At 43.1% G+C, this 72,089-nt stretch overlaps 2 protein-coding genes and 2 long non-coding RNA genes across 4 annotated transcripts; 2 read left to right on the top strand and 2 right to left on the bottom strand.

Annotated features, from left to right (window-relative positions):
- Positions 1–17,208: 17,208 nt before the first annotated feature.
- Positions 17,209–22,251, bottom strand: LOC120974896 (uncharacterized). The gene is made up of 2 exons (XR_005770356.2): positions 21,888–22,251; positions 17,209–19,218 (listed from the first exon to the last, which is right to left on the bottom strand). It is a non-coding gene; the product is annotated as an uncharacterized lncRNA (long non-coding RNA).
- On the top strand, positions 19,225–20,984 carry LOC120974899 (uncharacterized). Its single transcript, XR_005770360.2, has 2 exons — positions 19,225–20,202; positions 20,556–20,984. It is a non-coding gene; the product is annotated as an uncharacterized lncRNA (long non-coding RNA).
- Positions 22,252–22,395: 144 nt separating the features above from the next.
- Positions 22,396–46,936, top strand: LOC109778776 (DNA polymerase epsilon catalytic subunit A). The gene is made up of 49 exons (XM_020337355.4): positions 22,396–22,727; positions 23,385–23,450; positions 23,550–23,609; positions 23,860–23,955; positions 24,481–24,641; positions 24,790–24,878; positions 24,974–25,191; positions 25,595–25,681; positions 25,775–25,909; positions 26,318–26,440; positions 26,938–27,021; positions 27,213–27,377; positions 27,944–28,120; positions 28,290–28,403; positions 28,773–28,877; positions 30,217–30,335; positions 30,399–30,540; positions 30,612–30,706; positions 30,917–31,022; positions 31,107–31,186; positions 31,310–31,486; positions 32,207–32,291; positions 32,407–32,487; positions 32,620–32,763; positions 32,884–32,979; positions 33,083–33,283; positions 33,483–33,537; positions 33,616–33,758; positions 33,828–34,255; positions 35,798–35,939; positions 36,025–36,222; positions 36,299–36,373; positions 36,454–36,644; positions 37,622–37,793; positions 37,884–37,948; positions 38,413–38,545; positions 38,631–38,732; positions 38,813–38,896; positions 42,471–42,545; positions 42,639–42,698; positions 43,128–43,384; positions 43,478–43,526; positions 43,844–44,004; positions 44,073–44,139; positions 44,241–44,366; positions 44,505–44,675; positions 45,347–45,550; positions 46,179–46,285; positions 46,379–46,936. Exons 1-49 carry the CDS (start codon positions 22,515–22,517, stop codon positions 46,737–46,739), a joined length of 6,645 nt encoding a protein of 2,214 aa, XP_020192944.1. The 5' UTR covers positions 22,396–22,514; the 3' UTR covers positions 46,740–46,936.
- A 23-nt stretch (positions 46,937–46,959) lies between these two features.
- Positions 46,960–47,702, bottom strand: LOC109778777 (probable E3 ubiquitin-protein ligase XERICO). The gene has a single exon (XM_020337356.4). The coding sequence runs from the start codon at positions 47,449–47,451 to the stop codon at positions 47,122–47,124; it is 330 nt and encodes a 109-aa protein (XP_020192945.1). The 5' UTR covers positions 47,452–47,702; the 3' UTR covers positions 46,960–47,121.
- Between the last annotated feature and the right edge of the window lie 24,387 nt (positions 47,703–72,089).

Below are 72,089 nucleotides of genomic sequence, written 5' to 3'. Positions count from 1 at the left end.
GTCTAATCCCCTCCTGTTGGGGAACATAGTAATTTCAAAAATTTCCTACGCACATGCAAGATCATGGTGATGCATAGCAACGAGAGGGGAGAGTGTTGTCTACGTACCCTCGTAGACCGTAAGCGGAAGCGTTATATCAACGCGGTTGATGTAGTCGTACGTCTTCACGATCCGATCGATCCAAGTACCGAAAGCACGGCACCTCCGAGTTCTGCACACGTTCGGCTCGGTGACGTCCTCGTCTTCTCGATCCAGCAAGAGGGGCGAAGTAGTAGATGAGTTCCGGCAACACGACGGCGTGGTGACGGTGTTGGTGAAGAACAATCTTCGCAGGGCTTCGCCTAAGCACTACGAAAACTATGACGGAGGATAAACTAGAGGAGACGAGGTTGCCGGCACACGGCTTGGTGTTTCTTGATGTGTCTTGGGTGCTAGCCCTACCCCTCTATTTATATGTTGAGCCTTGGGGTCGAAACTTGGAGTAAAAGCCTCCACATAGTCGGTTTCACCCGAAAGGCAAGAGTCCTTCTCGGACTCCATGGCCAGACGCCAGGGTTTCCGGCGTCTGGACCCAGACGCCAGGGACCCTGGCGTCTGGCCCCTGGACTCCGCAAAACTTCCTTTTGCGCTTTCCAAAAACCTTGTGGGCTTTCCCCTTTGGCCCAGATAAAGTGTTCTTGTGCCCAAACATTTCGGGAAACATCTGTAACCCCTTCCGATGGATTCCGGAACCTTTCCGGAGATCAAACACTACTATCCACATATCAATCTTTACTTCAGGACCATTCAGGAGTTCCTTGTCATATCCGTGATCTCATCCAAAACTCCGAACAACATTCGGCCACCAACATACATAACTCATAGTACTATATCGTCAACGAACGTAAGCGTGCGGACCCTACGGGTTCAAGAACTATGTAGACATGGCCGAGACACCTCTCTTGTCAATAACCAATAGCGGGACCTGGATGCCCATATTGGCTCCTACATATTCTACGAAGATCTTTATCGGTCAGACCGCATAACAACATACGTTGTTCCCTTTGTCATCGGTATGTTACTTGCCCGAGATTCGATCGTAGGTATCTCAATACCTAGTTCAATCTCGTTATCGGCAAGTCTCTTTACTCGTTCCGTAATACATCATCCCGCAACTAACTCATTAGTTACAATGCTTGCAAGGCTTATAGTGATGTGCATTACCGAGTGGACCCAAAGATACCTCTCCGACAATCGGAGTGACAAATCCTAATCTCGAAATACGCCAACCCAACAAGTACCTTTGGAGACACCTGTAGAGCACCTTTATAATCACCCAGTTATGTTGTGACGTTTGGTAGCACACAAAGTGTTCCTCCGGTAAACGGGAGTTGCATAATCTCATAGTCATAGGAACATGTATAAGTCATGAAGAAAGCAATAGCAGAATACTAAACGACCGAGTGCTAAGCTAACGGAATGGGTCAAGTCAATCACATCATTCTCCTAATGATGTGATCCCGTTAATCAAATGACAACTCATGTCAATGGCTAGGAAACATAACCATCTTTGATCAACGAGCTAGTCAAGTAGAGGCATACTAGTGACACTCTGTTTGTCTATGTATTCACACAAGTATTATGTTTCCGGTTAATACAATTCTAGCATGAATAATAAACATTTATCATGATATAAGGAAATAAATAATAACTTTATTATTGCCTCTAGGGCATATTTCCTTCAGTCTCCCACTTGCACTAGAGTCAATAATCTAGATTACACAGTAATGATTCTAACACCCATGGAGTCTTGGTGCTGATCATGTTTTGCTCGTGGAAGAGGCTTACTCAACGGGTCTGCAACATTCAGATCCGTATGTATCTTGCAAATTTCTATGTCTCCCAACTAGACTAGATCCCGGATGGAGTTCAAGCGTCTCTTGATGTGCTTGGTTCTCTTGTGAAATCTTGATTCCTTCGCCAAGGCAATTGCACCAGTATTGTCACAAAAGATTTTCATTGGACCCGATGCACTAGGTATGACACCTAGATCGGATATGAACTCCTTCCAGACTCCTTCATTTGCTGCTTCTGAAGCAGCTATGTACTCCGCTTCACACGTAGATCCCGCCACGACGCTTTGTTTAGAACTGCACCAACTGATAGCTCCATTGTTCAATGTAAACATGTATCCGGTTTGCGATTTAGAATCGTCTGGATCAATGTCAAAGCTTGCATCAACGTAACCATTTACGACTAGGTCTTTGTCACCTCCATAAACGAGAAACACATCCTTAGTCCTTTTCAGGTATTTCAGGATGTTCTTGACCGCTGTCCAGTGATCCACTCCTGGATTACTTTGGTACCTCCCTGCTAGACTTATAGCAAGGCACACATCAGGTCTGGTACACAGCATTGCATACATGATAGAGCCTATGGCTGAAGCATAGGGAACATCTTTCATCTTCTCTCTATCTTCTGCAGTGGTCGGGCATTGAGTCTTACTCAACTTCACACCTTGTAACACAGGCAAGAACCCTTTCTTTGCTTGATCCATTTTGAACTTCTTCAAAACTTTGTCAAGGTATGTGCTTTGTGAAAGTCCAATTAAGCGTCTTGATCTATCTCAATAGATCTTGATGCCCAATATATAAGCAGCTTCACCGAGGTCCTTCATTGAAAAACTCTTATTCAAGTATCCCTTTATGCTATCCAGAAATTCTATATCATTTCCAATCAGCAATATGTCATCCACATATAATATCAGAAATGCTACAGAGCTCCCACTCACTTTCTTGTAAATACAGGCTTCTCCAAAAGTCTGTACAGAACCAAATGCTTTGATCACAATATCAAAGCGTTTATTCCAACTCCGAGAGGCTTGCACCAGTCCATAAATGGATCGCTGGAGCTTGCACACTTTGTTAGCTCCCTTTGGATCGACAAAACCTTCCGGTTGCATCATATACAACTCTTCTTCCAGAAATCCATTCAGGAATGCAGTTTTTACATCCATTTGCCAAATTTCATAACCATAAAATGCGGCAATTGCTAACATGATTCGGACGGACTTAAGCATCGCTACGGGTGAGAAGGTCTCATCGTAGTCAATCCCTTGAACTTGTCGAAAACCTTTCGCAACAAGTCGAGCTTTATAGACAGTAACATTACCGTCAGCGTCAGTCTTCTTCTTGAAGATCCATTTATTCTCAATGGCTTGCCGATCATCGGGCAAGTCAACCAAAGTCCACACTTTGTTCTCATACATGGATCCCATCTCAGATTTCATGGCCTCAAGCCATTTTGCGGAATCTGGGCTCACCACCGCTTCTTCATAGTTCGTAGGTTTGTCATGGTCTAGTAACATAACCTCCAGAACAGGATTACCATACCACTCTGGTGCGGATCTTACTTTGGTTGACCTACGAGGTTCAGTAACAACTTGATCTGAAGTTTCATGATGATCATCATTAACTTCCTCACTAATTGGTATAGACGTCACAGGAACCGGTTTCTGTGATGAACTACTTTCCAATAAGGGAGCAGGTACGGTTACCTCATCAAGTTCTACTTTCCTCCCACTCACTTCTTTCGAGAGAAACTCCTTCTCTAGAAAGGATCCATTCTTAGCAACGAATGTTTTGCCTTCGGATCTGTGATAGAAGGTGTACCCAACAGTCTCCTTTGGGTATCCTATGAAGACACATTTCTTCGATTTGGGTTCGAGCTTATCAGGTTGAAGCTTTTTCACATAAGCATCGCAGCCCCAAACTTTAAGAAACGACGACTTTGGTTTCTTGCCAAACCACAGTTCATAAGGCGTCGTCTCAACGGATTTCGATGGTGCCCTATTTAACATGAATGCAGCCGTCTCTAAAGCATAACCCCAAAATGATAGCGGTAAATCAGTAAGAGACATCATAGATCGCACCATATCTAGTAAAGTACGATTACGACGTTCGGACACACCATTACGGTGTGGTGTTCCGGGTGGCGTGAGTTGCGAAACTATTCCGCATTGTTTCAAATGTAGACCAAACTCGTAACTCAAATATTCTCCTCCACGATCAGATCGTAGAAATTTATTTTCTTGTTACGATGATTTTCAACTTCACTCTGAAATTCTTTGAACTTTTCAAATGTTTCAGACTTATGTTTCATTAAGTAGATATACCCATATCTGCTTAAATCATCTGTGAAGGTGAGAAAATAACGATATCCGCCGCGAGCCTCAACATTCATCGGACCACATACATCTATATGTATGATTTCCAACAAATCTGTTGCTCGCTCCATAGTTCCGGAGAACGGCGTTTTAGTCATCTTGCCCATGAGGCATGGTTCGCAAGTACCAAGTGATTCATAATCAAGTGCTTCCAAAAGTCCATCAGTATGGAGTTTCTTCATGCGCTTTACACCAATATGACCCAAACGGCAGTGCCACAAATAAGTTGCACTATTATTATCAACTCTGCATCTTTTTGGTTTCAACATTATGAATATGTGTATCACTACTATCGAGATTCATCAAAAATAGACCACTCTTCAAGGGTGCATGACCATAAAAGATATTACTCATATAAATAGAACAACCATTGTTCTCTGATTTAAATGAATAACCGTCTCGCGTCAAACAAGATCCAGATATAATGTTCATGCTCAACGCTGGCACCAAATAACAATTATTTAGGTCTAATACTAATCCCGAAGGTAGATGTAGAGGTAGCGTGCCGACGGCGATCACATCGACTTTGGAACCGTTTCCCACGCGCATCGTCACCTCATCCTTGGCCAGTGTTCGCTTAATCCGTAGTCCCTGTTTTGAGTTGCAAATATTAGCAACAGAACCAGTATCAAATACCCAGGTGCTACTGCGAGCTCTGGTAAGGTACACATCAATAACATGTATATCACATATACCTTTGTTCACCTTGCCATCCTTCTTATCCGCCAAATACTTGGGGCAGTTCCGCTTCCAGTGACCAGTCTGCTTGCAGTAGAAGCACTCAGTCTCAGGCTTAGGTCCAGACTTGGGTTTCTTCTCTTGAGCAGCAACTTGCTTGTTGTTCTTCTTGAAGTTCCCCTTCTTCTTCCCTTTGCCCTTTTTCTTGAGACTGGTGGTCTTATTAACCATCAACACTTGATGCTCCTTCTTGATTTCTACCTCCGCAGCTTTTAGCATTGCGAAGAGCTCGGGAATCGTCTTATCCATCCCTTGCATGTTATAGTTCATCACAAGCTCTTGTAGCTTGGTGGCAGTGATTGAAGAATTCTGTCAATGATGCTATCATCCGGAAGATTAACTCCCAGTTGAATCAAGTGATTATTATACCCAGACATTTTGAGTATATGCTCACTGACAGAACTATTCTCCTCCATCTTACAGCTGTAGAACTTATTGGAGACTTCATATCTCTCAATCCAGGCATTTGCTTGAAATATTAACTTCAACTCCTGGAACATCTCATATGCTCCATGACGTTCAAAACGTCGTTGAAGACCCGGTTCTAAGCCGTAAAGCATGGCAAACTGAACTATGGAGTAGTCATCAGCTTTGCTCTGCCAGACGTTCATAACATCTGGTGTTGCTCCTGCAGCAGGTTTGGCACCTAGCGGTGCTTCCAGGACGTAATTCTTCTGTGCATCAATGAGGATAATCCTCAAGTTACGAACCCAGTCCGTGTAATTGCTACCATCATCTTTCAACTTTGCTTTCTCAAGGAACGCATTAAAATTCAATGGAACAACAGCACGGGCCATCTATCTACAATCAACATAGACAAGCAAGATACTATCAAGTACTAAGTTCATGATAAATTTAAGTTCAATTAATCATATTACTTAAGAACTCCCACTTAGATAGACATCCCTCTAATCCTCTAAGTGATCACGTGATCCAAATCAACTAAACCATAACCGATCATCACGTGAAATGGAGTAGCTTTCAATGGTGAACATCACTATGTTGATCATATCTACTATATGATTCACGCTCGACCTTTCGGTCTCAGTGTTCCGAGGCCATATCTGCATATGCTAGGCTCGTCAAGTTTAACCTGAGTATTCTGCGTGTGCAAAACTGGCTTGCACCCGTTGTAGATGGACGTAGAGCTTATCACACCCGATCATCACGTGGTGTCTGGGCACGATGAACTTTGGCAACGGTGCATACTCAGGGAGAACACTTTTATCTTGAAATTTAGTGAGAGATCATCTTATAATGCTACCGTCAATCAAAGCAAGATAAGATGCATAAAAGATAAACATCACATGCAATCAATATAAGTGATATGATATGGCCATCATCATCTTGTGCTTGTGATATCCATCTCCGAAGCACCGTCCTGATCACCATTGTCACCGGTGCGACACCTTGATCTCCATATAGCATCGTTGTCGTCTCGCCAATCTTATGCTTCTACGACTATCGCTACCGCTTAGTGATAAAGTAAAGCATTACAGGGCGATTGCATTGCATACAATAAAGCGACAACCATATGGCTCCTGCCAGTTGCTGATAACTCGGTTACAAAACATGATCATCTCATACAATAAAATTTAGCATCATGCTTTGACCATATCACATCACAACATGCCCTGCAAAAACAAGTTAGACGTCCTCTACTTTGTTGTTGCAAGTTTTTACGTGGCTGCTACGGGCTGAGCAAGAACCGTTCTTACCTACGCATCGAAACCACAACGATAGTTTGTCAAGTTGGTGCTGTTTTAACCTTCGCAAGGACCGGGCGTAGCCACACTCGGTTCAACTAAAGTTGGAGAAACTGACACCCGCCAGCCACCTGTGTGCAAAGCACGTCGGTAGAACCAGTCTCGCGTAAGCGTACGCGTAATGTCGGTCCAGGCCGCTTCATCCAACAATACCGCCGAACCAAAGTATGACATGCTGGTAAGCAGTATGACTTATATCGCCCACAACTCACTTGTGTTCTACTCGTGCATATGACATCTACGCATAAAACCTGGCTCTGGTGCCACTGTTGGGGAACGTAGTAATTTCAAAAATTTCCTACGCACACGCAAGATCATGGTGATGCATAGCAACGTGAGAGGAGAGTGTTGTCTATGTACCCTCGTAGACCGTAAGCGGAAGCGTTATATCAACGCGGTTGATGTAGTCGTACGTCTTCACGATCCGACCGATCCAAGTACCGAAAGCACGGCACCTCCGAGTTCTGCACACATTCGGCTCAGTGACGTCCTTGCCTTCTCGATCCAGCAAGAGGGGCGAAGTAGTAGATGAGTTCCGGCAGCACGACGGCGTGGTGACGGTGTTGGTGAAGAACAATCTTCGCAGGGCTTCGCCTAAGCACTACGAAAACTATGACGGAGGATAAACTAGAGGAGACGGGGTTGCCGGCACACGGCTTGGTGTTTCTTGATGTGTCTTGGGTGCTAGCCCTACCCCTCTATTTATATGTTGAGCCTTGGGGTCGAAACTTGGAGTAAAAGCCTCCACAAAGTCGGTTTCACCCGAAAGGCAAGAGTCCTTCTCGGACTCCAGGGCCAGACGCTAGGGTTTCCGGCGTCTGGACCCAGACGCCAGGGACCCTGGCGTCTGGCCCCTGGACTCCGCAAAAATTCCTTTTGCGCTTTCCAAAAACCTCATGGGCTTTCCCCTTTGGCCCAGATAATGTGTTCTTGTGCCCAAACATTTCGGGAAACATCCGGAACCCCTTCCGATGGATTCTGGAACCTTTCCGGAGATCAAACAGTACTATCCACATATCAATCTTTACTTCCGGACCATTCCGGAGTTCCTCGTCATATCCGTGATCTCATCCAAAACTCCGAACAACATTCGGTCACCAACATACATAACTCATAGTACTATATCATCAACGAACGTTAAGCGTGCAGACCCTACGGGTTCGAACTATGTAGACATGACCGAGACACCTCTCTTGTCAATAACCAATAGCGGGACCTGGATGCCCATATTGGCTCCTACATATTCTACGAAGATCTTTATCGGTCAGACCGCATAACAACATACGTTGTTCCCTTTGTCATCGGTATGTTACTTGCCCGAGATTCGATCGTAGGTATCTCAATACCTAGTTCAATCTCGTTACCGGAAGTCTCTTTACTCGTTCCGTAATACATCATCCCGCAACTAACTCATTAGTTGCAATGCTTGCAAGGCTTATAGTGATGTGCATTACCGAGTGGGCCCAGAGATACCTCTCCGACAATCGGAGTGACAAATCCTAATCTCGAAATACGCCAACCCAACAAGTACCTTTGGAGACACCTGTAGAGCACCTTTATAATCACCCAGTTACGTTGTGACGTTTGGTAGCACACAAAGTGTTCCTCCGGTAAACGGGAGTTGCATAATCTCATAGTCATAGGAACATGTATAAGTCATGAAGAAAGCAATAGCAGAATACTAAACGATCGAGTGCTAAGCTAACGGAATGGGTCAAGTCAATCACATCATTATCCTAATGATGTGATCCCGTTAATCAAATGACAACTCATGTCAATGGCTAGGAAACATAACCATCTTTGATCAACGAGCTAGTCAAGTAGAGGCATACTAGTGACACTCTGTTTGTCTATGTATTCACACAAGTATTATGTTTCCGGTTAATACAATTCTAGCATGAATAATAAACATTTATCATGATATAAGGAAATAAATAATAACTTTATTATTGCCTCTAGGGCATATTTCCTTCACCTCCCCCCTCTAGACCCCTTTTCTCGATCCTTTCAAAATTGTTCTTTCATGACAAGGTTTAACAAAGCGACATTAATATCGCAATTCTCCGCACTAGTGGCAGGAGGAGCAACCGGAGTACTAAGAAAATCATTATTAATAGTATTGGAAAGATCACACAATTTTGTATTTTCTTGAGACATCGTGACTACGCAAACAAGACAACAAGCAAGCAAAGAAACAAACAAGAAAAAGACAAACGGGAAAATATTTTTGTAATTTTGTAAAAAAAAATAGAAGTGGGGGAGATGAAAACGATAGGCAAAGGCAAATAAAATAAATGCAAGGAGAAGAAAGTTTGTGCGTAGGCACTTGATAGATGTTGATGATGTCTCCCCGGCAATGGAGCCAGAAATTCTTCCTACTACTTGTGAGCTGCACGAGGAGGAGAGGATGATGCAGTACAATAGAGATAAGTATTTCCCTCAATTATGAACCAAGGTTATCAATCCAGTAGGAGAACCAAGCAACACCTCGTTAGCAGCACCTACACACAAACAACAAATCCTTGCAACCCAACGCGAACAAGGGGTTGTCAATCCCTCGACGGTTACGAGCAAGATTAAACTATATGGTTTTTGATTGAGATCAGACAAAAATACAAAATAAAATAAATAAACAAAAAATGCAGCAAGGTATTTTTAGTTTTAATATATGATAAAAGATAGACTCGGGGCCATAGTTTTCACTAGAGGCTTCTCTCTTGAAAATATCATACGATGGGTAAACAAATTACTGTTGGGAAATTGATAGAATAGCAAGTAATTATGACGATATCCAAGGCAATGATCATATATAGGCATCACGTCTGAGACAAGTAGACCGACTCCTACTTGCATCTACTACTATTACTTCACACATCGACCGCTATCCAACATGCATCTAGAGTATTAAGTTCATAAAGAACGGAGTAGCGCCTTAAGCAAGATGACATGATGTAGACAAGATAAACTCACGTATGAATAAACCCCATCTTTTTACCCTTAATAGCAACGATACATACGTGTCATGTCCCCTTCAGTCACTGGGATTGAGCACCGCAAGATCGGACCCATTACAAAGAACCTCTCCCATTGCAAGATAAATCAATCTAGTTGGCCAAACCAAATCAATAGATCGGAGAGAATTACGAAGCTAGTAATCATGCATAAAAGAGTTCAGAGAAAACTCAAATAATATTCATGGATAGATCTGATCATAAACTCATAATTCATCGGATCCCAACAAACAAACCGCAAAAAATGATTACATCGGATAGAACTCCAAGAACATCAAGGAGGACATTGTATTGAAGATCAAATAGAGAGAAGAAGCCATCTACCTACTAACTATGGACCCCGTAGGTCCGTGGTAAACTACTCAGGCATCATCGGAAGGGCAACAAGGTTGATGTAGAGCCCCTCCATGATCGAATCCCCCTGTGGTAGAGTGCCGGAAAAGGCCTCCAGATGGGATCTCGTGGTTCTGGAACTTGCGGTGGTAGAAAAATTATTTCATGGAATCCTTTGTTGGTTTCCCGATTTTAGAGAATTTATAGAGACGGAGTTAGGTCAAATGGAGCCACGTGGGCTCGACAAGCCACCAGGCCGCGACCTACCCCCTGGGCGTGCCCTGGTGCCTTGTGGGCCACTGCTCCATCTTCTCGTCCCCTCCCAAAGCTTCCAAGGTCTCTTATGTACAGAAAAAAATCACCAAAAAGGTGTCGTGGCATTTGGACTTCGTTTGGTACTAATATTATGAAAAACAAAAAACAGCAACTGGCACTAGGCACTAAGTTAATAGGTTAATCCCAAAAAATGATATATAATTGCTTGTAAATGTATATAAAACATCCAAGATTGATATTATAATAGCATGGAATGATAAAAAATTATAGATACATTGAAGACATATCAAGCTTTCTTTAGCATTTTTTATTTTGAAAGACATGATTGTTTGTTAGTATGCCTGAGTATTCATGTCTTTATGTCAAATTATAGACTATTGCTTTGAATCATTCGGATCTAAATATTAATACCATAAAAGAAAGATTACATGATAGACATGTTAGGTAGCATTCCACATCAATTTTTTTGTTTTTCTCATTTACCTACTCAAGGACGAGCAGGAATTAAGCTTGGGGATGCTTGATACGTCTCCAACGTATCTATGAATTTTGATTGTTCCATGCTATTATACTACCAATCTTGGATGTTTTATATGCAATTATATATCATTTTTTGGGACTGACCTATTAACCTAGTGCCAAGTGCCAGGCGCTATTTTTTTGCCTAATTTTGGTTTTCCATGAAATCGGTACGAAACAAAGTCCAAACGCTACAAAACTTTTTGACGATTTTTTCTGGACAAGAGAGACCCTAAAAGCTTTGGGAGGAGACCAGAAGGAAAACGAGGAGATGGCAAGGCCATAGGGCATGCCTAGGGGGGTAGGCGCTCCATGATTCCTTATGGGCCCCTCGTGGCTCCGTCTGACCTAATTCCACGTCTATAAATTCTCTAAAATCGGGAAACCAACAGGGGGCCACCCAAAATACTTTGTCCGCCGCCGCACATTTTTGTTCTTCTACGATCCCATCTGGAGGCCTTTTCCAACACTCTACCGGAGGGGGAATTGATCACGGAGGGCTTCTACATCAACCTTGTTGCCCTTCCGATGATGTGTGAGTAGTTTACCACACACATATGGGTCCATAGCCAGTAGCTAGATGGCTTCTTCTCTCTCTTTGATCTTCAATACAATGTTCTCCTCGATGTTCTTGGAGTTCTATTCAATGTAATCTTCTTTTGCGGTTGTTCGTTTGGATCTGATGAATTGTGGGTTTATCATCAGATTATTCATGAATATTAATTGAGCCTTCTCTAAATTCTGTTATGCATGATTATTTTAGCTTTGTATTTCTCTCTGATCTATCTGTTTGGTTTGGCCAACTAGATTGATTTATCTTGCAATGGGAGAGGTGCTTTGTAATGGGTTCAATCTCGCGGTGCTATATATCTCAGTTTTTATGCGTTACTCCGTTTTTATGAACTTACCTAATGCGTTACTCCGTTTTTATGAACTTAATACTCGAGATGCATGCTGAATAGTGGTCGATGAATGGAGTAATAGTAGTAGATGCAGGTAGGAGTCGGTCTACTTGTCTCGGACGTGATGCCTATATACATGATCATTGCCTTAAATATTCTCATAACTATGCGGTTTTCTATTGATTGCCCAACAGTAATTTGTTTACCCACCGTATGCTTTTTGTTCAAGAGAGAAGCCTCTAGTGAAAACTATGGCCCCCGGGCCTACTTTTATCATATATAAAATTCAAAAAATACCTTGCTGCAATTTTATTACCGTTATTTTATTTTATCTATCTATCAGATTTGATCCTTGAAAATAATCGCCGAGGGGGTTGACAACCCCCTTGATCGCGTTGGGTGCAAGTATTTGCTTTTGTGTGTGCAGGTGTTGTTAACGAGGTTTCGTGTGGTTATCCTACTATATTGATAACCTTGGTTCTTAATTGAGGGAAATACTTATCTTTACTTTACTGCATCGTCCTCTCCTCTTCGAGGAAATCCCAATGCAGCTCACAAGTAGCAAACGCAAACGAGCGCGGGAGTAAGGGTAACGGCGACGGAGCTCACACTGAAGTCGAAGCGTAGCTCAGTGAGCTCGGGGAGGCATCAGAGACAGCGAATCGACGATGATGAGCTCGGATGCCCTAGGATGAACGATGATGACGATGGTGTTTGGGTGTGTCCAGCGTTGCGTGGCTGGGCGAGGATGACAAGTGCGACAGTGCGGTCCTTCTTGACACGGCGAAGGGACGAAGAGACGGTGATGGCTACGACTACAATGGTGGCGCGAGCTCGAAGACTTCGACCATGGTGGGGAGAGAGCGAGCGAGGCGAGGGGGAAAGTGGAGAGGGGGGTTGGCTCTATCGGGATGACTCCGGCGAGTCCATCCCAAGTGTCGCGCTGGCCAGGGGAGTCCAGACAGGGAAAATGCGTGGCGGCCAGAGCGTGTGTGTGCGTCGGGCACAAGCCCTCCTTCCCACTGGCAGGAGGTTGAAGACGACCAACCCCTGGTGGGTTGGGCCGCTGCAGGAGCTGGGCATTCTGTTTTCTATTTTTTTTCAATATGTTTTGGCTTAGTTACTAGACCAAATCAATTTAGTTGCTTCTGAGATTAATTGTTGATGCAATATGTATTAATCCAAAACCGCACAACAAATTTTAGAATTATTGGAGATATATAATTATTTATAGCATTTTATAACTGTAATTCAAATAGGTAGTGAGTTCATTCAAAGATAAAAAAATATCCTAAAAAAATGTGGAACATTTATGGTGGAGCTTTTCATCATTTCCCATAAATCATGAACATTTTTTAAGGGCATTTTGGGTTCACTGAATTTTTTTGTTTGAACCTATTTGATTTGATTTAGTGCTAGGGTTTGATCATCCCCATTTCAAGTTAAAAGATTTTTTTTTGAAAAAAAATGTATAATTAATTCAAAGGTCAGATACAATCGTTCATTACAACATTCGCCATGCAGGGCGGAAAACTGTTACATAGAAGGCCATCTAACCTATTATCAAAAATAAGCTTAGCTATCTGATGAGCCACCTTGTTTACCCGTCTTTTGCTCTTCGCCAGCTTAAAATTTGGAAAAATCTTGGTAAGGGCTAAGGCTTCCTTCTTGAGATCCACCAGAGACGATCTATCAAGGTTATCATGTGCAAGAAGAGAAACCACAAAAGAGCAGTTTGTTTCCAAAATAATAGGCTTATGGAGAGTGATACCGATATATAGTCCCACCAGACACGCTTGGAGTTCTGCTTCATCAACACTTGTACACGAACCAATATAATCCAAAGAGGAAACGACAATGTTGCCGGCCGAATTCCTGGCAACAACTCCCACACTCGCATCACAAATGCTCTCCACAAAACTAGCATTCACATTGATCTTAATATAATCAAAAGGCGGGGGGACCATACCTCGCAGATACTCAGTGGAGACGTACGAGACTGCAACCCCACCTCATCTCCCTTACCTTTGACTCATGTGACAGTTTTTGCATGATGGCAAGATGAGAACGTCGCCCAATAATTATCCACACAATTAGCCGAGTTTGAAATAGACTCTTTCCCTTTGGCAAAAATAAGATCATTGCGTAAGTGCCAAGCTCTCCAGAACATGAATAAGAATTCCTAACGAACAGTAGGGGTTAATTGGTCCAACAAGATAAGCATCCAATCGGGTCCTAAGCACTTGAACACTTTTTTATCTAGGAATATTCCACAGTCCCCTCAACTCCATGAGCAGAGTTCTCACCTTATGACATGTCACCAAGGCATGAAATGTACTTTCATCCTCCATACCACAAATAGAGCACAATCCCGAAGTAGCATGATGGTGCCTAACTCTATTAACCTGTACCGCTAGGCTATTAAAAGCCGTCCGCCCCACAAAAAATCTGATCTTTTGAGGGACATTGGCTTTCCAAATGACATTCCAAAGCTTCCTATCCCCATTCGTGCCTCCACTAGATTGCCCTCGCTCCTCCTTCCCCTCCTTGAGACAAAGCGCCAGATTATATGCTCTTTTTACTGTGAACAAACCACTCTTCTCATAGTGCCAGGCAATGAAATCACCCTCACCCAAGGACTGGATACGCAACTTTAAAATCTCATCGGTGTCATGGGGAAAGAAGAAGTGATTGACTAAATTCACATCCCATCTCCTTGACCCAGACAAGAATAATTCTGACACCCATTTAATCCTGGTTCTATTCATTGTAGCTGAAAATTTAAGTCCAGACATCCTAGGCAACCAGTTGTCTCTCCAAATATTTATACCAAATCCATAAAAACTCTCCAGATAACCCCCTTTTTGTGAAGATCAAGACCATGCATTATACCTTGCCAAGCCGCCGAAGTTGAGTGCGGAAAAAACGTATCAAGAAGATGTCCTTGAGGGTAATACGTTGCTTTCACCAGCTTTACGCAAAGGACTCTAGATTTATCAATAATCACCAAGCTTGTTTAGCCAATAAAGCCTGATTAAAAAGCCTAAGATCACGAAAACCCATACCTCCTCTCCTTTGGTCTTGTTAATTTGTCCCAAGCCAGCCAATGGTTTTTTCTTATATTCTCTTCATCTCTCCACCAAAAATTCCGAATAATCTGGGACAAGTCCTCACAAAGAGAGGTCAAATACTTAAAGATCCCCATTGCAAAGACAGGAAGGGCCTAAATAACAGATTTAATCTAGATTTCCTTCACCCCACTAGAAGCATATTTTTCAATCCAATCAGAAAGCCTTTTTAGAGCTTTGTCTTTGGTTGATTGAAACTTACCCACCTTCATTCTTCCTTCTGGAACTAGTAAGCCCAAATATTTGTCATCGAAACCGTCAGTCGTAATTTTTAAAATAACCATAGTGGATACTTGATTTTCCAGAGTACAACTCTTCCCAAACAGAATGGAGCACTTGTCAGAACTCAACAACTGACATGTTCCCTCTTCATAAATATTCAGAATGTTTTTAATCGCCAAAGTTTGATCAATGGTCCCCTTAAAGAAGAGGAGACAGTCGTCAGCGAAGAACATATGGGATATACCTGGTGCCTGCCTGTTGAGATGAAAATTCTGAAGGGTTCCATTATCACACACATTCTTAAACAATAACGATAAGGTCTCTCCCACAAACAAGAACAGATAAGGGATCCCCTTGTCTGAGGCCACGAGAAGGAGAAAAAGAATCCAACAGTTGGCCATTAAAACGTACCGAGAATTTTACTGATGTAACACAAGTCATAATCCAGTTGATCCTGACCGGCGCAAAACCAAAAGCTCCAAGCATACTCTTCAAGAAATTCCAATCCACACGATCATAAGCTTTAGCCATGTCTAACTTATAGGCACAAAATTCCCCACGAGAATCTTTTAACATACTCAACTAATGCATACATCCAAAGGCGATAAGAGCATTATCACAAATTAATCTACCCGGAATAAACACACTTTCGGTAGGAGAGATCATACCCTCCAAAATAGGTCTTAGTCTATTGACAAGACATTTGGAGATGATCTTATATACCACATTGCATAGAATGAGGGTTCTTCACTTTAGGAATCAAAACGATAGTTGTATTATTAATTCCATTTGGCATACATCCAGATGTAAATAATTGTTGGGCAGCACGAACGATATCCTCTTTAATCAAACCCCAATTCCGCTGAAAAAATATTGCAAGAAAACCATCAGGACCCGGAGCTTTCAAAGGCCCAATTTGAAAAGTGCATCACTAATCTCTTGTTCATATAATGGTTTACAAAGAGCTTCATTCATGTCATCACTCACCAAAGGTTGAAAAAGAGGAATAATACGTCCAGGGTTAATCATATCATCACAAATATAAAGTTCCTTGAAGAAAGAATTTGTGATACTCTTCATTTCCTCTATGTTTTCCGTGAAGATCCATCACTCTTTCTGAGAGCAGAAATATTATTTTTCTTCGCTCTCCAAGAAGCCTTTCTATGAAAGAATTTTGTATTATGATCACCCCACTTCATTTTATCCATACGGGGTCTCTGTTTCCACATAATCTCCTCCTTTAGAAGGAGCTTATCCATCTCTCTAATAATTTTCTTGCTCTCCAACTTGGCAGACTGATCATTTCTTTTACAAAGCACAAATAATCTCTTCTGTGCCCCATATAACTTTTTTGGTAGATAACCTATATGCTTTCGGCTCCACCCATGAAGGGATTTTATTAAACTGTCTAAATTTGTAGCCACGTCTTTTAGATCATTTATCTGCTACACAAAACTCCAACAAGATTTGATATGATCATCCAACAAAGAACCTTCCCTCTCCCAATAAGCCTCATATCTCAACTGTTTAGAAAAAAGACTGCCCCCAGGAGGCGGTCCCAATAGCTCTATAAAGAGAGGACAATGGTCTGACCTGGAGCTGATGACGTGAGACACCTTGCACTTTGGGAAAATAGACGACCAAAGAGGGCAAGCCACCACATGGTCCAATCGGACCTTCACATTATTATTACCATCTTGTTTATTATCATACGTCCATGGAATACCATGATAGCCCAAGCCAAATAAATTGCAATCTGATAAAACTTCCTGAAAAATAGCCATAAGCCGAGGTGATCTTTTATGACGAAAAAAATGCTCATCCTGCCACATGGCTTCGTTAAAATCACCTACCAAAAACCAAGGACCCACCCCAAGAGGTTTCACACGCCTCAAGAGATCCCACATAACGTACCTTTGACTCGCTTTCGACTCCCCATAAATAAAGGCGCACCTCCAGGAAGAGCCATCTTCATTGCGAATATACATGTTGATGAAGTGATCGCCAAAATTATTTAATTCCAACGAGAAAAGCTCATCCCAGAACACAGCAAGACCCCCATCTTTACCTGGAACATATACGGTGAAAACATTCCTCACACCCAAGCGGTAGCGCGAGCACTCAACATAGTCTTTTAATTTTTCTTGTTTCTGAAAGGAAGACAACATTGGGTATGTGCGTCTTATTGAGGCACACCAACTCTTGAACTGTACAAGGTTGACCCAAGCCTCGACAGTTCTAGCTTAGCATTTTCATGGCTCCTGACGGGCGTCACCATGCGCGCCCGTTAGTTGACCGGCAGCCCCAGGGCCGGTAGCTTCCTAAAGGTTGGGACCTTCCTCTTTTTCTTCACCTACAAACTCTCTCCTCCTATCCTCTAAGACCTCCTCACCCCCATCAACTTCCTGAGTTACATGAGTTACAAACCCATCAACACCTAGATGAGCCTCAACACACACACTCTTTTACATGACACACTCACATCATCAGAGCCCCTAAATTCTAGACTCTCAAAACTATTATTGTTCATGTTGATAAAGAATTCTTGATCCTCAGCGAAGCGTCTCTTACTTCTAGCAGCGCTCTGAAGGATGGTGGCGAAAGCAACCTTACGGCTCGAGAGGTCGCTCATACTGTTCGGGGGAGTAACAACCCCAAACTTGGCGTGTTTGACGCCTGCGTACTGGACCTTAACACGCTCTTTCATCTCCTCTCTATGATACCTCTTCCAGTGCCCCCATATAGTTTCTGCTCCAGAAGCATCAACCATAGGGCGCCCAGTACCTTGACGAGCGCCACCAACATTAGCCGCCACAAGCGCTCCAGTAGCAGCAAAGCCAGGCGGTCCTTCCTGAACCTCCTGGAGCTTGCCCAAGATACGGCTAGGCAGAGGACCGACCTGTCCTCCTGTGATGGTCGAACCGGCTCGAGGAAGCGCACCAGTGTACGGTTGATAATCCTCTTGTGCACCAGCAACAACCACTGGTAGGAGACTGACCGAGCTGGTGAAGGGATCAACCTCTCCGTCCGCAACACCCACATGTTGGTCCTCTTGGAGACTAAAAGTAGCCATAGGCAGGGAGTCGATCATGTTGGTGTTGAGATCAGCCACCCTGTCCATAGCAGTTCCAGCTTGCTTCTTTGATTGAGACAAATCATTGGCCACACTTGAGCCGGATCCAGCCAACACAAGCCTCCCCTCCTGGGGGACTCCTAGCACCTGCGCCTCCGTGCTTGCTGAAGCAGTCTAAGCCCCATCCGATGAAGCAAGCAGCGGAGCAGCCGCCACAGACAGATTTTTCACTGCTGTAGTGACCACAGTTATCACATTGTCTAGCAGCTTGGCCTTCTTCCAAGAATCCTCATGATCAGGGGAACCCAACAGCCCCTCGAAGTCGAGGTGCCGTTGGATTTTCTTCCAGAATGGCGGCGCCTTGATGCCAGTGGAGTAGTTCGCCTTGCGCAACACTTTTGGTATGCTACAGAATTTAGCCGTAGTGTGTCCCACAATACTGCAACATAAACAAAAATTAGGGAGTTTTTCATATTTAACATCAAAATGAATCTCCTCGGTGCTTCCAACATGGATGATGTCGCGGTCTTCTTGAGTGGCTCGTCTACTTGGTGAATGACGTGGACTCGGAGATGCTCGTCAACTATCTGCTTGTTCCGATGCGACACCGCCAGAACCATACCGAGCTTGTACCCAAGGATCCGGCCCATCTCCTCGGTCTTGATCGGCACCGACAAGTCGCAGATTTGCACCCCAAACCTTGAAGGAGTCCAGGGGCACATCGGCGGGGTTGCCGTTTTCCATCAAACTCTGCGAGCAGCACTGCATTGTTCCTGAAATGCCAAGTTTCACCTCGCAGCACATGTTGTCGGTCGCCATCCTCCGAGAAGGTGATAATGAAGCGTCCGTCCTTGCTGGTGACCCGCTGGCCCACGGCATCGCTGTGAAGCCGCCAGGGTCCTCTCAGGTCATTGATGACCGCCTTGTGGTTGACTAGGTATGGTGATAGGACCCGGCACACAACCAACTTCCCTGCCACCGCACGCAGGGCCGCTTCCATGTCGACGATGATCAGCTTGTCGCTCGCCCTTGGTCTCGAACTGGCCCTGGTCAAGCCAGTCCACCGGAATTTAAACATGATGCAACGTGGAAGGTGTTAACCTAGTGCAAACCAAAGCTAGGGATGTGACAGCTTCGAAGGGGGGAAGTGGGCAGTTTGAGAGAGAGAAAGTAGTGTTGTTTTTTATTAGTTTGTATACATGAAATGTAGACAATTTAGAGTTACACATCCAACTTTGGCATTTAGTTTCAAATATAAAGTGAATTTAATTTGTTAGTATATCATGCATTGATAAAACACGTGCACATGGACTATGCATACGTGAGCAATCTTGCAGTGGTTGTGTAAACATACACACGACTACGACCCTACAAGTCAGCAACGTGCAACAAAAGTGCACGCACGCAGATAGAGTGGTCCCACGAGCCTAAAACTAGTAGCGTTGTTCTCTAAAATGGCGCGCTGCCTGTGGAACGAACATTAGCGCCGTTCATGACAAGCACACGCTACGAAATTATGGGTCCCACACTTGTGTCAACGGGCGGGGCCTGCGAGCTAACCGAGCCGCGTATGGCTTTAGGTGCACGCTACTAGATGCTACTAAATGTAGCAACGCTTCTTCCACGCCCCCAATTTGGTCTGGCCAGAGGGCTACCTGGTTCCGACAAACTAGCAGCGTCGGCATCGTCTGCATGCTGCAAAGCGCATTGTCACCAGCAGCGTTCAGTATTTAGCTGGATGGTGGAGGCATCTGGGCTAAGTAGTTGCGGCGTATTGTTTTGTCTGGACGCTGGTAGTAGTAAAATCCTATAAGGGGTTTCCTCACTAGTGTACGACGGTGGCTGGTGCCTCGAGGGCGGCGGTCGGTACATCTACGACGCGCTTGACCAGGAGCATTGCAACGGCGACGCCGGTGGCCCTAACATTGGTCCGATTCTCGTCGGCGCCGAACGGTCTCTCCTACCGGCTAGGCTTCATACCACATCCACCGACGGGATATGTTTATCCACATGCTCCACCTCCGCAGCTGGTAAGTACCTCCAGCCTTCATCGACGGTTAGTTTTTTATGCTTTGATTCGTTTCGAATAAATCAGACGCATTCAGAATCCAATCGATTACATTTGATTTGATTTGCTTAGATTCATTTCGGATCCATGCTTCGCTGTGTATATGCTTGCTTCAGTGCTATGTTTCTAGCAAGTATGCTGGCTAGAATAGGATGTACTATGATCCATACATGATTACATGCAATGGTTGCTATGAATAGCAAGTTTGCTGCATGCATGTTATGATTCGTGCAAGGTTATAATGAATAACAAGTTTGACTAGAATGTTTGCTAGTACCGTGTATGTGATTTGAGTAGGACAAATTTGGTTTCTAGTCGTGAAGCTGTCGGCGAACAAGACTGGTGACTACTGGATGTGGGTGGAGAGGAATCGAGACCAGATCGTGCTCGGTGGAGTGGGACTACTTCTACCGTAAGCACAAGATCATCCCCGGCGACCTCCTCGTGTTCAAGCTCTCCAACCTCGAGTCCACAATGTAGATCTACGACGACAAGACCACCATTGCCAGATACAGATGCAAGAAGTTCGTCTACCAAGCCCCCTTTATCATCGGCCACTAAATTCCTGTTGTGCGTCTAGTTGTGTAAACATGTTAGCTATTAAATTGTCGATCGTTGGTGTTTAAACTTGTATATTTTGATCAGGAACAACACCCCGAGTTTGTGCAGGGGCATGGGATGCCCTTGTTGGCTTTAAAACTCCTCCTATTAAGTTAACATCGTGATTAGTGATGTTAGTACTGATCCTGCTGTGTGCTTGCTGCTTATTTCTGAATTTGCTGCTTACGTCTGCACTTTTATTGTTGTGTTATGTGCTGCTATGTATTGTGATGGTAAGTCCATCACATTTGAAAGGTGTGAGCACATCAGCAGATGTGCACACAATCAAACAGCTATGATTTACATGTGCTCACCGTTAAAACACGTATGCAAGCAACCAAACGTCAGATATTCAAATGCTCAATGGACCAGAGCATGCATACCCTCGATCAGCCTCTACCGAGTCTCAAATGCAAAGTTCTCTAAATTCATGCGATTAACCAAACCCTTCTTTAAGATTCATGCTACGCAGGTTAAACAGTAAACACAAACACCCAAACTTGACAAATTTGTACAAGAAACAATTAAGACAAGAGCTGCAGAACACTAGGTTCTGCACAAACTGATGAAACACAAATCTATATGCGACGGGCCAGGAATTTTAAGCACAATCACATAGCTGAGATAAGTTCCAAAAATAAGCATTAATTAAATCACAACGGAAATTAGTAAATAAATAAGAAGCAACAACGCAGATCTTCATTTGCCAAAACAAACCACCGCACATAATTCAGTTATTGCAACCGACGAGCCAACGAAACATTGGCGCAATTCGGCAGTTCAGATCCAGCATTACCACCACCACTACTACTTGCAGATAACCAAAGTCGACAGTCAACAACTAAACCAACAGTAACTTGCTACTAGAAACAAGCAACACAATCTAAGAGGAGGTGAACTTGGTGACGACCTTGATGCCCTCGGAGACGACGTGCTTGGCGAACTCTCCGGGGAGGACAAGGTGGCAGCCATGGCCGGGCGGATGGAAGAAACCTAGACGACGAGCGGAAAGGAAGGGAGGCGAGGTGAGCGAAGGCGAGGACTTACAGCCTGGAAGAAATCGGCGTCAAGGCGTTGGGCGGAGGAGGTACGCCAGCGTCGAGGCGTCAGGCGGTGGCGTCTTGAGGAGGAGTCGGACGGCGGCGTGTTGAGCTGGCGGCGGCAGCATGTCTCCTCCAAATCCTCGAGCCCCCCCTCGAGGGCTGAGAACCGCATGGAAAGGAGGGGATCGGAAGGGGTTCGGACGGGTTGGGCCTTGGAAACCCCGCGTGCCAAATGGTGTCTCGGGCTTTTGCGAGGTTTGTGGGCCACGCGAGAAAGATCCGCTGAAAACCCCCTCGATCCACCTCTACCAAACGAGGCCTCAAGGGAAGACCGGAAGAGGTTGCACGTGCAATGGTAGGAAGCGGGAAAACGGAAAAGGAGCGCGCCAAAAACCAAAACGGCAGCGCGGCCAAATACGCGCCTCCTCCAAAAAAAAGAAGGAAAAAAGAAAACTCACGTCGCAAACCCCATCGCGCGGTTCGCTCCAATCCCCGCCCCCCCGCCGCCACAGCGCCTCTCGCCGTTCGCTGGCGCCCCTGGTCCAGCCCGTTCCCTCCGCCACTCAAGAAGCTCCATCCCGGCCGGCGACCCCCCCCCCCCCCCTCTCCAGCTTTCTGAGGGCAGCCGAGCATGAGCGGTGGTGATGGCCGGCGACGGAGACCGTCGGCCGGAGGAGGTGGAGGTGGCGGCGGCAGCAGCTGGGGCGGTCGGAGGTCTGGATCTTCGGCGGCTAAGGAGCAGCGGATACGTCTGGGCGCGGAGGAGCTCCTCGAGGGCCGGCTTGGCTTCGCGCCCTACACCCAAGGCGACCGCCGGCTTGGCTGGCTCCTCACCTTCTCCCCCGTGAGTTCCCTCTCGATCTCGCTGCTCTAGCTTCTATTTCGTGTCGACTGTATTGTGGAATTAGCAGCTGAATTCTGCAGAGGCTGTGAAATGCTTCTCATTTCAAGCGCAATCGCTTGTGAAATTGACAGATCAGTAGGGTGTGTAGACCACCCAGAGCGTGAAATCGCGGAAGGAATTGTTCGCTTCCATTATCTAAATTTCTGTACCTCAAATCCATAGCGTTGGGTGGTGAGTCTGCTGCTATTGTCGGTATAGTGAAATGCTGTCTCTGACTGCAACTTAAAGTAACAACGAAATTACTTGAAGCTGCAGAATCTCCATGGTTCCACAAGAATGAGCAACTTTTTTCCAACAGCAAAAATTTGTGCATTATACAAGGGAATTAACTGATACAATCTCTTAAAAGCACGGATAATGCTGCTGCAATATAGAGTAGGACCTGACCTGGGAGAACGCCGAAAATGTCCATCCATCTTGAATAAAATGATTTGCCTAATACAGGTCCATCTATATTGTGAACGAATCAAACACATGGTAGAACCAACTCGGAGATGCTTAGTTGAAGGTCAAGAGCCATTGGCTTAGCCGATTTGCTAAATCTAATGAATGAGTGGCTTTCTTATGTGATCTCTTACACTGCAATAACACCTGCAGTCATCATGGGAGGACGAGGATACAGGGAAAATCTACAGCTGTGTTGACCTGTACTTTGTGTCCCAGGTAAACAAAATGCAACTAAAGTAACACTGTTTGACCATCTTGCAAAAAAAAACAGCACTGTTTGACTTGCCATGTCTAATTGTTTATGCTTTCTTGCAGGATGGTTCTACATTTAAAGTGAAGTACAAATTCCCGCCTTATTTTTATGCTGCAACTAAGGTGAGCTTAAGGTTTTCTGAGGGTTCTCTTATCCCATCAAAGTATTTATATACTCCCTCCGTCCCAAAATGCTTGTCTTAGATTTGTCTAGATACGGATGTATCGACTCAATACATCCGTATCTAGACAAATCTAAGTCAAGCATTTTGGGACGGAGGGAGTAGATGTAACACTCACAACTTTTCTGTGAACTTTCCTGGCGAGTCTGTTTCTTGACTGATATTCTATTTTTGTGAATTGAAATGTTCAGGAGAAGACGGAGTTGGAAGTTGAGGCGTATCTCAGGCGACGTTATGAAGGGGAAATTGCTGATATAGAAATAATTGAAAAAGAGGATCTGGATCTTGTACGTGCCTTAATGTGCATGCTTAATTCAGCATATCATTTCGTATGCATCAGAAAACGAACCAGCCTCTCTGCATTGCACTTTGCAGGGGCAAGACTAGGTTCCTATAATCCCTCCCCAGACCCCACCTTGTGTGGGAGCTTCTATGCACTGGGTCTGTCCTTTTTTTAGCAAATGCAATCATTGTGATGAGTTTGATTCTATCTTCAGATTCCATTTTTTTTAGGGCTGATGTTCAGATTTCATTGCGGTCCTTTTTTCTTACCTTTGTTGCTTGTTACAGTAGAGTGACGTTCACACGCTAAGTGCTATGTAGTTTTACTTAAATTGAACCAACGGACAAGCTAGTTGCAATATGTTAAGTTTACCTGTTATTGTTTTGTACTTCTGCTGACTGTCCCTACTATGACTCCACAATGGTGCCAATGCTCTCATGCACATGTAATTTTTTGTCATCTATATTTTGCTGGGCCGAATGTAGCAGATAATTTTAACACGCCGTCTTTCTGTGTCTCCCTGTTGCAGAAAAACCACCTTTCTGGTTTGAAGAGAAAATATTTGAAGATTCAGTTCGATACCGTGCAGCAATTAATGCGTGTGAGGAGTGATCTAATGCATGTTGTTGAAAAGAATGAAGAAGAAAGAGATGCCGTGGATGCATTTGAATCAATTTATGGTGTAAAAAGGTACCCTGCATTAAATGGCTCCAGTTTTGCTGTTCCCCAGTTATGTTTTGTTTCTATGGGGTTAATTTTACTGTGTATCCTTTCCATGTTTTTATGTATTATGCATATTTTGCATTTATTGTTAACCTATTGTTTGTTGATCTAACAGGGTAGAAAGGCCACAAGATTACATAAACTGCATCATCGATTTGCGTGAATACGATGTTCCCTATCATGTTCGTTTCGCTATAGATAATGGTGAGGCTAAAGTTTGCAAGTCTTGTTTTGTAAGCATGTGCTAATATAACATCGATGAACTGACACTATTTATTCTGCATTGAACCTCTTCGCAGATGTGAGATCTGGACAGTGGTATAATGTTGGTGTATCTGGTTCTGATGTTTTGCTTCAGAGAAGGGAAGATCTGCTTCAGCGTGCAGAAGTTCATGTATGTGCATTTGATATTGAGACCACAAAGCTTCCCTTGAAGTTTCCAGATGCTGAATACGACAGTGTAATGATGATCTCCTACATGATAGATGGGCAAGGGTACTTGATAATCAACCGAGAGGTACGAATTGTTTTGTTTGTGCTATAGTTATTCATGACTTGTCCAGTTTATTGTGTTCAATTTATTGCCTAGTCTTGGACAGCATCAGTTACCTGGCATGTCTGTATGCCGTTTACTTTCTGTTTGTTTGAAGCAACATGCAATTCTCCAGTTCTCCTTCCTCCGGGAAAAAAGTCTTTACAAGAATGTTATTTCCATGTTAAAAAAGATGGCAATTGCCAAGGGGAATCCAAGAGCTGTCACGTGCATTAACCACCAGATGCATACTTCAGAATCAACTACATACATATAACAGTTAGATCATTAACTTAGCTGAACCTACTGTTCTCGATTGTGCTTGCAAGAACCATATGGTTTTTCTCCCTTAAAATAGGTTTTGCATATCACATTATTTTATTTGTAGTGTGTAGGGGAAGACATTGAAGATTTGGAATACACACCTAAACCAGAATTCGAGGGGCATTTTAGAGTTAAGAATGTCGCAGACGAGGTATGAACTTTTGCATATTATGTCCAGTGGCATATGCATTTTTCAGCATCGTAACTAATTTGCTCATTTTTTCTTCTTATTTTATATTTGTAGGTGGGTCTACTTAAAGCTTGGTTTTCTCACATGCAAGAGGTTAAACCTGGTATTTATGTTACGTACAACGGTGACTTTTTTGACTGGCCGTTTTTGGAGAAGAGAGCTGCCCACCATGGGATAAAAATGAATGAGGTATGCTGATAATTTCTCCTTAATTTAGCAGACAATAGTTGCTCTTGGTATGACTCATGTAGCATATGATATGATAAACTATGTAATAGAATGCTCACAATCTTGGCCAAACAGTTGCATGCAAATAAAGTTATCTGTAAAAAGTCATCTGCACTTCTGCAGCTAAATGGGAAAGTTCACAAGACTGGGATAGTGTCAGTAGCATGGTAGTGTCTTCCGTAACGTTTCAAGGAATATCATGTACTCGTAGTGATCTAACCGATCTTATATTAGTTTACAGAGGGAAATTATGTACTCCCTCTGTAGTACATATGTTTTATAATTTTTCCTTTGTCTAGATTTTGAGGAAAATTGTTGGAATGGAAAACTGTGTTTTTCATTTTTGTGTTTCCTATTTTGTTCTTACAGGAGATTGGTTTCCAATGCGACAGTAATCAAGGTGAATGCCGAGCTAAATTTTCCTGTCATCTTGACTGTTTTGCCTGGGTGAAGCGAGACAGTTACCTTCCACAGGGAAGCCAAGGTCTAAAGGTGATAATTTACATACTGAAAGAAAAATACTCTAAATTCGAGAGTTCTATGCTTTTGGTACTAAATGATTTGTCAAACTTCAGTTTTGACAATGCTATGAAAATTTGAAGTTTGGGTATTGAACTAGCATTAAAAGGTTAGCGTTAGTCATTTAACCTTTTTTATTGCCTGATTTTTTCTTGCATTATTTTATTTTATTTTCGGAGAAAACGCAAAACCCTTGCATCTCGTTGCATTGATAAGAAGAGAAAGTTATGTATGGAAGGCTGACTACATGCTACAGAACAGAAACTAAACTAATATGTCTGGTAGAATCGTCTGGAGTCCGTTATCTCTGGCTGGTGCTCTCACCCGTGCCCCATACTGGATGATATCCACGTAGCTAGCAAAATCCGAACTGTTGCCGTTGTAGACGGCTTTATTTGCCTGTTATCTTGTTCTAAATATGTTGCTTTTGCATTTATATAGTGACTTTCCTTCCATTTTGACACTTACAGGCTGTTACAAAAGCCAAGCTTGGTTATGATCCTCTGGAGGTCAATCCAGAAGATATGGTTCGCTTTGCAATGGAGCAGCCACAGGTATCTCTAGTCTACCTGTCTTGGTGATGGGGTAACTTTTGTCATTGAGAAGTAGCTGAAGTGCAAATGGTTACATGAAAACTAACTGTGAATACTGCTGCTTGTCTATATTGTTGTTTAAAATGTACTTGTCATTACTTGACCTGAAATGACACTACTACTCATTTTACCTTGCATTGTCTCATTTTCAGACAATGGCTTCTTATTCTGTATCAGATGCTGTTGCCACATACTACTTATACATGACTTATGTTCATCCATTTATCTTCTCCCTTGCGACCATAATACCTATGTCACCTGATGAGGTGTTGCGGAAAGGAAGTGGGACACTATGTGAAATGCTGCTAATGGTCCAGGTGTGTTGAATAAACTTTGTTGCCACGTTTTCTGTACTGTTGTTATTATTTGAGTCAAAAGATAGCCCTTTTTGGTCTGTGGACAACTATATGACACATAAAACTTGCCTGTTGTTTAACAAGATGTAAATTAATTACCACGTTTTCAACATCTTTTCGAATGAGTCTTTCCCCCCTTTGTTGGCCTGGGAAATTTTTGTTTTTGCCACTCTAGATTTTGCCAATTTTCCTTATGCCACTCTAGATTTTGACATTTCACTTTTGCCACTCTTAGTTTTTGACAGTTATCACAATTGCCATTCCCGTGGCAAAAATGAAATAAAATTATTTTGCTTTTGCCACGGAATGGCAATTGTGATAATTGTCAAAAGCTAAGAGTGGCAAAAGTGAAATATCAAAATCTAGAATGGCATAAGGAAAATTGGCAAAATCTAGAGTGGCAAAAACAAAATTTTTGCACTCCAAGCACTTGGGACTCCCAAGTCGTGACAATATAGGAGTACCACTTTCTCAACTGTTTCTGATTTGTGATGCTTGCTGAAATCAGTTTCTTCTTATGTATATAGGCATTCCAGGCTAATATCATTTGTCCTAACAAGCACCAAGCTGATCTGGAGAAGTTTTACAATAACCGTCTAGTAGAAAGCGAAACATACATCGGTGGTCATGTTGAGTGTCTTGAAACTGGTGTATTTAGATCTGATCTTCCTACAAAATTTCAGCTGGAACCCTCAGCATTTGAGGTAAGTTGAGTTATAGTATTCTGGAAATGTTATTTAATTTAGTGAAAATGTTCCTGAGCTTTTTTGTACCTGGTTGGATTATTAATTTGTTGGACATCGATGTGGTTTCATACAAGAATTTGTATGCATATGTTCAGTGTATTAACTCAATGCATATTTGTTCTTTCAGCAACTAATTGAAAACCTTGACCGTGATCTGCAATATGCCATTGCTGTAGAAGGAAAATTGGATATTGATTCTGTCACAAATTATGATGAAGTCAAGGATGCCATAAAGCAAAAGGTATCGTGTCCTGTCCTGCTGTGGTCTTTGATCTTCATTCTCTGCTCAGCCTCTTTAAGACCAATGTGACAAACTGAAGCTTAGTGCCAATTCCCATAGTTGGTTACATTGAAACATGAAAAGTTTGACTGTTGAAGCAAATTTATTCCACCATTTTAGCTCATTCTTTATTTGATTAGCAAGATACTTATTTACAGTTTGAGGTTTGATTTTGCAAATGTTGGGTGGCTTGGGCCTCATTGGTTTAGTAAATAAGTTTCCAACCCAGAACCGGAGCTAGCCAAATATCTACATAACTGGCATCAATAAAATGTTATAACTTGTCAGCTCCATGCTTGATTGACCTTTGTTATTATGTCAAATTCACAGCTTGTTTCATTGCGAGACCACCCAACTCGTGAAGAATGCCCTCTTATATATCATCTGGATGTTGCTGCAATGTATCCAAATATCATTTTGACAAATAGGCTCCAGGTAATTTTGTATACTTTAATGAAGTATTCGAATGTTGTATTGCTGGTATTGATAATTCCATGACTGATAAGGTTTTATCGGTATAATATGTTAAGAGATAGCTGAACTTTCTTTTCTGGCGTTCTGGTGATATGGTGATTTGTGAAGATTATCTGGCTGAGATGCAGAATCTCTTTGGGTACCGTTTGCTTAAGCATCATTCTGAGAGTTATAGAAAATATGAAGGTTGGATGGGAAATCTGGACTGTTGCATTAACAAATTTTTGTTAGGCGTGTTTACCACTAGATGTTTTCACCCCAAATCTTTTTCTCAAATATGCATCAAGTGTGTCTTTGCTTCTTCAAAGAAGAATGCCGAGAAGACGTGAAGTACAAACCCAACCAACTTAAACAAGAAAGCAAAAAAAAAAAAGGCAAAGAGCAAAAAAGTGACTAAACCAACTAAGCTGAACTATGGCAAAACTGAGCAAGCAGCAGCGCTGCTGTCACTGCCACCAGAACTTGGTCAGAGTGAGTGACTACGTTCAGTGGCGGACCTAGAAAGTATTTAGAGTGGGGGCAAACTAATTGAGTGGGGGCATGTTCTACAGAATTCAAAGAATTTAAGCATATTTTCCGGAAAACACAAGCAAATCTTACTGAACTTTCTATTTTTGAGTGGGTGCCTGGGCCCCCACTCACCATAACGTGGGTTCGCCCCTGACTACGTTTCACCCCAGTTCACGTGTCTTTAGGGGAAGGCAAGCAGTTCACTCATACTCTAATACTGCCACTCACGTCAAGTCTCACAGGTCCATTGTGTCAAATCAGCACAAGGGGTGCTGGATAGCTTAGGATTTCTTGCTGCCGTACCATAGAGTTCCATGAACAAACCAGTTGAACTAAAAGTTTAGCTGTTATGGTCATAATGGAATGGCGGGTGATGTAAGAATATTAGATATATCTTTCAGCAGGCACCTTAGGCGGAGGTATGAAGGACAGGCCTGGCGCAGTGGTGAAGATACTCCCCACTTGTGCCAAGGGGTCCTGGATTTGACGCAGCCTCTCTGCATTGCACTGTGCATGGGCAAGGCTTGCCTCGTATAATCCTTCTCCAGACCCCACCTGGTGTGGGAGCTTCTAGCACTGGGTCTGTCCCTTATTACCTAGGCGGAGGTTTATATTATGTCTGCCGATGACAGTGCTACACACCCATGAGATATGCCAATCACCCTATACCATGAAAGATATCACCAGAAATATTCAGCTTTGTCACATCGCTTGTAGTGTCAGACTAGATATTTGCATGATTATAACCCAGCAATCAAATTAAGCTTTTTTCCTCACTTGTTGATGGCAGCCACCATCCATAGTTACAGATGTGGACTGCACGGCATGTGATTTCAATCGCCCTGGAAAGAATTGCCTTAGAACGCTCGAATGGGTCTGGCGAGGAGAAACCTACACGGCAAAAAAGAGGTAAGCTTTACAAACTTGCATGAATATGTTGAGTTTCCGTTCTAATGTTATTCTATTTTCTAGTGACTATCATCATATAAAGAGGCAAATTGAGTCAGAGATGATTCAAACTGGTGGGGTTACATCTTCAAAGCCTTTCCTCGACCTCTCAAAACCAGAGCATTTACTAAAGCTGAAGGATCGTTTGAAGAAGTACTGCCAGAAGGTAGTATATTTGAATTCATGGATTAACCCTTTTGGTGGGCATTCGCTGACTATACTTATGGCACAATGCAGGCGTACAAAAGAGTAGTTGACAAACCAATTACAGAAGTTAGAGAAGCTGGAATATGCATGCGTGAAAATTCTTTCTACGTAGATACAGTGCGAAGGTCTGTCAGATGTTCATTATAACCCTAAAGTTGGTGTTATACTAGCTTCCAAAAAAATTTGATGGTATACTATATAGTAACTTGGTCTTGGATTAATCTCACATGATAATTTCTGATGAAGAAAACTGCACTTTCTTGTTGATTTCATACTATTGTCTGCTAGTGTTTTTCTGGAGTTGCTCTAAAATCTCCCCTTCTTTGGTGCTGCAGCTTTCGTGATAGAAGGTATGAATACAAAGGCCTGAATAAAACATGGAAAGGAAAACTGTCAGAAGCAAAAGCCAGTGGAAATTCTATCAAAATTCAGGAAGCACAGGTTCAGTGATGCCTAGTTAGGTGCCTATTATGTTTTTGGTCATTTTGAGCTTCTTCTTAGTACATGTCTACTTAACTTTTGCAGGACATGGTTGTGCTATATGATTCTTTGCAACTTGCTCACAAGTGCATATTAAATTCTTTTTATGGATATGTTATGCGCAAGTAAGTGTAACTTATACAGACAGTATTTCCTTTGTCTTCATGTATTGTACTCCATGGAAATGTAATACTAGTTTATTCTCTACAAAGGAAGGTAATTAATAGCGAATGTACTTTCTGATTTAGGGGTGCAAGATGGTACTCTATGGAAATGGCTGGTGTTGTAACATATACTGGTGCAAAGATCATCCAAAATGCTCGATTACTTGTAGACAAAATTGGAAGACCACTGGAACTCGACACAGATGGCATTTGGTGTGTTTTGCCTGGTTCTTTCCCAGAGAATTTTACTTTCAAGACAAAGTGAGGACACTAATTATCCATTTGTTGTATTTCAATGGAAGTATTTGTCTCTGCTGAGTATCGTGCTTGCCTGATTATCACTAGTCTGTTCTCTTCTCCTGTTTTCCATAGCTGCTGTTGTGATTCGAACAATGAGTTAGGCACAAGTTAGTGGCAAGATACCATATGTAGAATTGTCATTAGTGCATTTTTTTGCGCATTCTCCAAGGCACTAGTTCAACTACTTATTCTGATCATAATACTGTGGTAAAATTTATAAAAATGTGATACTATGATTTTGTTTGAGAGTCCATTCTTGTGGTAGAATCTCTCCACTTGTGGCACTGGTAGAGTCTCTCCACTTGGCCTGTAGGTCCTGGGTTTGAACCAGCCTCCTTGCAGAACTATTATGCAGGGGTAAGGCTGTCTAGAAATTCCCTTCCCCACCTTGTGTGGGGGCTTTCAGCACTGGGTACCCCCTTTTTTATGATTTTGCTTGAGTCCATTCTTGTTAATTTATGCGCCTTAGTATGCGAGTGACCAAAATTGAAGAATGTTCAGTTCTTAAGTTCATGTGAATCATATTCATAGCTACCTTTATTTTGGATTTAAGGTAGTATAAAACGAGTAACTGTCTATCCAGGAAAATAATTCGTTTACCCAGTTTATTATGAACTGATGCTCCCATGTTTCATCTTTACACTCAATTTAGTATGCTAACACTAGTTGATGATATTGCAGAGCTGAGAAGAAGCTCACAATATCTTATCCATGTGTGATGCTTAATGTTGATGTTGCAAGAACCAACACCAATGATCAATATCAAGTAAGAGTTGTTCTTCTGCAAGTTATGTTTTAAATTGTCAGGTCCATCCATTGTTGATATTCTTCTTTCTAACAACTGGAATAATATTTGCTCTATTCCTGTGTTGTCCTGTTAGACATTGAAAGATCCTGTAAGCAAGCTATACACAACAAATAGTGAATGCTCCATCGAATTTGAGGTAGATGGACCATACAAGGTGAAGTGATTTATTAGGACCACTTTCCTTCTACTTATGCAGTATTTCCATTCCCGGATCCAAGTTAGTTTGTCTAATCCAAAACTGATCGTAACTTTTATTTGCATGTCACAATGCATGCTAAAATTACAGGCCATGATTCTACCTGCCTCTAAAGAGGAAGGGATTCTGATAAAGAAGAGGTATGCTGTCTTCAATGAAGATGGCACCCTGGCAGAACTTAAAGGCTTTGAGATTAAGCGTCGAGGTGAGCTGAAGCTCATCAAAGTTTTTCAGGTACATGCTCCAATTCTGCATCAGTTACTAATTGTTGCGTCCTAAACAGGAACACGGGGACTACTACGTCAGTTAGTATATGGCTGATATATTTTCTTTGATTTATGTTTTTATTTGTAGGCGGAGGTATTCGATAAATTTCTCCATGGCTCTACTTTAGAGGAGTGCTATGCAGCTGTTGCCTCTGTTGCTAACCGCTGGTTAGATCTACTGGACGTAAGTGGTTTGCAAAATTCACAATCTTATCCTTTTTGTCTAACCTACTCACTTGCATTGTTAAACCCATGCAGTATTATCTAACAATATTTGTCTATTGCAGAATCAAGGAATTGATATTTCTGACAGTGAGTTGCTTGGGTTCATATCAGAGTCAAGCACAATGAGTAAGTCCCTTGTTGACTATGGAGAACAGAAGTCATGTGCTGTAACTACAGCAAAAAGACTTGCAGAATTCCTTGGAGACTCAATGGTTAAAGACAAAGGACTGCACTGCCAATATATAGTTGCCCGAGAGCCACAAGTAAGTACTGTAGTGTTAAGTTTTTTACCCTATAACTTATTAATCTTTATATTTGCCAATAAATTATGTGACCCTTTCAGCATCTGGACAAAAATCCCCTCATTCATTTGATGACAATAGTTTGCTCCTATAATTTTAAGTGAATTGAACTGTTGTATTTAATTTGTTATGGTTATTTTGTCTTTCCCAAATCATGTAGGGCACCCCAGTGAGCGAGCGTGCTGTTCCGGTGGCTATTTTTGAGACAGATGCTGGTAATACTTTTCATGCAAATCGCTGCTTTTGTATCTCCAAACTGTTCAACTTACTTACACTATCCTCATATTTGACAGAGGTTGCAAAGTTCTATTTAAGAAAATGGTGCAAAGTCTCCACGGAAGCAAACATCCGATTTATTCTTGATTGGTCTTACTACAAGCAGCGCCTAAGCTCGGCTATTCAGAAGATCATAACTATTCCTGCAGCGATGCAAAAGGTAATATATAACTCTTTCTTGTTCCTGTTAATTATTATGCACCATTTTCTGAGATATTCAACTCTACAGATTTCAAATCCTGTTCCCCGAGTTCTTCATCCTGATTGGTTGCATAAAAAGGTCAGAGAGAAGGATGATCGATTTCGTCAACGCAAACTACGTGATATGTTCAGTCCCTTGAATAAAGACATGGGGATGCATAACTTGAATGGAACTGGAGACATAGAAGATTTATTAACATCAGACAAAGGTTTGAGAAAAACTACTGCATCACATGGTTTTAACATCGGCAAAGAAAATCATCCAAATGGGTCACCATCAGCAAAAGCTAGTTTGGGTCATTGCAAAAACCAGCAAAAATCTGTAATCAGGTCAAATGAACCACTCCGAGATGATTCTGCTGATGAAATAGTTGATAGAAGTACTGATTATCAAGGATGGCTTGAGGCCAGGAAGAGAAAATGGAAATATGTCCGTGAACAGAAGAAACGTCGAAGGTAATGGCACACAATATACACAGTTAAATATTTTTTGCCTGGTAGATCCGTGCCCTTCTGTTTGATGTTAATAAATATTGCTACGGTGACAACCACTAGCTGCTGTGATGACCCTTGATTGTAAGGATGTATTGAATCTGTGCGCAATCAAAACCATAAAAGAAACTAAAACGCAAGGATCCACAAAATCGACCTAATCACTATGATTTAAAGGGACCCGCTAATTAGATAGAAATGCTTTTAATATAAAGAAAACGTTTCCCGTATACTAGATGATCAACAAGAAAGAAGAGGCAAGGTAGAAGTAAAACTTAGTCAACTAGAGCAATATGAAGGGCTGTATTGTCAATTTGTCATCATCATATAGTGTAAAGCTAAGGTCTACCTAGCAGATTTCTGCTGCCCTATTAACTAAAATAAGACAAGTTTCAAAATCAGAACTCATGGGATTGGATGCACAAAACCAATGTGACACATCCCCTTTCATAGTTGAGGCGTTGTCTCTGACTCTTCCTCGTCCTCCTAGATGTCTTGTAATTGTTCTCTCCCACATTCAAATTCTACTTTTCACTCCAGGCAGATTCATTTCAAAAAGCATGATGCTTGGTTCATATACTAAGGCTGCTAAAGTTTCCAGCATTTTTTTTTGCCAAACTTGCCTATGGTTAGGTTACTGAAATCAGAGCCACACTTTGGCTGGCATAAGGAAATCTTGCCATACTTTTCTAAGTCTTGGACGCGTCGAACACATCGTAGAAAAGGGATCTTGCCAAAAGTGCAGCTATGAACCAGATGGGTGCTGAACTCAGTCAAACCTCCAAAACTGGCATGTTTACGTCCTGTCTGAGGACGGCAGGTCCGCTGCAGTGCCAGTCCCAACAGCGGCGCCCGTGGATGCCAGATTACACTGGTCTGAGTTCCGCACTTTGATTTTTTTGAGATCTATCTTGAGTTCCATGCTTATCTGCAAACCAAGTTCCAAAGATACATCCTTTGATGGGTTAAGGTTGCCCATCACCAATAATAACCCACATTTAATACTCATGTACCAATTTATGCAATGCCTTGAGACTACAACTGTTGCCGACTGAATTCAGTGTAACAGTGTGGCGCTCCTATGTGGGCGGTGTACTTTAGTTTATTGATGAATTAATTTAGCAATAGTGTCTCCCTGTTCCTCATCTTCAGCTTGTAAGCCCATATGCTGAGTCAAGCGATACTGGCCTAAGCAGTCCCGCTGGCCATTTTTTTAGCCATTGCCTGCCTATGAGATCAAGACATCATATAAAGTAGTTGAACTCTTACTGTGGTGCTATGATAGCTGCACCAGGTTCCAGTGTTTCAGATGTCATTGAAAACCAATTTTTTAATATGTTTTTTTAAGCAATGGACCATCCATGTTTTGTATGGGTTAAATAGACAACTTATGTTATTTGAACTCATCTACTGTTATGCTGGAGCCACTAATACAATTGAGACTAAGCTGAGTGAGCTAAGTACTGATGGACAATTAATGCTCATATTTGCTTCTGCTTCTATCAGGTTGGGTGCTGCAGCCTCTTCCGAGGGTCCCAGTAATAATTTGTTTTCTGCAAGAAATGTCAGTCAGTTACATGGCAATAGTAGGAATAGGTCTACATTTTTCCAGAAACAAGAATTGTCCCTCTTTAGATCACATTGGCAGGCATGTAAATTTTCAAAATTTAATTTTTTTCTGTAGCATTTGTAGTTATATTTATTGACAAGTTCATATATATGTTCCGCATCAGATAATCCAGCTTGCTCCAAGTACATTGCCAGGCCGTTTTTTTGCATGGGTTGTTGCCGAGGGGATCATGTTCAAGATTCCCATCAATGTGCCTAGAGTTTTCTACCTAAACTCAAAAGCTCCTATCACAGATGAGTTTCCAGGAAGGCGTGTAAAGAAGATTCTTCCTCATGGAAAACCATCTTTCAATCTCATCGAGGTGAAAATCTTAAACAGTAGCTGGAAAGTAACTAGGGATGTGATTTAGATTACATACTAATGGCTGTAGCATCCAGGTTGTAACTAGTGAAGAACAGTTCAGGGCTGAAGGAAGAAAACTTGCTGCTCATCTTGCAGAGCCAGATGTTGAAGTGAGTATTTGGCAACTTGTGCATATGGTCTTGTGTTGTTTTTATTTTATCTCCTTAACTGACATTGGACTTGCATGTAGGGCATATATGAAACGAAAATTCCACTGGAACTAAATGCTATTCTCCAAATTGGTTGTGTCTGCAAAGTGGACAAATCTGCAAAGAAACGAAATATCCAAGATGGATGGGATCTTGCTGAGTTGCAAATGAAAACAACTGCAGAGTTCTCATACCTGGAACAAACAGTTTCATTTTTCTATCTATACCACAGGTAGGCCTGACGATAGCTGTGAGAAGACCTACAATGGCTATATAAATTGATTTGAAGTGCTTTATACCAGTTCTATATTTTGCTTGTTGTAAATATCATTGTACAGCTAGAGTTAAAGATGTTTTGCATGAGATACTATTATTTCTTTAATGCCTTATTTCTGCATTATCTTTGTATTTTTGACTCATCATATACTTTTCCTCTAGGGATCACTTAAACCCATGATTTTCTCTGTCAAAGTAGAAAAGGCAAGAGAAGTTCAGTCATTCAAGCACTTATGGAGTAAAATGTTATTTTTAATCCTTTCCAGGACCCAAGGATTGATTCTCATGAAAACTAGACCGTTACTAGTAAAACTATCTTTACCCTCCTAAATGTATGGTAGGTTGAACATTAGGATAGCGGATTTCTTGCTACTGGGCTCCATGGGGCCTGGTTTTTGAAATAAATAAATAAATCATATTTTGAAGTTTCAAAAAAATTCTGAAAATAAACATACATGAATGTAGGGATGCATACTACATTTCTGTAAAAAATCATGATGAAATACGTTTTGGTGTGAGCTGCACAAAAAAAAACCCATGGACTTTTAGAGTGATTACATGATTTTTTGTGTGCTAGCAATACATGGATTTTTTGTGTGTAACTTGCACCAAAACGCATTTCATCATGAAATTGTACATAAATGTAGGATACATCCCTATGTTCATGTGTATTCTTTTCAGAAGAATTATTTGAAACTTCAAAAATATGTTTTTTTTTGTGTTTTTCAAAAATTCAGGCTCCATCGGGCCTGGGATCCAAAAGCAATTTCCCTGTAATTTACTAATCAAAACTATATAATCTTGAGTACTGATATGTTGGATAACCGGCAACGTCAATGCTATTCTTGTTGCCGTGCGTAAGCCATTGTGCTCTTGTTACAGTAAAATGTTGATTTTAATTTGACACTGATCTATGGATTCTCCTATTTCCAGTGTGTCTGAAGGAAGGGCTGTATATGTCATGTACTTCCCTACATCTCTCAGAGTACATGCAGTGGTTATCAATCCTTTCCGTAATAAAGAACTGTCACCTGTGTTTCTTGAAAAGCAATTTCGGGATGCTTGCCAGACTCCTGACCCTTTGCATGAAAATCTCACTTTCCAGGTATGTATAACAGGGAAAAATGATACATAAAACACAAACTTGACGTTGCTGTTTCTTTGCTAAGTTCTGATTGTTGATTCCTTATTTTAGGTGGACTACCACACATCAATGGATGCAGGTAGCAAATATGTGCAACGAATGTTACTTGAGTACAGGTAAGCCACTTTCTGTTTAAATCAAGCATCAATCGTATTCCATCAGTCTCTTTCTATGAGTCGTCTATGCTGTTGAATTGCTTCAGTAAGCTGTGGCACTAACAAGTATGGACATGTATGTATTCAGTTTCTGTAGCCTGGTTTTGTTGGTAAATTACTGATTACCTGTACTGGCCAGTCATGTTTAATAAAACTATCTGAATCTAAAATTATTCAGCATAATCTCAATTTAATATTCTTTTTCTTTGGCAAAATTGTGATGCATAACAGCATCGTAAATATGTACATGCAGCAATAATGGAGTAGAGTCTTGTATCGATCAAATGTTATTAAATTGAAGAATGTCTATCTCTACCAGTTGGTCTGTTAGCAATATACTAGTCAAAGCTTTCAACAAAAGAAAACTAGCCAAGTAATGATTATTTCAGATATTTTCTTACGATAAACTAAGTGAAATATTTCAGACAACAACATCCTGGACCTGTCATAGGCATCATTGAATGCCCTAAACTCCAAGCTATAAGGGAATCTGTACGTGCACTTGATGATTTCCCGTGTGTAACCATTCCTTGCAATGCACGGGATAACAACTATCAGGTATGTAATGGGGGCCCCAATGGTTATATTTTCTTTGCATTTTTGTTTCTTTGCCTTGTTGTTTTGCTTACACCTATTTATCCAGGCTCTTGGTTGGCAAGCGACAGCTGGTAGAACAAGCATGCAGCGCTGTGCTGCATCAACTCAATGGTTCAATGAAAGAATTTCACTTGCTAGATATGCACATGTAGGGGTTCTTTATTGTGGTTCTAGTGAATTATTTCAGTTTACATGAAAATGACTTTACATCAATTCTTACTGAAACAGGTGCCATTGGGAAACTTTGAACTTGATTGGCTTCTTTTTACTGCTGATGTGTTCTTCTCAAGGGCATTGCATGATCAACAACAGGTTTGTTTTATCTTGAGTTGATGTAATTAGGCTGTATTTGATCTAAATAGGTTAAATCACACTTTACTTCTTTTCTGTTCCTTGTGAGCCCCTTCACTTTTTGAGCGGAAAACTGCAGGGGAGGCCCCGATAGTATTTTTTTATTGAACTAGAGAATATTTGGGTGGGGGTGTAAACAGAGGGATGAAACTGCAGAAAGCTAGGCACTAGCTCAAGAATTAGCCTCAAGCTGATCTAGCCAGATCTTGAGAGCAAAAGCATCACATCTATAGGGTGTGTTTGGATGATGCCCCTGCTTGCCCTACTAAACCACGGGCTTGCCAAAAAAATGGCGCAGCTTTCTGCCGCTGGCAACTCGCCAAAGCATTGGCGCAAAAATGAACTGGTGAAGCAGCATTGGTCCGGGCGATCCAAATTATTAGCCCACAACCAACCACATGCTCACCCTTTGGTCAACACCCATTTGTTTTTGGCTTGGCTGCCGTAGGCATCGATCCAAACACACCCATAGAATCAGGTTGAGACAATCTGGCGGCCAACACGCTTGGAGGATACAGAGAATTGAAACACATGGCCTAGTAGGGATACGACCTCAAGCTTGCCGCACAGTCTACCGATGCAAGCTTCTAGTGCCACAGCTACGACCTCGTCCAGGTTGAAGCTGACACGGCCAGCAGCACCCTTTGGACACTAGGTGAACTCCTGATGAATACACATTCATTTTGATGCTTCCAAATCATTCAAGCACCAAGCGCGATTAAGGAGTTCAAACCAGCTTGCATAGAACCTCGCACAATACAGATGGTTCTGGACCACTAGTCAAAGAAAAATGCAGAAGGTGATTGGGGCGCCAAGTCAGGGAGACCAAGATATCTAAACAGGAGCGACCAGGTCTCTTTTGCAAAGATACAAGATGCAAGGATGTAATGTATCGTTTCCTCGTCCTGATCACAAAGCGGGCATGCTGAACGTGACAAACACCTCCGAGAAAGGCGGTCAGCCGTCCATCATCTATTATGGGCAACCAACCGAAGGAAGAATTGGCATTCTTAGGGGCACATGACTTCCAGATCAACTTCCAATGCTCCAGACTAACTGAATCAATAAAGAACATAAGCCGTTTTTGCTGAATACTGATCATCTCCAGCAAATCCCCAAATCTTGTATATCATTCTGTATCTCCACTTCAGACACAAGGTCCCATATATCTAAATATTCGGACAAGACAGCCACTGAGGGAGTGCCCTGTATATCCTGAACACAGCAATGCCCAATCAGTGCATCATGAGCTGTACGACTATTAGCCCGGCGCTTAGGAACGAGGGAAGAAGATCAGCAAATGGCTTCCCCTCCAACCATCAATCTTTCCAGAAAAGGGTGTTACGACCATCATCCACCACCGAGACTTAACACAAGGATGAACTTGTACAGTGAACCTGGCCCAAGGATTATCCGCCTGGGTTTTATGCACAGCCAAAGCCATCACATTCGCAGGACCCAACCTTTTAAGTCAAGAACACCAAGACCTCCAAGTTCCTTGGATCGGCAAACCTTCGGCCATGCAATCAAACAGTGACCACCTCTAGCCTCTTTCCTTCCTCTCCACAAGAATTCTCTTCTGATTTTCAATTGCTTTAACCATAGAGGTTAGCACAGCCTTAACCATAATTGCTTGGCCAGCCCGTGTCATGATTTCAGCCTTCCATCCCGGAAGTTGGTCAGCAATTCTATCAATAATAGGTTGAACTTGGGCTTTTGTTAACTTTCTGATGGACAAGGGCAGTCCAAGAGAATTTCAAGAAAGCTCTTCCATCTCACAAGGCAAATGCTCCTGACTATTGTCACATCTTCAACTGAACATTGGATTGGTATAGCACTACAGACTTCTTCAGATTTCAGGATGGTGAAGTTGATTCTTTTTTGTATTGCTAAAAGTGCAAAGCAAAATTCAGAACTTAGTGACTAAGGCCATCTTTTGCAAGGAACAAATTGCTTTCTGGTTGAGTTTTTTTTACGTGTACGCAAAAACTTTGCCTATCATTTCAATACGCAGAAGCTTTGCGTAACATGTCAATATGCGAAAGCTTTGTGAAGTTCTTCTTGACTTGAGAAACTCCTGCCTACTACACCTTGAGGCAGTTACAAAGGGTGGTTTTGGTAGAGAACCGAGCGCTAACTCAATGGTAGGGACACTGTACTGTGTTCACGGCAGCCGGGTTTGATCCCCACAGGGAGCAGATATTACAATTGTGTTGCTCGCTCCTTCTATAAAAATATGCCGAGGGATCACCCCCCCCCCCCCCCCTCTGGCCTCGTTTTTTCTAAAGGGTGGTTTTGGTTATGTTGATCCAAATCAATGTGGGTTTGTCACTTTCTTTGCCAGCCACTTGATTTTTTGCTGATAAGTACATAATTAGCAAAAAAAATATTCATCCCCTCATCACAACCTGGCAGCATCTACCTTACCGCCTTCTCCACATCCCGTAAGTGCTCATTGCTGTTCTGCTCAATTTCTGGAGCGGATTCGCTTCCCTGCTTGCTCCGTGGTGACAGATCTGAAACTCACTCGATAATGCTATGCCTAGTTGATCCCTCAATTTGCTCCACCTCAACATTCCAGCGTTGTTCCTCTTTCCTCCTGGCATGTCGAGCTCCATACGTCACACAGACAGCCATGGTGCTGGCCTACGAGGGAGCATCAGAGTCAGGGCACTCAGCTGGTACAGAGCTGCGGTGCCACCGTCACTCAGATGATTGATTGATAGCCCCAGCTTTAACTACCTCCAGACAGTGTGCACATAATAGGAAGAACTTTGAACATATATGTTGGTTAGGCAAGTAACCACTAAACATGAAGTCTAGGAGTTTGTGTGACCGAGCCTGTGCCTCGAGTCAGGCAATGCCAGATCCAGTCATCTCCTTTATCTAGCAGCTCTAGTGCTGGGCATCTTGGACGGCAAGTTTTCAGATGGCTGTGCCTGCAGTTACTCTGGCCTACGTCCATTGCCCTGATACATACTGCGTTGGGACATTTCGTCAAACATGGTACACATGCTTTCACGGCAATGGTGCGACAGAACTGGGAGAGACTACCATCCAATTTTAGTGAAAGTCAGATGGCATGCCATTATGGCAAACACAGTGGCAAGACCATGCTGATTTGGATGGTTGGATCAATGTTAGCAAAACCACCTCAGGGTGTACTTTAGCATGGTTTGGAAGTTGGGTAAATAAGTTCTGCTGTGGGGCTTATCCAGACTTTGTGTGATAGTTTGGGGGCAGACTTGGAAAACCAATCTTTTACTTGTTGGTTCTGCCTTCGTAGGGGCCAGTTTTTGATGAAAGTAGGAAACTAGGAATGATGGCATGCTGAGACCTTTGTCACGCCATCTTGATTGGGTTATTTTCTTATGTGCTAGAAGTTCTTTGGCCCTTGCATGTGTCCTTTCTCAAAATTAGTTTTCAAGAAATTATACATTGGAACCCTTTTTTTCTCTCCACAATACTGGTCGCAATTAGCATGGTGTGGTATGGACATCTAATTCTAAGTTTCTTTCTGACATGTTCATGCTAGGTACTATGGATATCTGATGATGGTATTCCTGATTTAGGCGGCACATATGAAGGAGATATATGCTTTGCTGATGAAGTGAGAAGCCCTCTTTCGCTGTCTTAAGACTGGCTGGTTTTTTACGCTGTCCTTTTTTTTGCTGCTTGACTTAAATATGAGCTTATTTTGCAGGTCATACAACCTGCACTAACATATCCTGGCGCTTATAGGAGGATTTCTGTCGAGCTTAAGGTAAGCCCCTAATGCATTTGCCTGGACATCATAGAACGTAATAAGCTCATCCTGAAAACAGTAGGTGGGGTTCCTACTGTGCTATATTAATAAACTCTAAATATTTATAAAGCTCAAAATGGTCCAATGGAGAGCCCCAAACGAAAGAAGCAAAACTACTGGCGTTCTAGGAAAGAGATAATATGTAGCCTAAGGGTGTCTTTGACCCTATAGACTAGCAGAGATAGATCTTGAAATCTATGCTCCCATGATTGGAAGAACTAAGCCTTGAAACCGTTGGTTCCGAATATCCCATGCTGCTAGAGCAAACAGCTGAAAGATGGGAGAGTTGATCCGGCGTCTGGTGTTTGGCCTCTTGCAAATCTGCATCCACATGTGGTTATGTATCTCCTGGTAATTTAGTTACATTTGCACATATTTCTTCTGCAGATTCATCATTTGGCGGTTAATTCTCTCCTTAAGAGCAGTCAAGTGGATGAAATGGAAGGAGGATCTATCGGCAACTTTGAAAATGACATTCCTCCTGGTCCAAATGCCACCGAAACTGACTATAATGACGCCAGCTTGTGTCTACCTGCTTTCCAAGTGCTGAAGCAACTCATTCAAAGATGCATCTCGGATGCAGTGTCTTCTGGAAATGTATTTGCTGATGCGATATTGCAACATCTCTACCGTTGGCTTTGCAGGTTATAATTTGATATGTTTGTACTTGAACCTCTTACTAATTGTTTTTCTAATTTTAATATGCTCTTTTGACATTCTCATTTCTACATTTTCAGCCCACGATCAAGACTTCATGACCCAGCTCTCCATCGCCTCCTTCATAATGTAAGTTAAATTACTTCTCTGTCAGTCTTTGACTTCTTCTATTGCTACAAGAGTTACAGGTTGCCTGTTACTCCCTCCGTTCCAAAATAGATGACTCAACTTTGTACTAACTTTAGTACAAAGTTAGTATAAAGTTGGGTCATCTATTTTGGAACGGAGGGAGTATTCGCTAATACATTTGTGGTGTAATAAGTATTTTCCGTAGTGATGAATGCTCTTCTCTATTTCTGTATCATTTGATACCCTGTGGGCATTTGTTTCTTTGCCTGTAAGTTTCCTTACCCTGTCTTTTCTTTTGGGCTGTCAAACTTTATCAGGTCATGAAGAAGGTCTTTGCTCTATTTTTAGCTGAGTTTAGAAAGCTTGGAGCTAATGTTATCTTTGCAAACTTTTCTAAGATAATCATAGATACCGGAAAAGTGGACTTGCCGTCAGCACGCGCATACTGTGATAGCTTGCTGAAAACCTTACAGACAAGGTACTGTTTGACCTCCTGCTGCAGATATGTGTGTCACCTAAGTGAAACTAAGAGCATCTGTGTTTTAGGGATCTTTTTGAGTGGATAGAGCTGGAACCTTTGCACTATTGGCACTCCTTACTGTTCATGGATCAGGTTTGTATATTTTATTGTGTTACGAAAGATGGACTAATTAACTGTTTGTCTTAAGAACACGCTTCCACCTTTGATGTTTCATTTTCTGTTTCCTGTTTCAGTACAACTACGGTGGGATTCAGGCCAAAACACAAAATGTAACATCTGCAGACAGTTCAGATGGTGATGATGATATTGACATCGTGTCAAGCTGGAACATAGCAGAATACTTGCCCAAAGCTACACAGGTCAGACATCTTAAGTCAAAGCCACTTGAAATTAGCATTTCTCTTTGCTGACTGCGGCGTTCTCAATTGTGCATCAAATGTTCAGTAATAGTTCTGCAATTGATAATCAGTCACTTGACATTCTTTAAAAATCTCCAGGATCACTTTGTCTTGATCGTATCGGAGTTCCTATATGTTCCATGGAAATACATGAAAGAACAAGTAGCTTGTCGAGCAGCTATGAGGGATGACACCTCATGCACTCCATCTATAACAATCATGGCTGCTGAGAATCTTGAGGGACAGGTCGTTGATTACCTCCGTGGGCAGGTAATTCCAGTATCCTCTGCTCATATATTATGTCACTCTGGACATTGGCATTGTCTATAGTGTAATCTAATCCGTAACCACTTAACTGCGTGTTGATTATGCACTTCAGTCAACTTCTGGTGTGGGCATAGATTGACACAAAGAATATATCTTCTGCAATATGTTATGTAAGGGTGTCCTAATAACCTTCAAAACTTAGACATGAAATTCTGGAACAAAAAAGATACGTTCTCTGGGGATTTGAACATTAAATCTTGTGATATTTGTCCTTCCAATTACTTTTAGTTTATCATTTCTCAGATTATTTTCATTAATGTTACTCTTAACTTGCCATGAATTTGAAGATGTAAACTGTACACATAGTTAAAGTAAATTAAAGTACATCTAGAATCTTTTTGGCTTTTTATTTTCATTGCGAGGTTTTATTGCTTTAGTAAATTGAACACCTCAGAAATCATGGAAATCGCTCAACCCATTGGTGGTAGTAGCTTTAATTAGCTTGCACACGCTCATATAGTATGATCTTTACAACATTCAAATGGAATTTTCTAGCCATTTAGTCTACTTTTTTTTGCCCATGAAGGTACACCCTACCAACCAGGAATTTACCACCTTTTTTATACCTTGTCAGAATCATCAAACACGACCTCCTATAATCTTTTTTTTTGCAGATCGGCACTTATTTTGCGGAAAAGCTTCTCACAATTGTGAGCGATATACTTCTCCATTTCAAAGGAAAAGGCAAGTCTGAATCAGTTGGACCTTCAAATAGTGAACTTGATCCTCACTTACATAAAGGCAATGCTGCATTGGAGTTCATTAAACATATATGTGCTGTTCTTGCTCTCGATCAGAATGTTCAGCATGATATTCTGGTAATTCTCTATCGAACCATATTCAGCCTGATTCCTTTTGTCTTTAGCAACTTAAAACCGGTATTATGTGTTATCTTCATCTGCTCATCAACTTTGTTCAGTGTCCTACCTGTACTGTTCTTGTGTCACAATCTAGTTGTCAAGTGAAATGCAGTCTAATAGCATGGCTTTCTTTCTTGATTGACGTCTGTACTGTACTGTTGTGCACTAGGGTTAAGAAGAGGCTCTTGCCCCTGGAGGCAAAATATTAGAACTATTCTTGTAATTCTTGGTTGCTTTATTCCTCATAGGGGCTCCCAACCTTAGTAACAAATTGTAGATCTTATCTCTAATTGTCCTATGGGCCAAGCTGAAAGATACCTTCCTAATTTAATTTAATGGATAGACTACATAATATAGAGATTGGGGATCCTATCCCATAACTGGGAGCTGCCGGGGCCATGTACGCCGGTGCATAACAGACTATTTTAGTTTGATAGATCTCTTAAATGTAGCACTATCGCCTCCTGACTTTGAATTATTTATTACATGTCTATGAATACTGTGTCGTGTTCTGGTTTAGAGTTAACTCCTTTGTTGTTATTATTATTATTACTACTATTCTCATTATCCAATATATATATGACAGAGAATGCGAAAGAATTTGTTAAAGTTGGTGCGCGTAAAGGAATTTGCTCCAGAAGCACAGTTCCAAGATCCCTGTGCCTCATTCATCCTCCCGAACGTGATTTGCAGGTATTGCAGCTTTGAACCGAACCGTTTTTCTTTCCCCTTGATGTTGTTATGTTAGCGTTGCCCTGTCTCTTACAAATAGAGTGATGTTGGCAGCTATTGCAACGATTGCCGGGACCTTGACCTTTGCCGCGACTCGACGCTGCAAGGCCACGAGTGGAGGTGCGCGGTGCCGCAGTGCGGGCAGCCGTACCACCGCGAGGAGATGGAGAACGCGCTCCTGCAGATTGTGCGGCAGCGAGAGAGGCTGTACCACCTGCAGGACCTGGTGTGCGTCCGGTGCAGGCAGGTGAAGGCGGCCCATGTGTCGGAGCAGTGCAACTGTGGAGGGTCGTTCCGGTGCAAGGAGGAGGCGCCGCAGTTCCTCGGCAAGATGCGGGTCTTCCTGAACGTCGCGGTGAGCCAGAAGTTCGAGCTACTCCAGGACTGCGTCCGATGGATCCTGGAGGTCAGGTGATGCCTGTCGCAGTTCTTCAGTTGACAACTAGTGTAGCGTAGTGAATTAGTTACAGTAACTTGTTGTTTTGAAGCAACCAACTTGCAGCCGCAAAGAATGTATACATGAATAACTGTCGGGACAACTAGAATAACTGTTGGCACACTTCACCCATGTTGTATAATGAGAAGGACGTCTGTCTGTTTGACATAATTTAACTTTTTGGTGCCATGAGCCTCCATATTGAACTGTTTATCACTTATATCAGTGAAGCAAAGCCTAGAACAAGGGGTAGAAGTAGGGCCCACCACGAGCGGTGAGATTTCTCCATGAGAAATGCTTGACATGCTCATCGACTAAGAGCCTACACCGCAGAGCAGCGATGGACTGATGTTCCTACAGGCTACAAGCCGGCGACGAAGAGAGAAGAGAACCAGATGACGAGGTCGTCGCTGAGCTGGTGCTCATCTGTCACGCCGCCGACGTGCAGGCGGCAGAGCGGGCAGGTCCGGCGGCACAGCGCCAACCACCTGTCGACGCATTGCCGGTGGAAGGCGTGGCCGCACGGCAGGCTGCGTATGTCCTCCCCGTCGCGGAACCTCGATATGCACACGCAGCAGCCGCCCGAGTGGTAGTGGTCGTCGTGGCGACCGCAGCCGACCACGCCGCCGGAGCCGGAGCCGGAGAGGGCAGCGGAGAGGAGCGCCACCACGTGCCCCATCGTCGTCACCATCTATCTATCTATCTGAATCAAAATAGCGATGCAGATTACATATAAATGTATGTGCGTGTGCCAAGATTTGATGCGAGTGGATCAGCGTCCAAGATGGACTGCGATGGCTTATATATAAGGCGAGTGCGTGTGTACTGTGTGTGTGTGCGTGGAATCATTTTCATTTTCTCTGGATGTTGCATGGAATGATTAGGAAAGGGAGTGATGGAGAAGGCGCACCTAGAAACCCCAGTGCCGTTTCCCTTTCCGTGGATACAAAGCTTGTGCGACGCGAAAGCTAACTAATTGAGCGGCAACGTCGATCATTCGTGTATGTCAGTCTGACCAACCGCAAGGTTTCATGAGGTATACTACTTCGTACATGCGGAATTGCGGAGAGTATACGTACTTTTTTTGCGGGGAGGGTATACGTACATTGATAGGTAGATCGATCAAAAAGCAACCTGAGTAACATCAAGAACTACACTATGTACGTAGAATTTTAATACTCCCACAGTAATGTTTTTTTCCTAAAAAAATGTGTTTTGTTAGGGCCTGCATGGGTTCGTCGGCTGTAGCCAACCATATGTGTCGGTCGGCCGAGCTATGCCGCCTGCCTGTTGCTTCATCCGCACAAAAGCAGGGGAGCTTCTCCCATGGCTAAGCAACCCAGGTAACCTGCAATGGATGGGATTAACCGCAGGAAATGAGTGAGTGATCAGTGGTTAGGTACACTGACTGGAGCTGCAGGCGGAATGCGGGCGAAGGTGAGCGGTCACTCATCATAGCTCTGCCCGTAACGTGTCACATCACTCCTGTACCAATGGATCGTTTTAAGTTTCATGTAATCTGGTCAATTATGTGCCAGTGGATACTCCCTCAACATTAGTTTAAAACTGCGACATTTATTATGAATCAGAAGGAGTGATTTTTTTGACAAAGACCAATATATTAATATCAAGCTATAACAATTACATCAACGACACAACATCAAGGCCTAGGCGAGACAACAATAATGCATACTGCCAAAAAAATGAAAAGAAGAAGGAAGAAAGGCAAAGATAGCTGACATGGCCGACGACTTGCAACAAACCAGCATCAATATCGACCAATGTATTTGACAACACACGAGTTACGAGAGGAGCAATTTAGCATGCTCCCTCTTACCCTCTCTTTTCACATAGGAGATAAGAAGGTAAGAGTTAATCAAATCCACTACTTAATGCAATCAACGGCTCATATTTATTTTATACTCTTACCTCTCGTGTGAAAAGGAGAGGTTAGAGAAAGTACGTTAAAAATACCTCGAACGAGAAAGGTTCTTCGGAAACACCACCTCCGGGAAGGTAACAACGCACAATCGCCGCCGTCGAGGAATCCAACCATCGCAGGTCAAACCTTGGGTTTTCCCCTTGAAGAACATGTTTGAGCAGACTCCAAAGCAATGCCTTCAACAAGGACCCAGCTCGCAAGACACCGCCATTGTCAGGTTCAACCACCAAAGGTCAGCCTTAGGGTTTTCACCTCAGAGCTCGGGAACCGGTGCTAGAAGAGCACTACCAAGCCAAAGTAACCGTGTATTGCAGCTACCACTTGCCAAAAAAAACTTCATGGAGACGCACCCATATCATGGCACGATGCCGAGTCTCAAAACTACTAGTAGAGGAAGAGACATTAGTAAGAGCAGTAGCAGAGTGAGCAGACAAGCCGCTCATGTGCATATCCTTGGTGTGGATATCGCCATGCAATTAAATCTAGGAAAAAACTAACGCCCACACGTGTGGCATCTTGCACATCGCCCACATGTCTTCATTGCCACTCATTTTGCCACATGTGAACATATGAAATCAGCAGGAATCTTTTTGGTTTTTGGCTTAAAAATGTTTTATCTCCTAATTAAAAATTCAATTAAAAATCCATTTTCACCATTAAATCCGTCTCGACGAGATCTTCAAAACTAGACCCCATATTGATATGTTTCGACGGATTTTTTTTGCCCAAAAGTTGCCATGATGTACACTGTAGTTGTCACAGTGCTTAAACTAAAGTTGCCATGCGGCAATTTTAGTTTGTAGAGCATGGCAATTTTAGTATTTTGATGATGTCAATTTCAGTACTTTGACCATGAAAATTTTTTTTTGTATGAACCATGGGAATTTTAAGTGCATGTATTATAGCAATTTTAGTTTATGGTTTATGGCAAGTCTAGTTTCTTAATTCCCCGTTTTATAATATGTCAAAATTTACTTTTAAATGTAGAAGAAAATAGCTAAAACATATCAGGGCAACTTCAGTGTAAACACCATGGTAATCCGTGTGCAATAGACATGGCAACTTTTAACCCCCAAAAAATTTCATCGAAATATATTGATATGTTCGATCTCGCCGCGAGGGATTTAATGCTGAAAACGGATCTTCAATCAAATTTTTCATTTAAGAGATAAAACATTTTAAAAACTAAAAATCCAAAAAGATTTCCACATGCATGCATGCGGTGACTTGGCGCAGTCTATATGTTATAGGGCGTGTGGGTGGGTTTCGCTCCCACCACACGTGTGGGCATTAGCGTTGTCCTTAAATCTATGCCTGCGAGCACACAAGAGCATCTCCAACAGATGATGTAAAAGTTAATGCCTAAAAGAGTTTTAGGGCAGAAGAGAGCTGGTTTTTGGGCAAAGATACGTCTTCAACATATCTATAATTCTTACTTGTTCCATGCTATTATAGTATCAATCTTGGATCTTTTATATGCAACTATATAACATTTTTTGGGACTAACCTATTAACCTAGTGTCTAGTGTTAGTTGCTGTTTTTTGCTTGTTTTTGGCTTTTTAGAAAATCAATATCAAATAGAGTCCAAACAGAGAAAAAACTTTGGATTAATTTTTTCTGGACCAGAAGGGACCCTAGAAGGTTCGGGAGAAGACATGGGGAGTCACGAGGACAAGCCTAGGGGGCGCCCTCCAGGCTTGTGGGCCCCTCGGGGCACCTCTTGACCTAATTCCACCTTTATAAATTCCCAAATATTCCCAATAAATCAGAGAGCCATCTGGAGGCCTTTTCCAGCACCCTGTCGGAGGGGGAATCGATCACGGAGGGCTTCTACACCATCCTTGCTGCCCTTCCGATGATGCGTGAGTAGTTTACCACAGGCCTACGGATCCATAGCTAGTAGCTAGATGACTTCTTATCTCTCTCTTTGATATTCAATACAATGTTCTCCTCGATGTTCTTGGAGTTCTATTCGATGTAATCTTCTTTTGCGGCGTGTTTGTTGGGATCCGATGAATTGTGGGTTTATGATCAGATTATTTATGAATATTAATTGAGTCTTCTTCGAATTCTTTTATGCATGATTATTATAGCATTGTATTTCTCTCCGATCTATCAGTTAAGTTTGGCCAACTAGATTGATTTTTCTTGCAATGGGAAAGGTGGTTTGTGATGGGTTCAATCTTGCGGTGCTCAATCTGTTGGAAATATGCCCTAAAGGCAATAATAAAATGGTTATTATTATATTTCCTTGTTCATGATAATTGTCTATTGTTCATGCTATAATTGTATTAACCGGAAACCGTAATACATGTGTGAATACATAGACCACAACATGTCCCTAGTGAGCCTCTAGTTGACTAGCTCGTTGATCAATAGATGGTTGTGGTTTCCTGGCCATGGACATTGGATGTCGTTGATAACGGGATCACATTATTAGGAGAATGATGTGATGGACAAGACCCAATCCTAAGCATAGCACACAAGATCGTGTAGTTCGTTTGCTGGAGCTTTTCTAATGTCAAGTATCATTTCCTTAGACCATGAGATTGTGCAACTCCTGGATGCCGTAGGAATGCTTTGGGTGTATCAAACGTCACAACATAACTGGGTGACCATAAAGGTGCACTACAGGTATCTCCGAAAGTGTATGTTGGGTTGGCACGAATCGAGACTGGGATTTGTCACTCCGTATGACGGAGAGGTATCTCTGGGCCCACTCAGTAATGCATCATCATAATGAGCTCATTGTGACTAAGGAGTTAGCCACGGGATCATGTGTTACAGAACGAGTAAAGAGACTTGCCGGTAATGAGATTGAACAAGGTATGGGGATACTGACGATTGAATCTCGGGCAAGTAACATACCGATGGACAAAGGGAATTGTATACGGGATTGATTGAATCCCCGACATCGTGGTTCATCCGGTGAGATCATCGTGAACATGTGGGAGCCAATATGGGTATCCAGATCCCGCTATTGGTTATTGGCCGGAGAGGTGTCTCGATCATGTCTGCATGGTTCCCGAACCCGTAGGGTCTACACACTTAAGGTTCGGTGACGATAGAGTTGTAATGGGAATTGTATGTGGTTATCGAAAGTTGTTTGGAGTCCCGGACGTAACGAGGAGTTCCGGAATGGTCCGGAGGTGAAGATTTATATATGGGAAGTCCAGTTTCAATCGCCGAAAATGTTTCGGGGGTTATCGGTATTGTACCGGGACCACCGAAAGGTTTCCGGGGGTCCACCTACCCCAGGAGACCAAGTGGGCTGAATATGGGTGGGAACCAGCCCCCCTAGTGGGCTGGTGCACCCCCCAAGGGGCCCAAGGCGCCTAGGGTTAAAACCCTAGGGGTGGGGGCGCCCCCACCAACTTGGGGGGCAAGCACCCCCTTGGCCGCCCCCCTCTAGATGCATCTAAGGGGGCCGACCCCCTCTCCCCTTCACCCTATAAATAGGGGGGGTGGGAGGGCAGCCGCACCTCAGCCCCTAGCGCAGCCCTTCCCCCTCCTACACCTCATCCTCCTCCTCCGTTGAGCTTGGCGAAGCTCTGCCGGAGAACCACGAGCTCCACCACCATGCCGTCGTGCTGCCGGAGTTCTCCCTCAACTTCTCCTCTCCCCTTGCTGGATCAAGGAGGAGACGTCTCCGGGTTGTCCTTGTGTTGAACGCGGAGGCGTCGTCCGTTCGGCGCTAGATCGGATCTTCCGCGATTTGAATCACCACGAGTACGACTCCATCAACCGCGTTCCTTGCAACGCTTCCGCTTAGCGATCTTCAAGGGTATGAAGATGCACTCCCTCTCTATCTCGTTGCTAGCATCTCCTAGATTGATCTTGGTGACACGTAGGATTTTTTTTGAATTATTACTACGTTACCCAACAGTGGCATCATGAGCTAGGTCTATGCGTAGATTCTATGCACGAGTAGAACACAAGTAGTTGTGGGCGATGATTTGGTCAATTTGCTTGCCATTACTAGTCCTATCTTGATTCGACGGCATTATGGGATGAAGCGGCCCAGACCGACTTTACACGTACGCTTACGTGAGACTGGTTCCACCGCCTGACATGCACTTGTTGCATAAGGTGGCTAGCGGGTGTCTGTCTCTCCCACTTTAGTCGGATCGGATTCGATGAAGAGGGTCCTTATGAAGGGTAAATAGCAATTGGCATATCACCGTTGTGGCTTTTGCGTAGGTAAGAAACGTTCTTGCTAGAAACTCATAGCAGCCACGTAAAGCATGCAACAACAATTAGAGGACGTCTAACTTGTTTTTGCAGGGTATGCTATGTGATGTGATATGGCCAAAAGGATGTAATGAATTATATATGTGATGTATGAGATTGATTATGTTCTTGTAATAGGAATCACGACTTGCATGACGATGAGGATGACAACCGGCAGGAGCCATATGAGTTGTCTTAATTTATTTTATGACCTGCGAGTCAATATAAACGCCATGTAATTACTTTACTTTATTGCTAACCGTTAGCCATAGTAGTAGAAGTAATAGTTGGCGAGACAACTTCATAAAGACACGATGATGGAGATCATGGTGTCATGTTGGTGACGATGGTGATCATGCCGCGTCTCGAAGATGGAGATCAAAGGCGCAAGATGATATTGTCCATATCATGTCACTTTATGGTTTGCATGTGATGTTTATCATGTTTACTTCTTATTTGCTTAGAACGACGGTAGCATAAATAAGATGATCCCTTACTAAAATTTCAAGAAATGTGCCCCCCCCCTAAGTGTGCACCGTTGCGAAGGTTCGTTGTTTCGAAGCACCACGTGATGATCGGGTGTGATAGATTCTAACATTCGTATACAATGGATGTAAGCCAGATTTACACATGTGAAACACTTAGGTAGACTTGACGAGCCTAGCATGTACAAACATGGCCTCGGAACACGAGAGACCGAAAGGTCAAACATGAGTCGTATAGTAGATGCGGTCAACATGGAGATGTTCACCATTGATGACTAGTCCGTCTCACGTGATGATCGGACATGGCCTAGTCGATTTGGATCATGTATCACTTAGATGACCATAGGGATGTCTATCTGAGTGGGAGTTCATTAAATAATTTGATTAAATGAACTTAATTATCATGAACTTAGTCTAAAATTGTCTTTACAATCTATCTTGTAGACCCAATGGCACATGCTAATGTTGCCCTCAACATCAACGCGTTCCTAGAGAAAACCAAGCTGAAAGACGATGGAAGCAACTATACGGACTGGGTCCATAACTTGAGGATCATCCTCATAGCTTCCAAGAAAGCATATGTCCTTGAAGCACTGCTAGGTGACGCACCCATTTTCCCAGCAACTCAAGACGTTATGAACGCCTGACAGTCGCGTAGTGATGATTACTCCTTGGTTCAGCGTGGCATTCTTTACAGCTTAGAACCGGGGCTCCAAAAGCGTTTTGAGCAACACAGAGCATATGAGATGTTCCAAGAGTTGAGAATGGTTTTCCAAGCTCATGCCCGGGTCGAGAGATATGAAGTATCCAACAAGTTCTTCAGTTGTAAAATGGAGGAAAACAGTTCTGCCAGCGAGCATATACTCAAAATGTCTGGGTTGCACAACCGCTTGTCTCAGCTGGGAGTTAATCTTCCAGATGACTTAGTCATTGACAGAATCCTCCAGCCGCTTCCACCTAGCTACAAGAGCTTTGTGATGAACTTCAATATGCAAGGGATGGAGAAGACCGTTCCTGAGTTATATTCGATGCTGAAATCAGCGGAGGTGGAGATCAAAAAGGAACATCAAGTGTTGATGGTGAATAAGACCACTAGTTTCAAGAAAGGCAAGGGTAAGAAGAACTTCAAGAGGGACGGCAAGGGAGTTGCCGCGCCCGATAAGTCAGTTGTCGGGAAGAAGCCAAAGAATGGACCCAAGCCTGAGACTGAGTGCTTTTATTGCAAGGGAAATGGTCACTGGAAGCGGAACTGCCCCAAGTACTTAGCGGATAAGAAGGCCGACAACGTCAAAGGTATATATGATATACATGTTATTGATGTGTACCTTACCAGCACTCGTAGTAGCTCCTGGGTATTTGATACCGGTGTGGTTGCTCACATTTGTAACTCAAAACAGGAACTGCGGAATAAGCGGAGACTGGCGAAGGACGAGGTGACGACGCGCGTCGGGAATGGTTCCAAGGTCGATGTGATCGCCGTCAGCATGCTACCTCTACATCTACCTTCGATATTAGTTTTAAACCTCAATAATTTTTATTTAGTACCAGCTTTGAGCATGAACATTGTGTCTGGATCTCGATTGATGCGAGATGGCTACTCATTTAAATCCGAGGATAATGGTTGTTCTATTTATATGAGAGATATGTTTTCTGGTCATGGCCCGCTGGTCAATGGTTTACTTTTATTGAATCTCGAACGTGATGTTACACATATTCATAGTGTGAATGCCAAAACATGTAAGGTTGATAATGATAGTCCCACATACTTGTGGCACTGCCGCCTTGGTCATATTGGTGTCAAACGCATGAAGAAACTCCATGCAGATGGACTTTTGGAGTCTCTTGATTATGAATCATTTGACACGTGCGAACCATGCCTCCTCGGCAAGATGACCAAGACTCCGTTCTCCGGAACAATGGAGCGAGCAACCAACTTGTTGGAAATAATACATACTGATGCATGCGGTCCAATGAGTGTTGAGGCTCGCAGTGGCTATCGTTATGTTCTCACCCTCACTGATGACTTAAGTAGATATGGGTATGTCTACTTAATGAAACACAAGTCTGAGACCTTTGAAAAGTTCAAGGAATTTCAGAGCGAGGTAGAGAATCAACGTGACAGGAATATAAAGTTCTTACGATCTGATCGTGGAGGAGAATATTTGAGTCACGAGTTTGACACGCACTGAAGGAAATGTGGAATTGTTTCACAACTCACGCCGCCTGGAACACGTCAGCGTAATGGTGTGTCCGAACGTCGTAGTTGCACTCTGTTGGATTGCAATCTATGATGTCTCTTATCGATTTACCGCTATCATTTTGGGGTTATGCTTTAGAGACTGCCGCATTCACTTTAAATAGGGCACCATCTAAATCTGTTGAGACGACACCATATGAATTATGGTTTGGGAAGAAACCTAAGCTGTCGTTTCTGAAAGTTTGGGGATGCGATGCTTATGTCAAGAAACTTCAACCGGAAAAGCTCGAACCCAAATCGGAAAAGTGCGTCTTCATAGGATACCCTAAGGAAACTATTGGGTATACCTTCTACCTCAGATCCGAAGGCAAGATCTTTGTTGCCAAGAATGGATCCTTTCTGGAGAAAGAGTTTCTCTCGAAAGAAGTAAGTGGGAGGAAACTAGAACTTGATGAGGTACCCCCTCTTGAACCAAAGAGTAGCGCAGCACAGGAAGATGTTTCTGTGGTGCCTGCACCGACTAGAGAGGAAGTTAATGATGATGATCATGAAACTTTGGATCAAGTTGCTACTGAACTTCGTAGGTCCACGAGGACATGTTCCGCACCAGAGTGGTATGGCAACCCTGTCCCGTAAATCATGTTGTTAGATAACGGTGAACCTTCGAACTATGAAGAAGCAATGGCGGTCCCGGATTCCAACAAATGGCTTGAATCCATGAAATCCGAGATAGGATCCATGTATGAGAACAAAGTATGGACTTTGGTGGACTTGCCCGATGATCGGCAAGCCATAGAGAATAAGTGGATCTTTAAGAAGACTGACGCGGATGGTAATGTGACCGTCTATAAGTCTCGGCTTGTCACTAAGGGTTATCGACAAGTTCAAGGAGTTGACTACGATGACACTTTCTCACCCGTAGCGAAGCTGAAGTCCGTCTGAATCATGTTAGCAATTGCCACATTCTATGATTATGAGATCTAGCAAATGGACGTCAAAACGGCATTCCTTAATGGTTTCCTTAAGGAAGAATTGTATATGATGCAGCCGGAAGGTTTTGTCGATCCTAAGAATGCTGAGAAGGTATGCAAGCTCCAGCGGTCCATCTATGGGCTGGTGCAAGCATCTCGGAGTTGGAACATTCGCTTTGATGAAATGATCAAAGCGTTTTGGTTTATACAGACTTATGGAGAAGCCTGTATTTACAAGAAAGTGAGTGGGAGCTTTGTAGCATTTCTCATATTATATGTATGACACACTGTTGATGAGAAATGATATAGAACTTTTGGAAAGCATAAAGGCCTACTTGAATAAGTGTTTTTCAATGAAGGACCTTGGAGAAGCTGCTTACATATTAGGCATCAAGATCTATAGAGATAGATCGAGACGCCTCATTGGTCTTTCACAAAGCACATACCTTGACAAGATATTGAAGAAGCTCAATATGGATCAGTCCAAGAAGGGGTTCTTGTCTGTATTGCAAGGTGTGAGATTGAGCGCAGCTCAATGCCCGACCTCGGCAGAAGAAAGAGAAAAGATGAGGGTCACCCCCCATGCCTCAGCCATAGGCTCTATTATGTATGTCGGTTGTGTACCAGACCTGATGTGAACCTTGCCATAAGTTTGGTAGGGAGGTACCAAAGTGATCCCGGAATGGAACACTGGACAGCGGTCAAGAATATCCTGAAGTACCTGAGAAGGACTAAGGATATATTTGTCGTTTATGGAGGTGCCGAAGAGCTCGTCGTAAAGTGTTACGTCGATGCTAGCTTTGACACAGATCTAGATGACTCCAAGTCACAAACCGGATACATGTATATTTTGAATAGTGGGGCAGTCAGCTGGTGTAGTTGCAAGCAAAGCATCGTGGCAGGATCTACATGTGAAGCGGAGTACATAGCTGCCTCGAAAGCAGCGCAGAAAGGAGTCTGGATGAAGGAGTTTATCACCGACCTAGGAGTGATTCCCAATGCATCGGGCCCGATGACTCTCTTCCGTGACAACACTGGAGCTATTACCATTGCCAAGGAGCCCAGGTTTCACAAGAAGACCAAGCACATCAAGCGCTGCTTCAACTCCATTCGTGAATATATTCAAGATGGAGACATAGATATTTGTAAAGTACATACGGATCTGAATGTCGCAGATCCGTTGACTAAACCTCTTCCACGAGCAAAACATGATCAGCACCAGAACTCTATGGGTGTTCGATTCATCACAATGTAACTAGATTATTGACTCTAGTGCAAGTGGGATACTGTTGGAAATATGCCCTAGAGGCAATAATAAAGTGGGATACTGTTGATAACGGGATCACATCATTAGGAGAATGATGTGATGGACAAGACCCAATCCTAAGCATAACACAAGATCGTGTAGTTCGTTTGCTGGAGCTTTTCTAATGTCAAGTATCATTTCCTTAGACCATGAGATTGTGCAACTCCCGGATGCCATAGGAATGCTTTGGGTGGATCAAGCGTCACAATGTAACGGGGTGACCATAAAGGTGCACTACAGGTATCTCCGAAAGTGTCTATTGGGTTGGCACGAATCGTGACTGGGATTTGTCACTCCGTATGACGGAGAGGTATCTCCGGGCCCACTCGATAATGCATCATCATAATGAGCTCAATGTGACTAAAGAGTTAGCCATGAGATCATGTGTTACGGAACGAGTAAAGAGACTTGCAGGTAATGAGATTGAACAAGGTATGGGGATACTAACGATCGAATCTCGGGCAAGTAACATACCGATGGACAAAGGGAATTGTATACGAGATTGATTGAATCCCCGACATCGTGGTTCATTCGATGAGATCATCGTGGATCATGTGGGAGCCAATATGGGTATCCAGATCCCGCTATTGGTTATTGGCCGGAGAGGTGTCTCGGTCATGTCTGCATGGTTCCCAAACCCGTAGGGTCTACACACTTAAGGTTCGGTGACGCTAGAGTTGTAATGGGAATTGTATGTGTTTACCGAAAGTTGTTCGGAGTCCCGGATGAGATCCCGGATATCACGAGGAGTTCCGGAATGGTCCGGAGGTGAAGATTAATATATGGGAAGTCCAGTTTCAGTCGCCGAAAAAGTTTCGAGCGTTATCGGTATTGTACCGGGACCACCGAAAGGTTTCCGGGGGTCCACCTACCCCGGGAGACCAAGTGGGATGAATATGGGTGGGAACCAGCCCCCTAGTGGGCTGGTGCGCCCCCCAAGGGGCCCAAGGCGCCTAGGGTTAAAACCCTAGGGGTGGGGGCGCCCCCCACCAACTTAGGGGGCAAGCACCGCCCTTGGCCGCCGCCCCCCTCTAGATGCATCTAAGGGGGCCGACCCCCTCTCCCCTTCACCCTATAAATAGAGGGAGGGGGGTGGGAGGGCAGTCGCACCTCAGCCCCTGGCGCAACCCTTCCCCCTCCTACACTTCCTCCTCCTCCGTTGAGCTTGGCGAAGCTCTGCCGGAGAACCACGAGCTCCACCACCACGCCGTCGTGCTGCCGGAGTTCTCCCTCAACTTCTCCTCGCCCCTTGCTGGATCAAGAAGGAGGAGACGTCCCCAGGCTGTACGTGTGTTGAACGCGGAGGCGTCGTTCGTTCGGCGCTAGATCGGATCTTCCGCGATTTGAATCGCCGTGAGTACGACTCCATCAACCGCGTTCCTTGCCACGCTTCCGCTTAGCGATCTTCAAGGGTATGAAGATGCACTCCCTCTCTATCTCGTTGCTAGCATCTCCTAGATTGATCTTGGTGACATGTAGGAATTTTTTTGAATTATTACTATGTTACCCAACACAATCCCAGTGATAGAAAGGGACATGGCACATATTTGTATTGTTGCCATTAAGGATAAAAAGATGGAGTTTATTCATATTGACTGGGTTTATGATACGTCTCCAACGTATCTACTTTTCCTAAGGCTTCTCCTCTTGTTTTGACTCTAATTTGCATGATTTGAATGAAACTAACCCCGGACTGACGCTGTTTTCAGCAGAACTACCATGGTATTGTTTTTGTGTAGAAATAAAAGTTCCCGGAATTGAACGAAACTTTGCGAGGAATTTTTATATAATATATAAGAATTTCTAGAGCCAAGACCTACCGAAGAGGGGCCCCTGGGTGGGCACAACCCACCAGGGCGCGCCTCCCTCTCCTGGCGCGCCCAGGTGGGTTGTCCCCACCTGGTGGCCCCGCTGACCCTGAAACCGACGCTATAAAATCCTATTTTTCTAGAAAAAATCAGGGAGAAAGAATTATCATGATCCACGAGACGGATCCGCCGTCAGCTCCTGTTCTTCATCGGGAGGCCAGATCTGGAGTCCATTTGGGGCTCCGGAGACGGGGATCTTTGTAGCGACCCGACCTCAGACGGTCAAATCTCTGTGCATAAGTGTCATCCCTGGATCAGTAATGCTGACACACACAGTACTCGAGGATTTATAACAGAGTGCAATCACACACTTATTACATCGAATGTCTCAAAAGAGAACTTATTACAATAATATGTCTGAAGGCCATCTAAATAAGATAACTGCGGAAGCTTCAAAGGTAAATGAGTCCATCAACTCCAACGGCATAGCTGAGTAAGTTGTGTGACCTCTTACAGTGGTAGACTAGTAGATGTAGGGGATGTAGGTGGTACTGTCTACCCGTCGTAACGAGTTAATGCTTCTGAAAGACTGTGTCTCGGTCATCCATTTCTCAAACATCATGTAGTGCGAGAAATACAACGGAGGAGATCGAGTCTTGTGGGAAAAAGTGCGCAAACCTCTGTCGAGTGTACAAACTAATCATGGTTAGCCGTGTCCCCGGTTATGGACATCTTGAGTATTTGGTGCTTGAGTTATTATGTTGATCTCATCACTTTACTTAATTAATTTGTTGGGTTATTGATTATTAATTTGGGATTGAGATGGGGTTACCATTCTCAATGTTTTCAACAAACTTTGTAGTTAAATAAAATATATTCCTTTACAGTAGAGAAAAACTGGCTTTACGCAAAATGATAACCATAGAGCCTCCACCAGCCATATATGCATATAGTTATAGATGTTACTTGTTCATTGCTCTATAGTGTTATCTTGACAGCATATTCCATGTGCTGACCTACACAGGCGGCAACGTATTATGTTGCAGAGTTTTCAGACGAAGAGTAAGGTGCGCTAGGTCGTTGTCGTGCACTCAGCTATGCCGTTGGAGTTGATGGACTCATTTACCTTTGAAGCTTCCACAGTTATCTTATTTAGATGGTCTTCAACCATATTATTGTAATAAGTTCTCTTTTGAGACATGCGATGTAATAAGTGTGTGATTGCACTCTGTTATAAATCCTCGAGTACTGTGTGTGTCAGCATTACCGATCCAGGGATGACACTTATGCACAGAGATTTGACCGTCTGAGGTCGGATCGCTACAAGATGGTATCAGAGCACACGCTGACTGTAGGACGCGACCACTAAGAAAAGCCATAGGACTTTCTTCTCTACTCGTTTCAGACTCTTCTCCCTTTTCTACTCTATAGATGGCTGACCCAAGGAACAAGTTTGCTCAACCGGATGAAGACACACCTTTTGGACGACACTTGAAGGAAGCCACTAGGTACCTGAACATCGGAATACCAAGCTTCATCGGGACCTACACCGCCACTTTACCGGAAGAGGAGTGCTGGATGATTCGAGTTCATGTTCCAGGAAGGACGTTCGCGCCAGCTACTAAGCCCATAGAGTTTTCTTTTGACGCACCAACCTGGAGCCTAGGAAAGAGCATGGCCGCCCACATCGCCATGGGACGCATCGGCGAAGTATACCACAAGGATCTTAAGGACACCATCTACCAGATATGTGGACGCCGAGATGGCAATGGGAGATGGTTTGCACCAGGAGGGATAGATCCATTGCAGCCTACATCCAGGAGTTAAACTAACACATTCGCCGTTAGGAGAACCAGATGTGCGCCAGCATGATAGACATGCAGAAGGTGATGACCAGGAACATGGAGCTTGAAGAGGAACTCAAGTCTACACGCGATGGTTACGAAGAGGAAATTGCAGTACTACTGGAGAAGAATGAAGACCTGAAGAAGAAGCGAGGAATATTCATGGGAGATCCCTCACCTGAGGAGGACAACCATCCCGAAGACTACATCATCATCGACGACACCGACTCCGACCCCGACAGTGATGATGATTATGAAGACGAAGCTGGAGCAGATATCATGGAGTCTTCCACCGATCAAAATTTCTAGTCGACCACCATATTATCAGTAGTATTCCCCCATGTATATAGTAATAGTTCGAGTATTTTCTAACGGTAGACTAGATCGTTTGTATGCCCTTGTTTTAATTGAGTGGTGTGAAATGAATGTGTTTGTCAGATGTGCATATGGGTAGTGATTTTCTCCTTAGACCTCACTCTATTCTATTCTCACCCCTCTAAACCTATCAGATGCCTCCGAGACGTGACCTCGGATTTGTCTTCCCACCGGAGCTCACTCAGTTGATCCAACAGCAGAATGCCTTGATGCAGCTACTAGTCCAGAACCAAGGCAACAACAACAACAACCCACCACCACCACCTCCAGTTGACAACTTAGCCCGTTTTCTGAGGTTGAATCCGCCGGTGTTCTCTAGTAGCACCGAGCCGATTGTTGCTGATGACTGGCTCCGCAAGATTGGAAGAGAGCTGACCACCGCAGGTTGCACAGATGCTGAGAAGGTGCGCTTTGCCGCACACCAACTGGATGGACCCGCAGCCTCATGGTGGGAGAATTACACAGTCACTTTCCCCATAGCAAATGTCACTTGGGACCAGTTTCAGCAAGCTTTCCGCACCGCACATGTCTCAACTGGAGCAATGAGTATGAAGAAGCGTGAGTTTTGCAACTTACGCCAGGGAAATCATACTGTGGCACAGTACGTGGATGAGTTCAGTAAGTTAGCTCGTTATGCCCCAGATGATGTGGCCACAGATGCCGCAAAGCAGGAGAAGTTTATGGAAGGGCTGAATGATGAGCTGAGTATGCAATTGATGGTGGTAACATTTGCTAACTACCAGGAGTTGGTAGACAGGGCCCTTATGATTGAAGGCAAACAGCAACAGATAGATAGCCGCAAAAGGAAGTATGGACAGGGGAAGTATAATTTTGGAGCTCAACAGAAGCCTCGCTTTACCCCTAACCCGGGAGGACATACCCACCATAACCATGGAGGCCACACTCACAATGGAGGAAGCTCGCATAACCATAGTGGCCCTAAGAATGGAAATGGGAATGGAGAAAGCAGCAGCCAGAACTGTTCCAACCCAGCAACACCCGCTAAGAAGGACCTGAGTCATGTCACCTGTTACAAGTGCGGGAAAACTGGACACTACGCCAATGATTGTTCTGAGTTGAAGAATGGCAATGGAAATGGAAACTCTGGGAAGAAGCCCAATCCCTTCACCAGAGGTCAGGTGAACCACATCAACGTGGAGGAAGTTGAAGAGTAGCCTGACGCAGTGATTGGTAAGTTTTTGATTAAGTCATTTACCGCTCTCGTTCTTTTTGACACTGGTGCATTGCATTCATATATATCAAGGGGATTTGTGGATAAGTTTAAGTTGCCTTAGTCCTTAGGTCACCCATGCTAGTAAGCTCGTCAGGAGCAGAGTATATGGCCAGCCGATGGTGTGATCGGTTACCATTAACCATTGGTAGCCATGTTTTCCCCTCAGACTTAATAATTTTTGAGTCACAAGGATTGGACATAATACTAGGCATGGATTGGCTATCGAAGTACGGGGGAAACACCGACTATGCTAAGTAAGTCAATTTTACTCACCACCCCGGAGGGAAAGAGGATCAAGTATGTAACTAGGCATGCGCCAAGGAGGACCCAAGTGAATTCCCTCTCGAGAGTTGTTCAGGAGGAAGTGCCTGTTGTGAAGGATTACTCGGATGTATTTCCAAAGGAATTACCAGGCATGCCACCAGATCGAGACATAGAATTTTTGATAGAGCTATTGCCAGGCACCGGACCAATATCGAAGAGACCGTATCGGATGCCCGCAAATGATCTAGGGGAAATTAAGAAGCAGATTAAGGAGTTATTGGAGAAAGGTTATATCCGACCAAGTTCATCACCGTGGGGAGCCCCAGTGCTCTTAGTTTAGAAGAAGGATGGATCTTTGAGAATGGTGGTTGATTATCGTGCATTGAATGAGGTGACGATCAAGAACAAGTACCCACTACCGATGATCAATGATTTATTTGACCAGCTGCAGGAAGCCAAAGTATTCTCCAAGATCGATCTTCGATCAGGATACCACCAGCTGAAGATCCGAGAACATGATATACCTAAGACAGCTTTTACAACAAGGTATGGGCTATATGAGTACACCGTTATGTCTTTTGGATTGACTAACGCCCTTGCTTATTTCATGAGTATGATGAATAAGGTGTTCATGGAATTCTTGGATAAGGTTGTTGTGGTGTTCATTGATGATATATTGGTATACTCAAAGAATGAAGAGGAACACAAGGAACATTTGCGATTAGTTCTCGAGAAGCTCAGGGAACATCAGCTATACGCCAAATTCAGCAAATGTGAGTTTTGGTTGCAGGAAGTTGGATTTCTTGGACATGTTATATCAGGAGAAGGTATAGCAGTAGACCCTACCAAGGTTCAGTCTGTCACTGAGTGGTTGGCACCCACATCAGTTGGAGAGATCCGCAGTTTTCTGGGACTCGCAGGATATTATCGGAGATTCATTGAGAATTTTTCCAAGATTGCGAAGCCCATGACAGAGTTGTTGAAGAAGGACACCAAGTTCAAATGGACCGAGGAATGTGAGGCCAGTTTTCAGGAGTTGAAGAAATGTTTGGTTACAGCCCCAGTGCTGATTCTTCCGGATATACACAAGGATTTCCAAGTGTATTGTGATGCTTCTCGCTTGGGACTTGGAGGTGTACTTATGCAAGATGGAAGAGTTGTTTCATATGCCTCACGTCAGCTTCGACCTCATGAGTTAAATTATGCCACGCATGATTTGGAGTTAGCAGCCGTAGTGCATGCACTCAAGACCTGGAGACATTTTCTTATTGGAAACTGTTGTGATGTATACACGGACCATAAGAGTCTGAAGTATATCTTCACGCAGAAGGAGCTGAATCTCAGGCAGAGGAGATGGTTGGAGCTCATAAAGGATTATGATATGAAGTTGCATTATCATCCAGGAAAGGCCAATGTCGTAGCGGATGCTTTGAGTCGCAAGAGTTATGTCAATACCCTCGTAAGCAGAGGATTACCACAGGAGCTAGTCGACGATCTCAAGGAACTTCGTTTGGAGATAGTTCCAAGAGGTTTTGTTGCGGCAATGGAGGTTCAGTCTACATTATTGGGAAAGATTCGAGAAGCTCAGAAGGATGATAAGGAAATTGCTGAGATAAAGGCGAAGATGGGCAAAGGAAAAGCCAAGGGTTTTCGAGAGGATGAACACGAAACTTTATGGTTTTAGGATCGTGTATATGTGCCCAACAATGCGGAGATCAGGAAGTTAATACTTCAGGAAGCTCATGACTCGCCATACTCGATTCCCCCCGGAAACACCAAGAAGTACTTGGATTTGAAGGAATGTTTCTGGTGGACAGGTATGAAGAAGGATATTGCCGAGTATGTAGCCGTATGTGATGTTTGTTAGAGAGTGAAGGCAGAACATCAGAAACTGGCAGGATTACTCCAGCCTATGCCGATACCCGAATGGAAGTGGGACAAACTTGGCATGGATTTCATCACCGGATTACCCAGGACACGATCAGGATATGACTCTATCTGGGTAGTAGTTGATCGCTTGACCGTCGGTGTCAAAACCGGCGGATCTCGGGTAGGGGGTCCCGAATTGTCCGTCTAGGATCGATGGTAACAGGAGACGAGGGACACAATGTTTACCCAGGTTCGGGCCCTCTCTATGGAGGTAATACCCTACTTCCTGCTTGATTGATCTTGATGAATATGAGTATTACAAGAGTTGATCTACCACGAGATCGTAATGGCTAAACCTTAAAAGTCTAGCCTGTATGGCTATGGTTATGAGTATTCCCCGATCCGGACTAAGCCCTCTGGTTTATATAGACATCGGAGGGATCTAGGGTTACATAAGGTCGGTTACAGAGAAATGAAATCTTCATATTTGATCGCCAAGCTTGCCTTCCACGCCAAGGAGAGTCCCATCCGGACCCGGGTGGAGTCTTCGGTCTTCGTATCTTCACAGCCCATCAGTCCGGCCCATGGCTAACAGGCCAGACGCCCGAGGACCCCTTAGTCCAGGACTCCCTCAAAGACCTACGGAAAGACCACCCACACCTATTTTCTAGCCAACCCGAATCTCGAGGGCGTGATGTTATACTTAGGTCATCATATGCATATCATATTTTATTTGCATGTTGGTTGTGATCCTAGAAATCTTAAGCAACTCAAGGACCCAAGGAGAGAGTTGGAGATTTCACAAATTCTCATATTTGAATTTTTCTCAAATTTGGAAAGAGGATCCATTTGATTTTTATATTTTTCTCTCCAATTATTTCCACTAATAAAAATAAAAGAGAGAAGATAAAATGACTTCTTCAATAAGAGAGGAATATTGGAGAAGAAATTTTAAAATCAAATTATTATTTTATTCGTATTTTACTTGAATTAGAAAAAATATGCATATTTGAAAATTGCATTTTAGGCCAGAAAAATGTTCACCTTGTCCTAAATATTAGGTTTGAACGGTGAAAATTGTTTCTGGTATTTTTAGAATTTTTTTAATATTTTATTTGAATTTTTCTTTCGGGAAAAATTTATTTTAAAAAAATGTTTCGACCGACTGGGCCGAAGCCTAGCCGGCCCAGCAGGCCGCCACCGCCTCTCCGCGCGGGAGAGTCTGCACCGCCGCCGCTGGCCTAGTCCGACCGGGGAAGACCTCCAGAGGCTGACCCCTCCTCCAAGCCGCCCGCCGCCACCGTCGCCGCCCCTTTATAAGCCTCCCCCGGCCCCCACCTCACCCCGTGCCGCCGCACCACCGCCGCCCCAGCCAAGCCGCTGCCCCGCGCCACCACGCCGCCATAGCTGCCGCCGCCCGCGCCGCCGCGTGCCGCCGCTGCCGTCTCCCGCCGCCTCGCCGGACCTGCCGAAGCTGCCGGAGCCGCGCCAGGTCTCGCCGCCGGTTTTTTTCAAAAACCGGTAAAAAACCGCAAAAACCCGCTCGGTTTTCTTTCATTTTTTTTGGTTTAGGTTAGATCAGTTTTTTTATTTTAGTTCGTTAAATAACGAACATTCATCGGTTAGTTTCTTTTAACGAACGATTTCGTTCATTTAGATCTATTAGCGAACATTCGTTCGTTAGGTTTTTATTTTTCTTTTTGGCCAGGGACCTATCCGTGAATATTTTTATCACAGACTAGTCCCTGAACTTCAAACCCTCACTACTTTTTGCTCGTTTATCCAAATCCAGTGGAACCAACGCCAAAATCTTCGTCTTGTTCCCCTCTGTCCAGTTAATCAACTTGAACATGATTTTGACAAACTAAAATTTGGTTTCAAGCATATTTGAATTTGAACTTCTTTTGATCGCAGTTTGAGTTTCGTAGCTCCGATTCGATTGATTCTTTTTGCAAATCAAAGCTCTTCTCTTGATTTTTCAGTTTGGATCTTTTCCTTTAAGTTTTACCCTTGCATATTATGCTTGAGTGCTTATGTATGCTATTGTTTGTTCACGATAGTGTTTTCGGAGTGCGAAGCGTGCTACTACGAGTCACTAGGGTTTTCAGATCATCAGCAAGGCAAGTAACACTTTGATCATACTCTTTATTACCCAGTTTTTTATGCATTAGTTTCAATCCTCAAACATTGCATGAGTAAGATCTGATTAACATGTGGGTATTGGGAAGTAGTTGATGAGGTAGTACCTATTGTCCTTTCTTTCAAACCTTGGGAGTTCTACGTATGCTTATACTGCTATGCTATGCTCGTAGACGTGGATTGGTTTGAGTGATTCATGACAGATGTGAGAATTATTATGAACTAAGGCTTAACTTAAGGTGGCTACTTTAATACACATCTGGGTGGATTGTTTGTGGGCACCTGGGGAAATCCAGTGTTGTCCAAGGAGAATCCCGGGTATCCGTGTGACTTTTCCTATGGTCTGCCACTCAGGCTCAAAGGGATCATTATGTTATTCATGCTGGAAACTTCTGTGTGCAGCCACAAGCCATTATGGGCTCTGGCATAGCTGAGTAAGTAGTGTGACCTCTTACAGTGGTAGACTAGTAGATGTAGGGGATGTAGGTGGTACTGTCTACCCGTCGTAACGAGTTAATGCTTCTGAAAGACTGTGTCTCGGTCATCTGTTTCTCAAACATCATGTAGTGTGAAAAATACAACGGAGGAGATCGAGTCTTGTGGCGAAAAGTGCGCAAACCTCTGCCGAGTGTACAAACTAATCATGGTTAGTCGTGTCCCCGGTTATGGACATCTTGAGTATCTGGTGCTTGAATTATTATGTTGATCTCATCACTTTACTTAATTAATGTTGGGTTATTGATTATTAATTTGGGATTGAGATGGGGTTACCATTCTCAATGTTTTCAACAAACTTTGTATTTAAATAAAATATATTCCTTTGCAGTAGGGAAAAACTGGCTTTACGCAAAATGATAACCATAGAGCCTCCACCAGCCATATATGCATATAGTTATAGCTGTTACTTGTTCATTGCTCTATAGTGTTATCTTGCCATCATATTCCATGTGCTGACCTACACAGGCTGCAACGTATTATGTTGCAGAGTTTTGAGACGAAGAGTAAGGTGCGCTAGGTCGTTGTCGTGCACTCAGCTATGCCGTTGGAGTTGATGGGCTCATTTACCTTTGAAGCTTCCGCAATTATCTTATTTAGATGGCCTTCAGCCATATTATTGTAATAAGTTCTCTTTTGAGACATTCAATGTAATAAGTGTGTGATTGCACTCTGTTATAAATCCTCAAGTACTGTGTGTGTCAGCATTACTGATCCAGAGATGACACTTATGCATAGAGATTTGACTGTCTGAGGTCGGATCGCTACAATCTTCATTCTTTGTCATCACCAACCCTTCTCCATCGCCAATTCCATGATGCTCCCCACCGGGAGTGAGTAATTCCTTCGTAGGCTCATTGGTCGGTGAGGAGTTGGATGAGATTCATCATGTAATCAAGTTAGTTTTGTTAGGGCTTGATCCCTAGTATCCACTATGTTCTTAGATTGATGTTGCTATGACTTTGCTATGCTTAATGCTTGTCACTTTGGGCCCGGGTGCCATGAACTCAGATCTGAACCGTTTATGTTATCACCATTATATCCATGTTTTAGATTCGATCTTGCAAGTTATAGTCACCTACTATGTGTTATGCTCCGGCAACCCCGGAGTGACAATAATCGGGGCCACTCCCGGTGATGACCGTAGTTTGTGGAGTTCATGTATTCACTATGTGTTAATGCTTTGTGCCGGTTCTCTATTAAAAGGAGGCCTTAATATGGACCCCGCTGCCACGGGAGGGTAGGACAAAAGATGGCATGCAAGTTCTTTCCATAAGCACGTATGACTATTTACGGAATACATGCCTACATTATATCGATGAACTGGAGCTAGTGCCGTATCGCCCTAGGTTATAACTGTCTCATGATGAATATCATCCAACAAGTCACTGATCCAATGCCTACGAATTTATCTTATATTTTTCTGCTAAGTTACTACTATTATTATCACTGTTACACTTGCTAGAAAATTACTGCTATCACTGTTACCGTTACTGTTGCTACTGTTACTATTATCAAAACTATCAAACTACTTTGCTACTGATCACTTTGCTGCAGATAATTAATCTCCAGGTGTGGTTGAATTGAACTCAGCTGCTAATACCTTCAAATATTCTTTGGCTCCCCTTGTGGCGAATCTGTAAATTTGGGTTGAATACTCTACCCTCGAAAACTGTTGCGATCCCCTATACTTGCGGGTTATCAGTTTACTTTGTCTACATCATGTCATCTTGCTTAAGGCGTTATTCTGTTTTCATTAACTTAATACCCTAGATGCATCCTGGATAGCGGTCGATGGGTGGAGTAATAGTAGCACATGCAAGCAGGAGTCGGTCTACTTGTCTCGGACGTGATGCCTATATACATGATCATTGCCTTGAATATCGTCATAACTATGCGCTTTTCTATCAATTGCCCAACAATAATTTATTCACCCACCATACTTTATGTGCTCGAGAGAGAAGCCACTAGTGAAAACTATGGCCCCGGGTCTACTTTTATCATATATAAAATCCAAAAATACCTTGCTGCACTTTTATTTATTTCTATTTTATTTTGCAATTTATTTATTTGTCTACCACTAGATTTGGTCCTTGCAAATAACCGTCGAGGGGCTTGACAAGCCCCTTGTTTGCATTGGGTGCAAGTATTTGCTTTTGTGTGTACAGGTGTTGCTAACGATGTTCTATGTGGTTCTCCTACTAGATTGATAAACTTTGTTCTTAACTAAGGGAAATACTTATCTGTACTGTATTGCTTCATCCTCTCCTCTCCGAGGAAATCCGAACGCAGCTCACAAGTAGCAGGAAGAATTTCTGGCGCCGTTGGTGGGGAGACATCACCAAAACCTATCAAGTACCTTTACATAAACTATCATCTACTTGCTCTTATTTTTATTTTCCTCTTGCTTCATCTCCCCACTTCTCTTCTTTTTTATAAAAACACGAAAATATTTTATTTTGTTTGCTTTTATTGCCTTCTTGTCAACACTCAAAAACATAAAATGAAAGCAAAATTTAAGATAACTATGGATCCTCGTCCACTTGCTAATCTTTTCAAAATATCCAATTGTGATGAACCAATTGCTAGTGAGTTGAATGTACTTGATTTCCTGTATGAAGTTTTGCTTGAAAATCATGAATCTGAAAATTGTGATGAAGTGTTGAAAGAAGAAATCTATAAAATGATTCATGATACACTGGTACGCGTCGGTGCTACACAAACGGTTTTTAACCCCTTTCCGTGACGACATTTGGAACCGTCGCCTAGTGAGTGTGGGCGATAGGGGGGTCCTTCCCACACGACCCAGAAAACCGTCGGGGAAATGCCCTCCTGGCACACACGCTCGGCAAAATGAGGTCATGTGCGACCGGCGAGCGCTCAAATACGGAAATACGTACAGTAGAGCTTAAAAAAACAATTATACATGCGAAATTGTTTCCGGTCGCAAGTACATCCCACACAGTCAGTCCCCAGTAAACGTTTTCGTTCGTATGTACATCCCACATAGTCGCTCCAAGGAAAATGTTTCCGTTCACAGGTACATCACACACAAATTCCCGTTAAATTGTTTGCGTTATTGAATGTATCACACACGGTCCGTAAAAGAAACTGTGTGGCAAAGGTTGTCCATCACACACAGTTTTTATGTGGTAAACGTTTGCGCAAGGTGGCCTAACACAAACTTTTTTCAAGAGAAAGTCGTGTGTGATTGTTCATTGATCCAACATGGTTTATTCCTAGAAACTGTGTGCAATGCCTGAGGTCATCGCCCACGGTATTTTTTCAATAACCGTTTGCAATAGCAAAACCCAATTAGCAGGCTAATTGCCCTATTATTAATAATACATTTATTAATATAATTGACATTCATATTAAGCACATAATATATTTCATTTCCATATTAAGGAAGCAGAATTTCATAATTGAAATACATCAGAGTACAACATGATATAGCTTCAGCACTCAGCTACCCCATTACATAACTGCACCAGCACCAAGTTTCACATGCAACATGTAGAACCTTTCGAAATTAGCATCATAGACGGTATATAGATAGATGCATATCATCTGAAAAACTGCTGAAGCGGAAGGCGAATATTGAGCCTTCATTCATGTTGAAGGTCTTTGCAACTTTAGGCCAGTGCCTGTGGATGATTGACCGTCCGTCCTTCGTCCTCTTCAGGAACACTTCAATATTGAACCATGGGTGTAGTATGAAAACCTTCCTCGCCCCCTGACCATAGAGGTGGTTTGAGAGGTAATCATCAGTGAACTACTTTGGAAAGGCCTGAAAAAAAGGATGTGCATAAATATCTACTCTATATTGGAAATGGGGCAAAGGAATAAAAAAAGCAAGGTATAATAGTTAGTACCATCTTGTAGTGAACTGATGTCTTCTTCATTGTGCAGACAAAGATCTTGTTGTTTTTTGTCGCTAATTTCTTTATCCTAACAATCTTTCTGAGTTTCTTGATTTGATTGATATTCATGGACAACTCATTTCCCCATATGCAAAAAGGGTCGAACAGCGGGTCAAAACCTCTGATAGCAGGACCTACATGTGCAAGACCAAATTGTTAAAAACCTAAATATTAGAATGGTTCCTGCAATTGCACAATAATGTGCTATTAGACAACGGACCATGCACGTGCTGACCTCGATTGTAA

This window comes from Aegilops tauschii, chromosome 1 (genome assembly GCF_002575655.3).
Source record: "Aegilops tauschii subsp. strangulata cultivar AL8/78 chromosome 1, Aet v6.0, whole genome shotgun sequence".
In the NCBI taxonomy this organism is placed as follows: domain Eukaryota; kingdom Viridiplantae; phylum Streptophyta; class Magnoliopsida; order Poales; family Poaceae; genus Aegilops; species Aegilops tauschii.
The sequence above is the reverse complement of the archived record's forward strand: the minus strand, read 5'-3'. Positions and strand labels throughout refer to the sequence as shown.

Bases quoted from the DNA above. Each gene is read 5' to 3' on its own strand.
- LOC109778776 (XM_020337355.4), top strand. From the start codon at position 22,515: ATGAGCGGTGGTGATGGCCGGCGACGGAGACCGTCGGCCGGAGGAGGT. The intron at 33,759-33,827 runs GTAATATATAAC...TCAACTCTACAG, and splicing joins TTCCTGCAGCGATGCAAAAG to ATTTCAAATCCTGTTCCCCG. The intron at 35,940-36,024 runs GCATGTAAATTT...GTTCCGCATCAG, and splicing joins TCTTTAGATCACATTGGCAG to ATAATCCAGCTTGCTCCAAG.
- LOC109778777 (XM_020337356.4), bottom strand. From the start codon at position 47,451: ATGGTGACGACGATGGGGCACGTGGTGGCGCTCCTCTCCGCTGCCCTC.